The 72089-nt window shown below is 37.8% G+C and overlaps 1 protein-coding gene, 2 long non-coding RNA genes and 3 pseudogenes across 3 annotated transcripts; all 6 read right to left on the minus strand.

Moving 5' to 3' along the window:
- Positions 1-3142: 3142 nt before the first annotated feature.
- LOC147346469 (olfactory receptor 4A47-like) lies at positions 3143-4352 on the minus strand (annotated as a pseudogene).
- A 9173-nt stretch (positions 4353-13525) lies between these two features.
- On the minus strand, positions 13526-21833 carry LOC147346470 (uncharacterized). Its single transcript, XR_015152674.1, has 2 exons — positions 21645-21833; positions 13526-14532 (listed from the first exon to the last, which is right to left on the minus strand). It is a non-coding gene; the product is annotated as an uncharacterized LOC147346470 (long non-coding RNA).
- An 8142-nt stretch (positions 21834-29975) lies between these two features.
- On the minus strand, positions 29976-30886 carry LOC147346471 (olfactory receptor 4C11-like; annotated as a pseudogene).
- Positions 30887-43020: 12134 nt separating this feature from the next.
- Positions 43021-43955, minus strand: LOC147346472 (olfactory receptor 4C15-like; annotated as a pseudogene).
- Positions 43956-47063: 3108 nt separating this feature from the next.
- LOC147346473 (uncharacterized) lies at positions 47064-51519 on the minus strand. The gene is made up of 3 exons (XR_015152646.1): positions 51346-51519; positions 50677-50769; positions 47064-47360 (listed from the first exon to the last, which is right to left on the minus strand). It is a non-coding gene; the product is annotated as an uncharacterized LOC147346473 (long non-coding RNA).
- Positions 51520-61060: 9541 nt separating this feature from the next.
- Positions 61061-61990, minus strand: LOC147346474 (olfactory receptor 4C6-like). Its single transcript, XM_086370499.1, has one exon. It carries the CDS (start codon positions 61988-61990, stop codon positions 61061-61063), a length of 930 nt encoding a protein of 309 aa, XP_086226625.1.
- Between the last annotated feature and the right edge of the window lie 10099 nt (positions 61991-72089).

Genomic DNA, 72089 nt, shown 5'->3' on the forward strand with positions numbered 1-72089 from the left:
CATGGCAAACAGTTGAGGAAACAATGGAAACAATCAGACTTTTTTTGATGGGGTCTGAAGATGGTGACTGCAACCATGAAATTAAAAGATGCTTATTCCTTGGAAGAAAAGTTACGACCAACCTAGACAGCATATTAAAAAGCAGAGATATTACTTTGTCAACAAAGTTCCATCTAGTCAAAGCTATGGTTTTTCCAGTAGTCATGTATGGATGTGAGAGTTTGACTATAAAGAAAGCTAAGCACTGAAGAACTGATGCTTTTGAACTGTGGTGTTAGAGAAGACTCTTTAGAGTCCCTTGGACCGCAAGGAGATCCAAATAGTCCATCCTAAAGGAAAGTAATCCTGAATATTTATTGGAAGTATTGATGCTGAAACTGAAGCACCAATACTTTGGCCACCTGATGCAAAGAGCCAACTCTTTGGAAAAGACCCTGATGTTGGGAAAGACTGAGGCCAGGAGAAGAAGGGGGTGCCAGAAGATGAGATATTTGGTTGGCATCACTGATTCAACAGACATGAGGTTGAGCAAACTCTGGGAGATAGTGAAGGACAGAGAAGTTCAGAGTTCTGCAGCCCATGGGCTTGCAAAGAGTCAGACACAATTTTGCACCTGAACAACAAGAAATCTTGAAGTATTAAATAGAGATGAAATTTCCTCATGCAGTGTGATTTACTAGTAAAAAACATCCTTTGTCACATACACTTATGCCTCTCATGAATTTGACTAAATAAGGGAAGCAAGATAATGTTTCTTCAATCACATGTTTCCAAACACATTAAGGGCAGATAATACTTAGTTTCAAGCCTAATTCAGACACAGAGACAGAGAGAGGATTTTATGAATGATATCTTTGCCCAATAAAACAATATATTCTGGCCTCTTTATTACTTAATAATCTGTATTTCACCAATAAGAGAGATCAGAATGGCATACATGCAGTATCTTTTTTTTTTTTTTTTTTTAACAAGGATAATGCTCAAGTTCTGTAGTACATATGTGAAATGCATGGATTATGGATTACACTAAATTTACTCATGAAAGACAGAGACTGGTCTCTATAGAAGGCTATGAAACACTGTAAATGAACAAGAGTAAGGGGATACTGAAAAATAGCAGAGGTCCAATCTGATGTTCTAAACTACCTGGAAGAGGAAGTGATTATCTTTATGAAAATATAACACTAACAAAGCTGGAGATAATATGACTTCCCATTTGGGAAAATAAGTACAATTTAGTTATTTTATGCATGTCTACCTTGTTCACACAATTTATTTTCACATAGTATCTTTATGATTAATACTGTAACTCTGAAAAACCACTATTCTTCTACATTAATATGCTAAGCAATATGAACAAAATAATGTGATAAAATATCTGATAGATACAAAAATAAGCTAAACTTCAAACATTAATATTGGCTGTCCCTGTTTAAAGAGGAGTGAATCAATTTTCTACTTCTTATTTCATATTTCCTTTGTCTGAAATCTATAATGAGTCATATTAACTCTGAAAAAATGAATTATTTAAGATAGAAACATGAAAAACCCTGCATTATCATAGGATAAGTCATTACATAGACCATACATATATAGTCTAACAGAGATAATTTCACATTTAAAAGTGCCTGGAGGCAGCATGGGAGTTCCCACCCATGACAAAGGTCATGCGGAGAGGCCTGATATGCAAAGGCAAGTCAGAACTCAAGAGGCACCCCCTGGACCTGCCTGAGCATCTACCCCCAAACCAGAATCTGTCTGTTTTACTATTTTACGACTTTCACCAACTCCTCTGACATTAACGGGGGGCTATCCCCAACCACCTTTCTCTGAAGGAAATCAACTTAGAGCTCTAGCTAATTAGCCTCTTGGGCATAATAGGAGTGTTTCAATCCAAACCCCTCAGATGGCTCTCTAACTTGCCTGACAGGTTTACCCGGACTCCTACAGCTACCCATAGGATTGTTTACAGTCTCCCAACCCTGAGAGGCAGGGGAAGCTTAAGATATTCAAATAGTATAGAGCTTCTTGGGAGTTAGAAATTGTTAGAATAGAACTAGTAGAAGATTTCATTGTTGAGCCAATGCTTGCTGCAAAGTTTCCACATCCCCTGTATTGTATCCTTGAAAGTGTATTAATTAATATAGTTGGTACATAGAAAAAATAAGTGGTGGCCTTGGTGCTAACAACTTTAGACCCTTAAGCTAATAAATTCTTTCCTTTGTTGAAAGCCCACTGCACCTATGCCCTATAGGAATGCAACTTTATCTAACACCTTTGGAGGATGGCATCAAACTTTTAAATAATTACTCTTATAGAAAATAAGTCTTATGGTTGACAAACCTTTATCAGAGTCATAAAATGTTAACAGGCCTTCTGGCCAGAAGATGATGTAAATCACCTAAACCATTTGTATACGATAAGTTTGCAGAAAAGAAAGCCTGGTCTTGATAAGGATCAAAGACTGCTGACTTTGCATGATTTTCCACCCCCTATTATCCTCTATGCACAATTTAAGGTATATAAGCTCCCTTTGAAAATAAAACTAGGGGCCTTTCTCAAAGCTTGGTCTCCTCGTATCATTCTTTCTTGTTTCCTTTTCCTCCTTTTCTCTTCTGATCTTCCTTCAGGCCAAAATAATTGGAGTGCGGAGGTCCTCTGAGACCACTTACTTGCCTGGGCTTATAAGACCCACTCGAGAAGGTGCCCAAGGTGGGGCAACTTCAGCGATTCAAGAGAGCACCTGCGGCCTCCGTGGTCAGAGCAAATCTGGTGTCACGGGTTATATTGATTTTCCATGTAAACCAGTTATAATGAGCCTCTAAAATCTCTTTGCTTTGCTATTCTAATTGCCAACGCCATCATCCTGAGGGAATCCCTGGATCCAACCAGGGCTGGACCCTGGTATAAAAGCTCTGTATATTTTCCTAAGAAATTGCAAAAGTTTTCTAAATATATATACTTATAAAATATGAAAAACTTAAAGTATATTTTTATCATTGAAAGTATTCATATAATAAATGTTTTTAATCTGCCCACTTCATTAAATCTGAGGGAAATTTACTATAGTTAAATAAGCATACATATGTTATGTGGAAACAGCAATTTTTCACTGAAAATAGGTGATACATATTGCACTGCCTCATTGTCTTTTTCTGATCCACTGCTTTTTCATGGCACTTTTTATCTCTCCATTTCTCAGATTATAGATTAGAGGATTCAGCATAGAAGTGATAATGGTACAGAATACAGTCAATAATTTATCAATGGGTAAAGTGGAAGGAGGTCTAACATACAGAAAAATGCAGGGCACAAAAAAGAGGACCACCACAGTGATATGGGAAGCACCAGTGGACAAGGCTTTGCACCTCCCTTCCTGACTAAGATTCTTCAGGAAGTGCAGAATGACCCCATAGGAGATGAGTAAGAGCATGAAGATAACCACACAGATCACCCTATCATTGGCAAATACTGTGAGGCCAATAATGTAGGGGTCAGTGAAGGCAAGTTTCAACAAGGGGTACATGTCACAGATGAAGTGGTCAATGACATTGGGGCCACAGAAGGGAAGGCTGTAAACAAAGAGAAGTTGAACTACAGCATGTAAAAACCCACCAACTCAGGCCAGGAGAAGAAGCATAACACACATTTGCTGATTCATGATGGTCAAATAATGCACGGGTTTGCAGATGGCCACAAAGCAGTCATAGGCCATGACCACCAGGAGTAAAACCTCCATATCACCAAGTAAGTACTCTATAAAAAGCTGGGTCATGCAAGTTTGGAAGGAAATGGTTTTCTTCTCATAAAGTAAGTTTATAATCATTTTTGGGGTGACAATAGTAGAGTAAACATCATCTATAAATGATAAGTCGGAGAAGGCAATGGCACCCCACTCCAGTACTTTTGCCTGGAAAATCCTATGGATGGAGGAGCCTGGTAGGCTGCAGTCCATGGGGTTGCTAAGAGTCAGACACAACTGAGCGACTTCATTTTCACTCTTCACTTTCATGCATTGGAGAAGGAAATGGCAACCCATTCCAGTGTTCTTGCCTGGAGAATCCCAGGGATGGGGAGACCTGGTGGGCTGCCGTCTATGGGGTCACACAGAGTCGGACACTACTGAAGCTACTTAGCAGCTGTAGCACCAGCATAAATGATAAGTAGCCATGAAAGAAGCACATAGGGGAATTTAGAATTGAACTGAACACCACAGTCAGGACAATGAGTAGGTTGTCCACAATAGTCACAATGTAGATGAGCAAGAAGACTACAAATAGTATTTTCTGACCCTGGACACATTCATTCAGCCCCAAGAGGACACATTCTGTTACAGTGTTCCTTGGTTTCATCAAGTCTGTATAAGAGCTCAGTTCATGTATTAGAATCAGTTTACCTAAAACACAAAGGGGAAAACTTTTAAATTCAGTGTAAATTTCATCTTTTATGTATCCATTTATTTAAAATTGGTAGTATGGAGTATCTATATGATCCCAGTGTATCATAGACATTGTGTTAACCAAGTTGAACACAGGGTAAATGATCAAACAATTCCAGATCAATGTTTGTATCTGCTCAGTCATGTCTGACTGTTTGCATCCCCATGGACTGCAGCCTGCCAGGCTCCCTTGTTCATGGTATTTTTCCATGCAAGAATATTGGAGTGGGGTGTCATTTCCTACTCCAGGGGAACTTCCTGCCCCAGGAATCTAACTCATGTCTCTTGCATCTCCTGAATTGGTAGGGGGATTCCTTACCACTGTCACCTGGGAAGCCCAGACAAATGTAAAAAGTGACATTATAAGCATATTGACAGAATCCTAAGGGAAAATGAGAAGGGAATTCCATGAATATGTAAACCATATATAAACTTACAAAGGTGTAATACTTGAGACAAACTTAAACTAATGTCCACATTCAGTAAGAGTAATGGAGCTATGAATATAAGTTCCCCTGGGCTGTCTCAGAACACACTGAGGCTTCTTTCTGAAGGTCTTATTTGGATATTCCACATTTTCCTGTCAAATGAATACTGAAGCAGTTCCAATTTTGTCTTGAGCCTCTATTCCTACTCTAATTTTAACGTTTGTATATGCAATACCTCCAGTTTTGGACATTTGAATTTGGATAACAATTTAGTATTTATAAAACAAAATTAAGAGTTTTTCACAATATAAAAGTTGTTCCCCATCTCATTCAACATACCACCTTCAATGCCATTGCTCAGACAATAAAGCTTACAGTCTTCTTCACTCCTCTACTAGTCTTCTATGACTTATTCATACCTTTAAGAAATTCTGCTGTCTCTACTTGTGTTAACCAAGTTGAACACAGGGTAAATGATCAAACAATTCCAGATCAATGTTTGTATCTGCTCAGCAAGTTTAATCATCCCTACCCCATTTCCTCCCTGACCACTGCAGCAGCCTCCTGCCAGGTATGCCTACTTCTATTCTGGCCTATAACAACTTGTTATTAACCCATATGATTCTCTTTCATCTTGTTCTGATTATATTCCTTCATTGCTCAAAACTCCCACAGTAGATTCCAATCACATAACCACAGTTTAATGGATCACATCTAATATTTATGGTAACAAGAACAGGAATCCTCATATTATATTTGAAGATACTAAGGCTGAGAACATTTCATTCATTTCCCCAAGATCACACATTTTTAGTTTTAGTGGTAAAACTAGAACTAGAATGTAATTTTGAGTTATTTCAATATGATTTACTGTCTTACATAATAAAGAATGTCACACAATTGTGAAACCTGGTTCCCATTGTTTACTATTAGTCTTAACTTGTGGAGGCTTGTTTAGAATCTGAAGGAAGAAATTTTAAGTTATTCACAAAGACCTGGAATTCTGATTTCATCCAGTATGAGATCAGACAGTGAAATCTGCATTATTGCTTGAGAAAATCATTTATTTTATTCAGTTGTCTGTCCATTTTATCCTTGAAGTCTTCTCATTTTTCAGGTGACTGTTTTTATTTGCATTATAGAGTTTTAAAATAAACTCTAAAGTGCACACAAAAAACACAGTTTACCAGGTTAGGATAATTTATCAAAAAGACATGTGATCTTTATGTTTACATAGGAATATAGCAACTAAACTTTTCCCAGGGAACTTTATCTAATGTAACCTTTTTTTTTATATCAATGTCAAATAGAAAAATACCATCCAGTTATTTAGCCTTTCTCATTTTGGTATGTCTGTATGGCCAGACCAGTTGACTTGAGATTTTGCAAGACATCTTGTGCTTTTATTTTCTTTTTCTTTTTTAGGAACTGCTTTAATGTAGCAAATAACCTCCCCAAAATTTTAAATCAGTTCTTAAAATGATATAATCTTTTTACCCCTATAGGGAAAATATATAACTTCACTACCTCTGTAAATATGTCAGTCTCAGCCAATGGAGAGTAATGCTGTTAAATAGGAATCCTGGCTACCCCCTGCACTTGATGCTCCTGGGGAGCCCCAGTAGACATTTTTCCAGTCAGAACCAACGCTGTGACTAAGTGGACCCTTGTGGTTCATATTATGAATGCAAGATGCACCTCAGCAGCAACCAGCAGAGAAGTCTGAAAAAAGAAGGTGTATTACTCAGGGGTCATGAAGGTTATGCAGCATGCCTGGGACCACACAGGGAAATGTTGAGACACAGACAGAGACACAGATAGAGATGAGAAAGAGAGAGATGTTGAGGAGAGAAAAAAAGACTCTGAGATTCTTCCTTCACTGGCCTCAGTGATGGGGTGCCTATGTATCCTAGGGTTCACTTTTTATTGGTGAATTTAAAACATAAGAGTGCAGCTAAATCACAGGAGGGAAAATCTGCGGTCTTGTGAATGGTCAGATATAGATCACCCAGGGCTTTGTAAAAGGTGAACTACATGGATGGAGAGGTCTGGCTCCTTATCTGGTTGTATAGCTATTGATGCTAAAGATGGGTGTCTTTGAAACGCTTAGCTGGACAACCAAAAGCCTAATGTTAGCTATTTACATTACACTCCAAAAAATTGATTGTCAGGCACTTACACCACAAGACTATTGCTAGATAAATTCACATTCTGAGGCACTGGGAATTAGAACCGCACCACATTTTTTTCTTGGGAGAAACAATACAAAACGAAACTACATCAAATTTCAAACCAGGGTGAGTGCCTCATGTCCAAAAACTCTTTGTCTACAGACAGGTTTTTAAACATAGTTTTCTTTTTTCAGTTCCATGAAACATAAGGCAAACATATTTGAAGTCAATAAAATTTTATTTAAGGAATTTCACATGTTGTGATCTCTTCCACTGCACATCAAGGTTATTTTAGTTCCCCTAAAGTAAAATAGCACTTTAAAAAAGATCCTAGGCTTTTTTTCTTTTTTTATTGAACTATATTAGACATGTAACACTGTGTAAGTTTAAGTTGTACAACCTGTTAATTGGATACATTTATAGACTATAGTAGGGCTTCCCTAGTGGCTCAACATTTTCCAACAATGTGGAAAACCCGAGTTCAATCCCTGGTTCAGGAAGATCTGGAAAAGGAAATGGCAAGCCACTACAGTAAGTCTTGCATGTGGAATTCCACAGACAGAGGAGCCTGGGAGGCTACAGTCCATGGGGTCACAAAAAGTCAGATATGACTGACTGACTAACACTTAACTTCATAGAGTATATTATGATTGTCATCACAAGAATATACAATGGAGAAAAGACAATCTCTTTAACAAGTGGTGCTGAGAAAACTGGTCAACCACCTGTAAAAGAATGATTGTAGAACATTTTCTAACACCATATAAAAAATAAACTCAAAATGGATTAAAGATCTAAATGTAAGACCAGAAACTATAAAACTCATAGAGGAAAACAAAGGCAAAACACTGTCTGACATAAATCACAGTAGGATCCTCTATGACCCATTTCCCAGAGTAATGGAAATAAAAGCTAAAATAAACAAAAGGGACCTAATTAATCTTAAAAGTTTTTTCACAACGAAGGAAACTCTAAGCAAGGTTAAAAGATAGCCTTCAGAATGGGAGAAAATAATAGCAAATGAAGCAACTGACAAATAACTAATCTCAAAAATATATAAGCAGCTCATGCAGCTCAATTCCAGCAAAATAAATGACCAAATCAAAAAATGGGCCAAAGAACTAAACAGACGTTTCTCCAAAGAAGATATACAGATGGCTAGCAAACACATGAAAAGATGCTCAACATCACTCATTATCAGAGAAATGCAAATCAAAACCACAGTAGGGTAGCATCTCACGCTGATGAGAATGGTTGCCATCAAAAAGTCTGCAAAAAATAAATGCTGGAAAGGGTGTGGAGAAAATGGAACCCTCTTACACTGTTGGTGGGAATGCAAACTAGTACAGCCACTATGGAGAACAGTGTGAAGATTCCTTAAAAAACTGGAAATAAAACTGCCATATGACCCAGCAATCCTACTACTGGGAATACACACTGAGGAAACCAGAATGAAAGAGACACGTGTACCCCATTGCAACACTGTTTACAATAGCTAGGACATGGAAGAAACCTAGATGTTCATCAGCAGGAAAATGGTTAAGAAAGCTGTGGTACATATACACAGTGGAATATTACTCAGCTACTAAAAAGAATTCATTTGACTCAGTTCTAATGAGGTAGATGAAACTGGAGCCTATTATATAGAGTGAAATAAGTTAGAAAGAAAAAAAATACAATATATTGACACATATATGTGGAATTTAGAAAGATGGCCATGATGACCCTATATGCAAGACAGCAAAAGAGACACGGATATAAAGAACAGACTTTTGGACTCTGTGGGAAAAGGTAAGTGTGGGATGATTTGAGAGAATAACATTGAAATCTGTATATTACCATATGTGAAATAGATGGCAAGTCCAAGTTTGATGCATGAAACAGGGCACTTAAAGCCGGTGCACTGGGACAATCCTGAAGGATGGGACGGGAAGGGAGGTGGGAGGGGTATTCAGGATGGGGGACACATGTGCTGATTCATGCCAATGTATGGAAAAAACCACTACAATATTTTAAAGTTTTCAGCCTCCAATTAAAATAAACTAATTAATTAAAACAATATGATTGCCATAAATAAAAAGAAAAGAAACTTGCACGTTGTGTTGGAAGTTACATTTATTCTCCAAGGCAGGTGGAGCAGGGTTTAAAAGCACTGGTAATAAAGATATTTTTTAAAACATAAAAAAAAAAGAGAAAAATCTCAATTGTCATATCAGTCAGTACACAGTTTTTTTTTTTAATTGGGCTCTTTCATATGCACTGAACATGGACATACTAGTATCATACTTCCCAAATCCCCCTCCCAGAAACTTTGAGATCTAAGTCCTCTAAATGTTAATTAAGTTCAAATCCTTTTCACTCCTAAGCTACCACACCCAGAATAGCAGAGTGTGTTAAGACATTGTCACTACCTACAATCAAAGAAAAAGTGGACTATTCAATCTTTCCTACATTAGCAGCTATGTCTTATAGTTCTTTGCCACAGATCTAATAGTTGGTTCTGTAAGTAAAGCAAAACACATAGTTACTCTATGAAGCATTTTCAATGATGTGAGTCTACATTTCTTGTTTGGACTTTCCTGTGACTTGACCCTGGTTAGCTGTTTGGAAGCAGTAAGGGATGAAGGAGGAAGTTCATGAGAGTAATAAACATCTTTATATGACAGGGCTTTTTTTTTTTTTTCAAATGAGGCAGTAATGTAGTGTGTAGGCTAGAGAAGACTGCTCTTTCCTCTCTTTCAAGAAAGAGGAAACTACTTATGTGAATATTTGTATACTCACAGTTCTTACTTACCTTCATACAAATGCGTCTGTTCAGAGTCCCACTCTTTACCAGAGCACTGGTAAACAAACATTCCTCATGAGGTTGCACATTCAGATTTCTATGAGGTTCTACAGTGTTTATTATAAAACCCTGGACAGGAATTAGATCTTATTTTCTGTCTGCAAGAGATGTGGTGACAATGGTAAAAAGAACTCTATATTCAAAGCATGCCAGAAGACATCCTACATAGTGTGTATTTGAGGAAGTACCTACATTAGATACAGTATGCAGCATTTTTCAAAGAAAAATAATATTCCTTTTCCTGAAGTAGAAGACTTTGATTAAAACTCTGCCACCTGCCCAGAATTTACTACTGTGAAAATCTCATAGGAACAGAATCCAACTGTAGCAGCTATGATTTATTTTTACTTAGAGTAAATCACTTAAAATGATTAGCCTTAACTTTAACCAAAGCTAACAACAACAACAACATATATATATATATATATATATATATATATATATGTATATTTTCTAGTTGTATAATTCACATATTCCCATTTTCAAATGGAGAAATAGATAATTTTTTTTCCTTGAGCCAAAGCAATTCCAAAGTTCTTGGTAAAATAAAACTATTACAAATTTAGTAATTATATATGTTTTAGTAATTTATAAATAGAAAAAGAAGTTCCAAATAAACAAAAATAATCATACTGAATTTCTTACATAGATAAAAATACAAATAAGAAAGCAAATCAAAATCAGAAAGACTCTTCATGACTATTTAATCAGACTGCAATATTGGTAAATGATGACAAAAGGTGATATACATCTCTACTGCATAAATATAATTTTCATCCGAATATCTCAGTGTTTCTTAAGCTACTCTTTTTTTGTGAATTCTATCAAAACTCACTAAAATAATTCATACTTGTGGTATAACTATTTCTCTTTCAAATCCTAAAAACTCTCCTCTGGCTTATAACATTCTTTATTTACTTAATTATTATTTTTAAACTCCCTATTGTCAACTACATGTACTCTTTCCTTCCAGCTCACATAAATTTATCTGCCTCAGTTTGGGCCATCTATGCTACAATCATAATAACACAGTATTACAAACAAATTATTGTAATTGGTGTGGTTCAAGGGAAAACTTAATACTCTCCCTCAAAAAAGAATGGATTACATTAGGAGATGGAGAAGGAAATGGCAACCCACTCCAATATTCTTGCCTGGAGAATCTTATGGACAGAGGCACCTGGTAGGCTACAGTCCATGGGGTTGTAAGAGTCAGACACGACTTAGCAACTAAACCAACACCACTTTAGGAGAAGAATTTTTTATGGAAAGAATATTAAAATTAGGTCAACCCCAATAGTCAGAATCTTCCTAAGAAAAAAAGATTGCTACCAAAGTGTGATATTCTCAATGTAAGTAAACATATGGTAAGACTTTGAAGTATAACCAATAAAAACAGAGGTTTCCTAGATTACATATATTATTACTTAAAACATAAGGAGGTTATGATTATTTGAATCTGACTCTTTCACTGAGTCAGGAAGAACAATCATGTTGAAGGTCTATGATCAGACATGAGACCACAGTGTTTAATAAATAAACTGTTTGGGAGGAAAACCTGCCAGACTGTGGTTATACACACATAGAAATGCAACTATAGACAGAGAACACCAGATGTCAAGCAAAGGGCAGGGAGAACAGTGGAACAAAACCAGTGATATTAGGCAGGCAAGACAAGCAGAGACAGAGCAGGGAATATCTAAGGCCATGGGTCTGATACAACTGCGTGAACACGGTGCTGTCTCTTCTACCTAAAATTGATTTACCACTATCCCATATGTGTGTTCACATTACTTATTTTCCATAAGAAACTAATTTTTATATCTCAAGTTAGAATTAAGAGTCTCAAATAAGCTTATAAGTAGACTTTTCTAAAGCACTTTTCATTTATTTATTTTTTTTTAATTTATTTTATTTTTAAACTTTATAATATTGTATTGGTTCTGCCATATATCAAAATGAATCTGCCACAGGCATACATGTGTTCCCCATCCTGAACCCTGCTCCCTCCTCCCTCCCCATACCATCCCTCTGGGTCATCCCAGTGCACCAGCCCCAAGCATCCAGTATCGTGCATTGAATCTGGACTGGCGACTCATTTCATATATGATATTATACATATTTCAATGCCATTCTCCCAAATCATCCCACCCTCTCCCTCTCCCACAGAGTCCAAAAGACTGTTATATACATAAGTGTCTCTTTTGCTGTCTCGTACACAGGGTTATCGTTACCATCTTTCTAAATTCCATATATATGCATTAGTATACTGTATTGGTGTTTTTCTTTCTGGCTTACTTCACTCTGTATAATAGGCTCCAGTTTCATCCACCTCATTAGAACTGATTCAAATGTATTCTTTTTAATGGCTGAGTAATACTCCATTGTGTATATGTACCACAGCTTTATTATCCATTCATCTGCTGATAGACATCTAGGTTGCTTCCATGTCCTGGCTATTATAAGCAGTGCTGCAATGAACATTGGGGTACACGTGTCTCTTTCAATTCTGGTTTCCTCAGTGTGTATGCCCAGCAGTGGGATAGCCAAAGCTATCTTGAGAAAGAAGAATGGAACTAGAGGAATCAACCTACCTGACTTCAGGCTCTACTACAAAGCCACAGTCATCAAGACAGTATGGTACTGGCACAAAGACAGAAATATAGATCAATGGAACAAAGTAGAAAGCCCGGAGATTAATCCACGCACATATGGACACCTTATCTTTGACAAAGGAGGCAAGAATATACAATGGATTAAAGACAATCTCTTTAACAAGTGGTGCTGGGAAAACTGGTCAACCACTTGTAAAAGAATGAAACTAGACCACTTTCTAACACCATACACAAAAATAAACTCAAAATGGATTGAAGACCTAAATGTAAGACCAGAAACTACAAAACTCCTAGAGGAGAACATAGGCAAAACACTCTCCGACATACATCACAGCAGGACCCTTTATGACCCACCTCCCAGAATATTAGAAATAAAATCAAAAATAAACAAATGGGACCTAATTAAACTTAAAAGCTTCTGCACAACAAAGGAAACTATAAGCAAGGTGAAAAGACAGCCTTCAGAATGGGAGAAAATAATAGTAAATGAAGCAACTGACAAACAACTAATCTCAAAAATAAAGCACTTTTCAAATACAATTATTTGTGGATTTAGCCTGATTCTAATTAATTTTGCTGAATGAATATACAGTTAAGAGATATGGCTCCATTTCATTAAAATCATTACTTTTATATTTTCAATAAATCTATGGGTCTATGCTTGAATGTTGTATGAGTTGCCATTTTGGATTTATTTGACTGCCTTTGGTGATTTAAAATCATAGCCCACTCACACCCTATAAATAATGTTTTCTTTATAAATATATTTATACTATACATTTGCTATACTTATTTTTACAAGTGTATATTTTTATAAATATAGAATATGCCCCATTTTACTGCACACTCACTTCCAGATATTACAGTTTGAAAAGAGGGAGAGGATGCATTTATAATCTCTAAATAAAACACCATTTCCTTTAAGTATCCTTATGATATCTAATTGGCTTCCAAGGTGGCACTTGTTGGAGATATGTGTCTGGGACTTGGAAACAGCGAACCTGAAAGAACAACACTTGCAAAGTGTCTGCAAGGACTGACAAGTTTATTTCTGCAGTCAAGCCTTTTTATAGGAGCAAGGAACAAAGAGTTTAGAGCATACAGCCAGCAGAACACGTACAAGGCTAGGATATAATCAGTAAAAGATACTTCAAGGAACAGCGCATTCTTAACAACCCATGTATTTATCCATGACCCATTTTCTCAAGCAACGTCTTTAATGTTTAATTGTTAAATCTAGGCCCCGAGCATAGCCAAAGGCAGGAAATGTTCTTCAGCAATCAGTACAATGTCTGGGTACCTCTGTCTCTTTGCCATTTTCCCATGGACTTTCTCCTTCAAGGCTATTTAGCACTGTGCCTCCCAACATATCCTCCTTTTGTTTTTAGTTTAAGCAGGGCAGCTGTTAGTTGGACCTGTCGTAGGAGGCACGGAGTCTTGAGTAGAGACATCTGTATAGGATTGTGTAGTGCCATACCAGATAGGGTTCCTATTGTAACAATAGATATTAGACTAAGAATGCCAGCAATAATCCATCCTATTATGTGCCTTGACCTCCTTAAGCCATATTTGAGCAAAACTGAGAGAAATACAGAGTCAGTCCATGGTTCTGTTAGGTTAACAGGAAGCCACAAATCAGATCTTTGCTTGACTATTGCCATGTTGACATAATGATATGAAATAGTATGGTTTGAACACGTATACAAGGCACATGCTGTACAGTAAACAATCTTAGCAGAAAGATCTATATTGAAGTTACCTACAATAAACATGTACAGTAGGTGCACACAAGATTGGATATAACCTGTACTATCACATAAAAAGGTATAGTTTTGAGGTTTTTAAGGCTTTTGCAGTCCCATACACATTGGCAAAGTGCTCCAATGCAGCAGGAATCTTCCACACATGCCATTCCTCAGGTCCTACGGTAGGGGTTCAGACACTGATGTTTTCTCTTCGGCTTCTCTATGGTCATTGATGAGACCCTTCGCATCAGCTGTGTCACCTGTCGGGGGAGTCTGGTCATGGGGTCCTTCTGGTAACAGACATGGAGAAGTGGAACTTAGATTTCGCCTCCATCTGCAATGACAAGACCGTAACCTCTACCTAGGAGTCATAAGATTCCTGGCAACCATTGATTAAACTGCTTATACCATATTGGTGTGTTGGCTTCTAACAGTTTCTTACTGTTTTCCTCTGCAAAATGTCTGTCTGCATGAGTATCAGAACTATCTTTTAGTAAATTTTAAAAATTTAAGGAATAAAAACTGGAAATAGAACTGCCTTATGATCCAGCAATCCCACTGCTGGGCATACACACTGAGGAAACCAGAAGGGAAAGAGACATGTGTACCCCAATGTTCATTGCAGCACTGTTTATAATAGCCAGGACATGGAAGCAACCTAGATGCCCATCAGCAGATGAATGGATAAGAAAGCTATGGTACATATACACAATGGAGTATTACTCAGCCATTAAAAAGAATACATTTGAATCAGCTCTAATGAGATGGATGAAACTGGAACCTATTATACAGAGTGAAGTAAGCCAGAAAGAAAAACACCAATACAGTATATTAACGCATATATATGGAATTTAGAAAGATGGTAACAATAACCCTGTGTACGAGACAGCAAAAGAGACACTGATGTATAGATCAGTCTTATGGACTCTGTGGGAGAGGGAGAGGGTGGGGAGATTTGGGAGAATAGCATTGAAACATGTATAATATCATGTATGAAACGAGTTGCCAGTCCAGGTTCGATGCACGGTACTGGATGCTTGGGGCTAGTGCACTGGGACGACCCAGAGGGAGGGGAGGGGAGGGAGGAGGGAGGAGGGTTCAGGATGGGGAACGCGAGTATACCTGTGGCGGATTCATTTCAATATTTGGCAAAACTAATACAATTATGTAAAGTTTAAAAATAAAATAAAATTTAAAAAAATTTAAGGAATAAAGAGTTAAAGATAAGAACAATTGAGGGTTCATGGGATAAGAAGTGTATCTCCTCTTCTATATTTCCCCTTTCTGTTTTAACAAATGAGTTTTAAGAGTACGATGGGTTCTTTTGATAATTGCTTGACCCTGGGGATTGTAGGGTATCCCCGTGATGTGTGTTAATATTCCATTCCATTAGAAATGAACGAAATGAGTGAGAGGTAAATGCAGGCCCATTATCTGTTTTTAAGATCGAAGGTATTCCCATAACAGGGAAGGTGAGTAAAAGTGCGGAAATGGCGTGTTTGTTGGATTCTGAAGAGACAGGCATTGCCCATATAAAACCTGAAAATGTATCCATTGAGACAAAAAGCAAATAAAACTTTCCCAAGGAGCAATGAGTGAAGTCGGATTGCTAAAGGGAGTTAGGCTGTTGCCCATGAGGATTAACTCCTGAAAGTGTGGTACATAAGTGCAGAGGAGTGCAGACATCACAGGATTTAATGAAAAGTCTCGCTTCAGTGAGGGGAATATGGTGTTTAGAGTGCAATCTTTTAGCATTGGTATGAAGATTAGTGTGTTCGTCTATAGTAGATGTAAAATTGGGAGCTATGAATTTATCAACAGCATCATTCCCTGTTGCTGGGGGGCCAGGTAAACCTGAATGAGCCCATATATGTGCAATGAAGAAAGGTTCTGTATGTGATCAAATTAAGGCTTGAGTCTTTGAAAAGAGAAAATATAATTCTTCATCTAGGTTGTATAAAAATGCGGTAACAAAATCGGGGAAAAGGGAAGCAAGGTATTTGGAATCAGTATAGACATTGAAGGATGATGGTTGAAGAGACAAAAGAGCATATTAAGCATACAATTCAACTCTTTGTACTGAAGAATAGGTAGTGGGTAATTTCTCTTTGATATCAGGGCCGACAATACTAGCTATGTCTTTCTTGTTGCCATCAATGAAATAGGTAGGTGCATTTGAAATAGGCTGGGAGGCAATGATATTAGTTACTATAAATTTAGTAAATTGTAGGAAGTCCCATAATTTTCCTTTCAGCAAATGGAATGAGATAACGTTCTGAAAGTAATTTAATGCTATTTGCATGGTCATGTTATATTGTAAGGCAATTTGTAATTCCTTTTTTGTTAAAGGGACATGTATTTCAAATGGATTAAAACCAGTTAAGCTTTGTACATGGCTCCTTCTTGATACAATTAGCTGTCCTATTTTCTCAATGTATGATACGATTTTTTTTTTACTGCTTAGTATGTGGATATACCCATTCTATTGGGCTGTTTTGAGCTATGATTGCAGTAGGTGAATGCTTGGTGGGGAATAAATATAAATAGATTGGTTGGGTATGGTCCAGCTGAGTTGAGAAAGACTGTTGAATGTGTTTTTTTTTTTTTTTTTAATAGTTACTTGATAATTACTATGTGTTCTTTTTTTTTAATTTTATTTTATTTTTAAACTTTACATAATTGTATTAGTTTTGCCAAATATCAAAATGAATCCATCACAGGTATACATGTGCTGCCCATCCTGAACCCTCCTCCCTCCTCCCTCCCCCATACCATCCCTCTGGGTCGTCCCAGTGCACTAGCCCCAAGCATCCAGTATCATGCATTGAACCTGGACTGGCATCTCGTTTCATACATGATATTTTACATGTTTCAATGCCATTCTCCCAAATCTTCCCACCCTCTCCCTCTCCCACAGAGTCCATAAGACTGTTCCATACATCAGTGTCTCTTTTGCTGTCTCGTACACAGGGTTATTGTTATCATCTTTCTAAATTCCATATATATGTGTTAGTATACTGTATTGGTGTTTTTCCTTCTGGCTTACTTCACTCTGTATAATAGGCTCCAGTTTCATCCACCTCATTAGAACTGATTCAAATGAATTCTTTTTAATGGCTGAGTAATACTCCATTGTGTATATGTACCACAGCTTGCTTATCCATTCGTCTGCTGATGGACATATAGGTTGCTTCCACATCTTGGCTATTATAAACAGTGCTGCGATGAACATTGGGGTACACGTGTCTCTTTCCCTTCTGGTTTCCTCAGTGTGTATGCCCAGCAGTGGGATTGCTGGATCATAAGGCAGTTCTGTTTCCAGCTTTTTAAGGAATCTCCACACTGTTCTCCATAGTGGCTGTACTAGTTTGCATTCCCACCAACAGTGTAAGAGGGTTCCCTTTTCTCCACACCCTCTCCAACATTTATTATTTGTAGACGTTTGGATCGCAGCCATTCTGACTGGCGTGAAATGGTACTTCATTGTGGTTTTGATTTGCATTTCTCTAATAATGAGTGATGTTGAGCATCTTTTCATGTGTTTGTTAGCCATCTGTATGTCTTCTTTGGAGAAATGTCTATTTAGTTCTTTGGCCCATTTTTTGATTGGGTCATTTATTTTTCTGGAGTTGAGCTGGAGGAGTTGCTTGTATATTTTTGAGATTAGTTGTTTGTCAGTTGCTTCATTTGCTATTATTTTCTCCCATTCTGAAGGCTGTCTTTTCACCTTGCTTATAGTTTCCTTTGTTGTGCAGAAGCTTTTAAGTTTAATTAGGTCCCATTTGTTTATTTTTGATTTTATTTCCGATATTCTGGGAGGTGGGTCATAGAGGATCTTGCTGTGATGTATGTCAGAGAGTGTTTTGCCTATGTTCTCCTCTAGGAGTTTTATAGTTTCTGGTCTTATGTTTAGATCTTTAATCCATTTTGAGTTTATTTTTGTGTATGGTGTTAGAAAGTGTTCTAGTTTCATTCTTTTACAAGTGGTTGACCAGTTTTCCCAGCACCAGTTCTTAAAGAGATTGTCTTTAATCCATTGTATATTCTTGCCTCCTTTGTCAAAGATAAGGTGTCCATATGTGTGTGGATTTATCTCTGGGCTTTCTATTTTGTTCCATTGATCTATATTTCTGTCTTTGTGCCAGTACCATACTGTCTTGATAACTGTGGCTTTGTAGTAGAGCCTGCCCCAGAGAGACATTATCTGTTGAATGTGTTTTTTAACAAATTTTAATTCTTCTTTCTTTTTTTTCTTTTGTTAGTTGTCTAGGACTATTAGGGTCAGGAGGTCCCTCTAAAATTTTAAATAAATTTTGTAATGCATAGGTGGGAATGCCAATAGATGACTGAAGCCAATTAATATCTCTTATCAATTTTTGAAAATCGTTTAATGTGTGTAGAGAATGCACAGAGATTTGAGTTTTTTGAGGTTTTATCTTAGAGTCTTCCATAACATGTCCTAGGTAATTAAAGGGTGCTTTCAATTGAATTTTATCTGGCACAACAAGTAGGCCATGATTTTGAAGAGTGGTGGTGACTTTGTCATATAACTGTTGCAAACAAAGTTCAGATTCCATGGAAAGGAGTATGTCATCCATATAATGAATTATGAAGGCAGTAGGATATTTATCTCTACTGGGTTGTAATAAAACATATATGAGATGTTGGCAAATGGTAGGAGAGTTCATCATCCCCTGAGGTAAAACCTTCCATTGAAATATTTTAAGAGGAGCCATGTGATTTATAGAGGGAACTGAAAAATCAAAACGTTTTCTATCTTTAGGATGCAAAGGTATAGTAAAAAAGCAGTGTTGTAAATCAATAATAATTACAGGCCATCCTTTTGGCACCGTGGAAGGAGAGGGCAATCCAGGTTGTAAGGGCCCCATAGGAATCATAGTATTATTAACATTTCTTAAATCTATCAACATTCGCCATTTTCCTGATTTCTTTTTTTATTACAAAAACGGGAAAATTCCATGGGGAAAATGAAGGTTCTATATGAACTTTTTGTAATTGTTCATTAACTAATTGTGTAAGAGTTGCCAATTTTTCTTTAGTTAGGGGCCATTGAGGTGTCCATATTGGGGTATCAGATTCCCAATCAAGGGGCAGCAGTGTTAACTCAATGGCCCCCATTAAAAAGGTTCATTTAAAGAAATTATGGCTTTTGTTTGTTCAAGAAAATTCCATCCCCATAAATTGATAGGGATATTAGTAATATATGGTTTAAGATAAGCTACAATTTGATTAGGGCCAAACACTTGTAAATAGGATGCATTGACAAAAGTTTGTGTGGCATCAGTTTTACTTATTCCTAATAGTCTAGAAGGAGCCATAACCTTACCCCAATCGAGGGACCATTCTGCAGCTCTAATGATTGAAATGTTAGTTCCAGTATCTAACATGTTTGTGAAATTCTTTTCTTGTATGTGTAAAGTAAGCATGGGTTTCTGATGTTCCTTTAATAAGGTGGATAGTGCAGCAGTAAGGTTGGTACTGCCAAAGCCTCCCTGCCTAGCTTTATCAGATGCCTTCATTGGTTTAACATATGGCCAAAGTAATAATTGTGCAAAATGTTCCCCTTTTTGTAAGTATACATTTCCCATTTTCACAACATTTATCATAATTTCTGCTTCATAATCTTCATCCGTAACACCAGTCAATACCATTAAACCTCTCATTGTGCAGCTACTACGTCCCAAAATCAGTCCCACTGTCCTGGGTGGAATTTGGTCATAATATCCAGTGGGAATTTTGGGGGGGTTGTATAATTCTATTAGTTCCATATCATAAGGACTAGATATATCAATGCAAGCACTCTTAGATGTAGCTGCTTGTAGCATCATAACATTAGGTCCTCCTTTTGTAGCAGGGCTAGAGGATGGCCCCTTTATTAGTTTCCCTGTTGTTTTTGTTGTGCATCAGGGTTCAAGGTGTTTCCATCCTTATCAAATTTAGAATGACATTCATTCAGCCAGTGGAACCCCTTTTTACATCTTGGACATATTCTTGGGGGTTTCTTCTTATAGAAGTAGTATTATTTTTTCTGGCCTGTGTTGGCATGCAGCATTGTTTTTTCATATGGCCGGGCTTCCCACAATTAAAACATTTGGTATTAGCAGCTTTTTGTACATTAAAGGTTTCTAATGTTGCCAATTTTGTTCTATGGGACATAGATCCAATGTCCTTACATGCTTTCAAATATTCCATAAGAGAGCCAGTCTCTCGAATTGGTCTGAGCATGGATTGACATTCCTCATTAGCATTTTCAAAAGCAAGTTGTTTTAAAATAAAATTTTGTAAAGTCATATCCTTAATAGATTTCTCAATTGCATCCTTTAATTTTCCTATAAATTGAGAATATTCCTTTTCATGTCTTTGAATAATCTTAACAAATGAACCATCAGAGTTAGTGCTATCAACCTTTGCTTATGCCCTGCAGGCAGTTTCTTTAATGAAATGTAACATCTGAGGGGTAATATTAGCTAACTGTGCAATCATATCAGCCATGACTCTTGTTCTGGTGAGTATATCATAGGTTAAATTGGCAGGGTTACAGTTACCATGAGATTGCTGGTCTATCATCAGCTGTCGGGCCTCATCATTAATCCACATTTGCCATTGCAGTAATTGTTGAGGATTTAAAATCATCTTTGCTACTTGAAAAAAATCATATGGCATCCAATGGCCAGCCCATCCTTCGAGAAATTCTATACAGTAAGGAGAAGTAGGTCCTTACAGAGTTCATGCTTTCCTAAAGCTAGACAACATGCTAAAATCTAGATTAGCCCAAGTATTTTGGTCTTGGGCAGGTTGATTAAATTGCAATGGGAAAGTGAAAGTGCAAGCAGGCATCTCCCGAGGAGGAGTGAAATGATTAGTACGAGCAAAGTTAGCAATTGCTGTTACAGGAGGAGCAGAAGGAAAAACCTTAGATTTGGGCTGTCCGTTGAATGAAATGACCTCCGTTCTAAGTGGCTTCAGTTTTGACATATCCTGTATATATGTGTCTCTAAGTTGTTTTTCTAAGGATTGTGTCTGATTGAGCATAACATTCTTATATTTCAAAGCACCTTGCATATCTTGTTCCTTAAGCTCATATTCATGTAAAGATCGAATAGTTTTTACTTCCAAATCAATGTTATGCCCTTCAATTTGTTCTATGATAGCCCATATGAGTGACCATGTAACCCTTGCCGATATGCTTGCAAAACATTATTTTTAACCCTTTTCTATATGTCTACATTGAGTGTCCCCTCTTCTGGGAATCATGAATTGTTCCAGCAAAATATGATAGCAGTTATTCAACTGATCTCTTGAAACATTAACACCATTTTGTTTCAGAAAGTGATGCATTATGAAAAGGAATCTTACTGCTATGTTGTCCCATCCTGCTTACCTCTTTCTGCAGGGCTCTCAGCTTTGTTCAGTCTTCCTTCAAGTCCCTGTTTGTGGCGCCACTTGTTGGAGATATGTCTCTGGGACTTGGAAACGGCGAACCTGAAAGAACAACACTTGGACAGTGTCTGCAAGGACTGACAAGTTTATTTCTGCAGTCAAGCCTTTTTATAGGAGCAAGGAACAAAGAGCTTAGAGCATACAGCCAGCAGAATATGTACAAGGCTAGGATATAATCAGTAAAATATACTTCAAGGAACAGCGCATTCTTAACAACCCATGTATTTATCCACGACCCATTTTCTCAAGCAATATCTTTAATGTTTAATTGTTAAATCTAGGCCCCGAGCATAAGCAAAGGCAGGAAATGTTCTTCAGCAGTCAGTACAATGTCTGGGTACTTCTGGCCCTTCGCCATTTTCCCATGGACTTTCTCCTTCAAGGCTATTTAGCACTGTGCCTCCCAACAGCACTAGAGGTAAAGAACCCTCCTGCCAATGCAGGAGATCTAAGAGATGAAAGTTCTGTCCCGGGGTTGAGAAGTTCCCCTGGAGGAGGGCATGGCAACCCACACCAGTATCTTTCCTGGAGAATCCCATGGACTCAAGAGTCTGATGGGCTACCATCCATAGAGTCACAAAGAGTTGGACATGACTGAAGTGACTGAGCATGTACACATGCATGGTATCTACTATTTGACACACATTAACATAGAAAAATGAATGTATTTTGATAATTGGTAATGTTTCAGATATCCCCATTTCTATTTTTTCTTTTTTTTTTTTAAATTTCAGAATAGCCTCTTAAAGGATGCAAATTTCCTGACATTACATATAAATTACAATAGGATATTGTCACTCAATAGTTCAAGTTTACACAATTCAAAGTTCTGCTTAAGCATTTAAAATCTGAGGTGGTTTGTCTCCACAACCTGAAGTAAAAGATATTGTACTTTGAACAGTACCACATGGCTATGTTAAATTATGAGACTCTAACATCCATAAGAATAATGTTCTTGAGTATTTGATGTTTTATAGTTTCTAGATTCATCTCCATTGTATCACTATTTCAAAATGTGTTTATTTATTTATTTATTTATTTGTGTGTGTGTGTGTGTGTGTGTGTGTGTGTGTGTGTGTGTGTGCTGTCATTCTGCTAACTTTATTCTTTATACACAGTTTGGGTAAAGTAAGAACCAAACAAGGCTTCCACTGGCCCCCATCCTCACTCCACTTTTGAGGCTTTAAAAAGTGACTAATAGTTGATACTAGTAATGATTTCCAAGATTGCAGGATTTCCATAGTAGAACAAAGCTGTGCATTTGGTTTCTGAAAGAAAATAAGAGACCCTATTAAGAGGGAACTGCAGGAGAAATATGGTGAGTGGAAGGGGCCGGGGGGTCTGTTGTCCTAGTTCACACCAACCTAGGAGGGTTCCCCCACCTGCAACATGAAGCAGCCTGTAACTCCCACAGTCACAATGTACTTAAAATGTGTTTATACATTATTCAATGAAATTTGACTACTATAAACAGTTTTTGTTGCTTAGTCACTCAGTAGTGTCCAACTCAGTTGTGTCAAACTCTTTGCAGCCCCTGCCCTGTAAGATAGACAGATAAGATAACCCACTTTATCTGTCCATGGAATTTTCCAGGCAAGAATACTGGAGTGGGTTGCCATTTCCAACTCCAGGGGAACTTCCCAACCCCGGGATCAAACCTGGGTCTTTTAGGACTCCTGAATTGGCAGGGTGTTTGTGGAAAATGTATTTATTACCCTACTTCTGTGAACATAGAACTTATCTTAAAAAATAAAATATTTAATAACCAATAATCCAATATGATTTATTTGCTGATGTAGAGCAGAGAAGGCAATGGCACCCCACTCCAGTACTCTTGCATGGAAAATGAGACTTCACTTTCACTTTTCACTTTCATGTCTGGAGAAGGAATTGGCAACCCACTCCCCACCTGGAGAATCCCAGGCACGGGGGAGCCTGGGGGGCTGCTATCTATGGGGTTGCACAGAATCGGACACGACTGAAGTGAATTAGCAGTGGCAGCAGCAGCTGATGTGGAGACTTCTACATGCAAATGCCCAGTATTTCTCTAGGGTATAATTCTTGGGGTCATGAACTATACTGAGGCTGATTCTTTAGATCAGCCTCACTTAGAGATGCCTTGGCACTCTAGTCCCTGACTTTCACTCAGGAATCAGGGAAGGAAAAGTGCATTCCCTGAGGTAAATGGTGAGCTCTGGTCACTACCTCCTTCCAACCTGGTCTCGGTCTCCATGGCTGACACAGTGTTTTAATTACTCAGAATACTTGGTGCCAAAGCCAGATCCACACTAACAGGCACTTTTATTTATTCTCCAGTGAAAATTTCTTTGAGCAATCAGTGGTTTCTTGGCAGGACCTACAGTGCTGAATCCTACCATGGAGGTACTGAAAATGGCTCCAATAGCAGGCCTCTATTTCCCCAACATAGTAAAAGATTCTCTGAAGACACTGTGTCAGCCACTGTGAATGGTGTCTGTCTCCAGGCCCTGCCCAGTTAATAGAAACTAAGACCTCTTGCCTTTCCCTCACAGGCCAACTCCCTGCTTTTACCTGGAATGTCTTCCTAAGATCACTCTTCTCCCCCTTCCTGTCACTCAGAGCATGGGCACAGCACCATCTTCACATTCAAGGCTTTGTGTCCCTTTCAAGTTTTCATTTTTATGTATCAATACATGGCATCTAATAATACCTTTTTAACGTGCAGCCAATTGTTTCCCAAATTTGAGTATCTTGCAAAAGACATTTAAATAAGGATGATCTGAAGTTCAGCTTCAGCCTTGGTCTTCATCTGAAATCAGTTATTAGTTTGGACTTCAGGATTTGCGAGTTGAATATCTACACCACTGTCATCCTCTGTCTTTCAGGAATATGACTGCACTGGTTACTGCCATCTATTGATACAATCTCCATAATGGTGCTATAACAAATCAGTCACAAGACATAGATTTACTTTTAACATATACATATTTGCTCTCAAATATTGGTGAACATTTTAGGTGTGACATGGCTTCCTAGTGGCCCAGTAGTAAAGAATCTGCCAGCCAGTGCAGGAGGCACAACAGATGTGGGTTCAATCCCTGGGTTGGGAAGATCCCCTGAAGCAGGAAATGGCAACTTGCTTCAGTATTATTGTCTGAAAAATTCCATGGACAGAGGATCCTGGCAGTCTACAGTCCCTGGGGTTGCAAAGAGTCAGAAACAACTGAGCAAATGAGCACTGAGCTCTGGGCACTGGAGAAAATACACCCTTATTGGTTTCATTTTTTCCACTTTGGCTTTCTTTTTGATATGATACATTAAGGAGACAGACATTCTTATAATATCAGTAATTATAATATTAACATCTTTTCTGAAATGTGAAAACAGACATGACAGCCACAGCTACAACTGACAGTAAATCACCTCAAGAACAAATACAAATAAGATCACAAAACAAAATGAAATCGATCAATATTTTCCTTCCCTCACTTCTTTCAACCTAACACCTCAGTGATAAAGAATGGAATTTTATTCTCTTCTTGCCTAAAACTCTTTAATAAAATTATCTGATAGGACTTGCATTGTTCCATAATATTTAACTGGGCATATGTACACACACACACATAAAATCCCTTAAAGGGTATAAAATTTATCCTTAAGAAATACTTTTACTTTTTGTTTGACTTGGACATTTTTATAAAATGATAGCCAATGGAAGGAGTCTTGGTGAATTTCTTCAATGAGACTTTTTTTTTATTGTTACCAGAATAGGGCAAGAAGACGAAAGAGAAGAAAGAAAAAATAAGATGCACAATGATTCAGGCTAAAAATGTACAGTCTTTGTAGGGAAGGAAAATAAGCTCTTCATGGAACCACATTGAGAATGGTGGATGTTCTAGGTTCTACCTCTGATACCCAAGTTTTTTTGTTTTTTTTTTTTTTTTTTTTTTTCTGAATGATCTCTCTGCATTGTTTCACACCAGGACATTCTACAACAGAAATTGGCCTAAGGTTCCCAGCTACTGGAAGATGACTGAAGAACCAACAAATGCCAATATTTCTATTCCTGATGAGTAGTGTCAGAGAAGGATAGTAACACACCTGAGTATGTAGGGAGGTCACTGTAGTATCAGTGGTGCCTGATAAAGCTAACTCATCATGGGTGATCATCTGAATCAGCTCTGTGGAAACATTTTAGGGACCTAGGCTTCACTTGTGGCTCAGCTAGTTAAGAATCCACCTGCAATGCAGGAGACCCTGGTTTGATTCCTGGGTTGGGAAAATTCTCTGGAGAAGAGCTAGGCTACCTACTCCAGTATTCTTGGGCTTCCCTAATGGCTCAGCTGGTAAAGAATCTGCCTGCAATGACCTGAGTTGGGAAGATCACCTGGATTTGATTGGGAAGATCCAATCCCTGGGTTGGGAAGATCACCTGGAAAAGGGAACAGTCACCCACTCCATAACTGACCTGGAGAATTCTATGGATTCTATAGTCCATGGGGTCCCAAAGAATCAGACATGACTGAGCAACTTTCACTTTCAGGCTTCTAGGAACATGTGATTAGAGTCCCCTCCTCCATTTACTTGGAGAAGTAAATGGCAACCCACTCCAGTATTCTTGCCTAGACAACTCCATGGACAGAGGAGCCTGGTGGGCTGCTTTCCACGGGGTTGTACAGAGTTGGACAGAACTGAAGCAACTTAGCATGCACTGGAGAGGGAAATGGCAACCCACTCCAGTATTCTTGCCTAGAGAATCTCAGGGACAGAGGAGCCTGATGGGCTGCCGTTTGTGGGTTTGCACAGAGTCTGACATGACTGAAGCAAGTTAGCAGCAGCAGCAGCAGCCTCCATTTAGGTCATAGAAATCCATAATGAAAACCTTGCTATCATATTGGAGTGGACTTTGATTAGATCCAGAGCCCTCATCTTGGACTTCCCTTGTGGCTCAGATGGTAAAGAATCTTTAATTGGCTTGTTACTAAAGAGTTGACAATACATTCTTTTAACCTGAGAATTTGTCACATATGCAAACAAATAAGCTAAGCCAATGCTATGATAGATGCTTAAAGACCACCAATTCCAAGGACAACATTTTAAGCAGATAAGGGAACAAGCTACATAAGCATTTCCCTGCACAGATTAGGGCAACCTGGCTAGCGATTATTTCTTTAGCTGTCAATTCAGTTCAGTTCAGTCGCTCAGTTGTGTCCGACTCTTTGCGACCCCATGAATTGCAGCACATCAGGCCTCCCTGTCTATCACCAATTCCCAGAGTTCACTTAGACTCATGTCCATCGAGTCCATGATGCCATCCAGCCATCTCATCCTCTGTCATCCCCTTCTCCTCCTGCCCCCAATCTCTCCCAGCATCAGAGTCTTTTCCAATGAGTCAACTCTTTGCATGAGGTGGCCAAAGTACTGCAGTTTCAGCTTTAGCATCATTCCTTCCAAAGAACACCCAGGGCTTAATCTCTTTTAGAATGAACTGGTTGGATCTCCTTGCAGTCCAAGGGACTCTCAAGAGTCTTCTCAAACACCACAGTTCAAAAGCCTCAATTCTTTGGTGCTCAGCTTTCTTCACAGTCCAACTCTCACATCCATTCATGACCACTGGAAAAACCATAGCCTTGACTAGATGGACCTTTGTTGGCAAAGTAATGTCTCTGCTTTTGAATATGCTATCTAGGTTGGTCATAACTTTCCTTCCAAGGAGTAAGTGTCTTTTAATTTCATGGCTGCCATCACCATCTGTTGTGATTTTGGAGCCCCCAAAAATAAAGTCTGACACTGTTTCCCCATCTATTTCCCATGAAGTGATGGGACCAGATGCCATGATCTTTGTTTTCTGAATGTTGAGCTTTAAGGCAACTTTTTCACTTTCCTCTTTCACTTTCATCAAGAGGCTTTTTAGTTCCTCTTCACTGCCTTAATTCGGCCCTTATGCTGTCTTCCCACAGGGTGGTGCTCAAGTTGAATAGTATTTTAAAACCAACTTTCAAATTTCACCTAGGAATATGTTGTTGTTCAGTCCTTAAGTTGTGCCCGACTCTTTGCGACCCCATGGCTTGTACCACGGACAGTATGAAAAGGCAAAAAGGAATTTGCAACTCAGCTTTATTTACGTATAACTGGTACACAAAAACTACACTTAATTAATATTTACAATTTGATTAATTGGGACATATTATGTGAATCAAGGTAATAAAGACATCCATCACATTCAAGAGGAGAAAAAAAAATTTTCTCTTTTGAGGAAAAATAAATATAAAGGAATTCGTAGATTGACCTGTCTTCAGGAAATGTTAATTGTTGTGTGGATTTTTAACTAAGTTGTGCTTTATCCCATGAGTGTGGTTTAGGACTACACTAAGCGGTCTCACTTTTTTTTTTTTTCCCCACATACTGTGAAGCATTGAAACGTGCCCCTTGCAGTGGAAGCATGGAGTCTTAACCACTGGAGTGCCAGGGAAGTCCCTAGCTAGTCTCAGTTTAAAAACCTGAAGTGGATCTCAAGTGAGCCTTCTATGCTGCAATTCCAGCATCCATCTATCCTCTCAATGTTCTAAAGTGGATAAAAGTCTCTTAGGGCAAGTAGTGATGAAGGGCTAGAGTTATATTTTCACCTTTCCCTTTATCTTTAAAATCCCAATACCTTCTTTTCTTTCTTCAGTCCCAACCAATGACTTGACTTTCTACTTAAGAGAATACCTGAAACAATTAGAAAAGTATTTCTACAAATTCACATCACCAATTCTTCCCACCCTCAACATCCATGCCCACTTAATCAGCCTCCCTGTCCATTATAGAATTCTATCTGCTGTAAATTATCAGCTCTACCATCCCAGGGCTTCCCTGGTGGCTTAATGGTAAAGAATCTGCCTGCCTATGCAGGAGACAGGGATTTCATCCCTGGATTGGGAAGAGCCCCTGGAAAAGAAAATGGCAACCCACTCCAGTATTCTTGCCTTGGAAATCCCAAGGACAGAAGGAGCCTGACGGACTAAAGTCCATAGTGTCACAAAAAAGTCAGACATGACTTAGCAGCTAAATAACAGTAACCACTGTTCCAAGCCAACATGTCCACGTGTACCAGACAAATCCAATTTCCTCCTTCTACATAAGAGAAATGATCTGATAATTGCTCCCTTACCCCCTTTTGCTCTCTTCAGAATCATTCCATCATCATGAAATATGCTGTTGTTTCCTTCATCCTAAAATACCACTTTTTGAACACCAGTTTGTTGCCAGAAACTTATTCCAGTAATTTCTTCCCCTTCATAGCAAAAATATGTTGGAAAAAGTTTTCATTCTTGACATATTTTATTCTGTGTTTCCAAGTTGGGAGTCTCACTTCTGTGGACCTCTTCTCTTTTTAGCTCTGTTTCGTATGCCAGTTGTTTCCTCTTTTGTATGTATGGTCTCATCAATGACATGCTGGGTTTTAAAATATAATTCTTACAATTTTATAAAATTATCACTGATTTATCAAATATTTGGGAACTGTCTAAAGATTTAAATTACAAAAACATTAATAAGTATGTAAAATTAAATAATATAAAATAATGGTTAATATGATGAACAAAAATATTAAAATTATATAAATTATAAAAATATAGAAAAATTATGGATCAATACAGAAAGTATTTTTGTTATAAATAGAATAGTCTAGTTTGAATATAAAGTTAGTTATTTCCTTGTACACTGCAAGCAAAGGAAAGGCCCATTTTTAAGGGTGTTTCAAGAGGGAGACAAGCATAAAATAGGAACTTAACTATTTGCTATTTATGCTCCTTGGAGAGAATAAGTTTCTGGGAATGACTTGATGGACTGACTCTTGAGCCAAAAAAGATATGATACAAAGTAGTGCCAGCACTGGTTTAACAACAAAATAGATGACAGAAATCAAGGACAGAGTATAAAATTTGAAGAAGAAACATGAAAAATAAAAACAAACAAAAAATAGTGTTCAAAATAAGAAAATAAAGCTACAGAAAAAACAGAATCTGGTTCTCGAGCCTCAAAAGAACATCAAAGCAGATGGCAGAAGTGAGGAATGCTCTTATGCTCCCACAATTGTGATTGCACTTCATGTTGTCTCTCCATGAGACATTGGTTATAATAATACAGATCTGTGCTCTATAGATTCTGCTTATTCTTGCACAGGTCCCACTGGAAGAGAACTATGTTGTCTACACTGGGATGAGAACATTTTGCCTTTCCTATCAATCCAGTTTTATTTATACTGTGGCAGAATTAGCAATTGGCATCTTCTGCACTTTGCCATCTTGAGTCAGAGTTTGTTGCACCATAGCCTTCTCATGGCCTGTTTGACTTCTGCATTCCTCAGAGTGTAAATCAGGAGGTTGATCAAAGGTGCCCTAATAGTGTAAAACACAGCCACCATCTTGTCCACTGGAAATGCAGTTACAGGCTGAGTGTATGTGTATATACATGGTACAAAGAATAACACAATAACAATAATTTGAGAGGTGCAAGTAGATAGGGCTTTCTTTCTTCCTTCTGCACTATGATTACTCAGAGAACATAAGATGAAAACATAGGAGACTGGCAGCAGTATGAAACTCACCATGCATATAGCCCCACTGTTAAACACTATGAGTAGACTGATGACATAAGTATCACTGCAGGCAAGTTTCAACAATGGTTTCATATCACAGAAATAGTGATCAATAGCATTGGGGCCACAGAAGGGTAATGTCAAAACCAAGAGAATCTGTGCTGAAGAATGAAGGCCTCCACCCAGTCCAGTTTTACCAGTGTGCCACAGACACACTGGCTCATGATGGCTGTGTACTGCAGGGGCTTGCAAATGGCCACATAGCGATCAATGGACATGAGGACAAGCACCCAGATCTCCATGCACCCAACGAAGTGAAATGCAAAGATCTGGGTCATGTACTCATTGTAGGAGATGACTTTCTTCTAAGACACAGAATCTGCAATCAACCTAGGGGCAGTGGTTGTCGCAAAATAGGCATCAGCAAAGGATAAGTAGAAAAGGAAGAAGCACATTGGGCTCCCAAGTGTCTGCCTATTTCGTATGGTCATCACAATTAGGAAGTTTGCCAACAGAGTTGCAAGGTATAGAAGCAAGAAGATCACAAATACTACTTTGTCCTTTAGTAGATTCTGTGCTAACCCAAGCAAAATGAACTTGTTCACACTGTTGTTCACCTCCATAATTATGGTGAATGTAAAACAGGCATAGCTGAGAAGCGGTTCATCCGCAAAGGAAGTGGGGGAAATGGTGACTTGGCAAAAGAAATGTATTTGGACTTGAAATTATAACTTTTAGAGTTATAATTCCATCAAAACATATAACTCACTATTTCTCAAAGTTTTCATGCATTGAAATAAATTATGAAATAATGTTTTTTACACTGGTTTTCATGCTTTAACCAGTTCTTTCTATAGGGAATAAGATTTGTGCAAGAGAACCCTCAATGACTGTGCTTTTTGCCAAAGTCTGAGAGTTAATGACTTTGTTGTATGATATTGATCAGGTCACTTTAATGTCTTGATGTCTTTTCTTCAAATGACAATTAGAAGTTCCAATAGATATAGTGTATATGATATATATGCTCATATAATATATATACATATCAACTACTGAATTTATATATTAAATATATATATAATAATTATATATATATATAATTTTATATTCTATATAATTTTATAATAACACTTTTGGGGGTTCTTTCTTGAAGAAACACATTTCTTGATTTGGAAACCAGGTTGCACCCATTATTTCTGATCTCTTCAAAATCATGTTTGCATTAAGCTTTACGAAAAAACTGTTTTTCCAACTTTTAGGCTAGTTGCAATTATACTATTAGGGCACATGAGATATTTGAGTAAATCATTGAAACTGACATTTTGAGAAAAATTTACTATATGTTTGAAATAATCCATTACCCATGCTATTAAGAAATGTATCAAATTAATCTTCACACCCTATGGATCCAATCTGAAGTGCCATTTCTTATATTTCTAAAACTCGTATAATGCCCTGTCCCATATCTGATTCTCCTACTACTGTTTTCCAGAGGTTTGTACTCTTCCAATTTTTATCTTAGACATAATTTTTAAATGTATTTCAGGATTTAAACCTATAAATATCTCCCATTGTTCTATTTTATTCTTTTTATAAGCATGCTGCTGCTGCTAAGTCGCTTCAGTCATGTCCGACTCTGTGCGACCCCCCTAGGCGGCAACCCACCAGGCTCCGCCGTCTCTGGGATTCTCCAGGCAAGAACACTGGAGTGGGCTGCCATTTCCTTCTCCAATGCATGAAAGTGAAAAGTGAAAGTGAAGTCGCTCAGTCGTGCCCAACTCTTAGCGACCCCATGGACTGCAGCCTACCAGGTTCCTCCATCCATGGGATTTTCCAGGATAGAGTACTGGAGTGAGGTGCCATTGCCTTCTCGGTTATAAGCATACACATATATAAATTTTCAATCATCTTATAATATTTTTATACTTTCTAATTTTCATTTTTGATTACTAAAAGCCTTTCACATTTTTTAAAGAGTATCCATACTGTAATTATTAATTTAGCAACCATAAATTAATGTATCAAAATCTCATAATATAAATTCTATCACATATCTTGACTAAAGTTGTTTACAAATTTTCATCCTAATGAACAACTTTTGAATAAACTCTTCTTATACAACTTTTGGTTATTTTAATAATTTCATCAAAATGTGTCCCAGAGATTACTGACATAAATATGCATATTTCATAATTATTAACAACTACTAAATAATCTTCCAATTTGGTTACTTCAATATACTTTAAAAAAAACTAGAATGAATATATTTGCATAATAAAATCTCCAAAGTTTATGGTAGATTACAGACTGTGAAAAGTACTCTTAAAAATTCATAATTAACCAATTTCACTCACTGGATGAAAATGTTAGTTCCTTACATATTCTGTGAGTGTTTTCAGGATCGTGTGTGTATTTATATAGTTAAATATTTCTTCTTATGCACCAATTGTATTTTTCCATTATTTCTATATTTATAACAATAGGCCATGAATTTCTAATAAAAACCTAACATGGGGCACTCATATTTACTTGATTATCTGAATTAAAATTATTTGTATTTTGGTTAGCAACAGTGCATAATATTGTGTATATATTTGCTTATATTTTATCCATTTTTGAATTATGTAAATCTTTTGTCAATAAAATTTTAATACCTTTAAGTTATGAGCTATTTTCAATTTTATGCACTAAAATCTATCAAATTTACTCTTCTTTCCATTTTATTCTGTTACTTAAATTTGAGAGATTTCACCTTTATTCTTTCTTATAATATTTCTGTGCTTTTTCACTTTAATGTCAAATGACCTTTTGGTTTGCTTTAATATGACTTTTGAGACATTTTTTCTCTTTATAATTAATTATCAATCCTTCAATGCATCAATAACAGCATCAACTCAGTCATCAAACATGTACGAAGAAGCTACTGATATCTAAAGTCAGCTGATAGGGAATGGAAAGATTTCCTCTACCTCTTCACAACCAAGCTGGAGAAGTAACATTCCTCTACATAAGATCATTAATTACATAAAATTACACACAATTCTATGTGATAATACAAATTAATTTTAATGCCAAAGTAGAAAGATCCCTGGAGAATAAATTGATTGCACTGTTCAAATATGAGAAAGAAATGGAGCTATGGCTTTCAATATGTTAAGCTGAGGTTTCCAACAAGAGTCTCTGAAACCCAAGTATTCAACAAGCTTATACTGGGTTTCCTTGAATAATAAATATTTTCATATCAATAAGTCAAATTGTCCACTTACCTCTAATAAATTTACACATCTAAATAAAACTTTAGGCTTCCTTGTAGTTTAGCTAAAATAATATTAGAAAGAAATGTTATAATTACTATAATCTCAAAATGGCTTCTCTGATTGTTTAGTTGGTAATAATCTACCTGCAATGCAGGAGACCCTGGTTTGATTCCTGTGTCAGAAGATTCACTGGAGAAGGGACAGGCTACCCACTCCAGTACTCCTGGGCTTCCCTTGTGGCTCAGCTGGTAAAGAATCTGCCCACAATGCAGGAGACCTGAGTTAGATCCCTGGGTTTGGAAGAACCCCTGGAGAAGGGAAAGGCTACCTACTGCAGTATTCTGCCCTGGAAAGTTCCATGGATTGTATAGTACATGGGGTCTCAAAGAGCTGAACATGACTCAGCAACTTTCACTCACTCCAAATTACAGTTTCAGTAATCTCTGATGAATATTTAAAAGGAGAATAAGTTCATGATTATTCAATTTCAGTGCATTAGGTTTCCAAAAAAGAAAAAAAAGGCAGTGGGCCCTTTGCTGTGAGAAGAGGAGCAGTTTGGAGAGAATGATTAAATATTATTAGAAGAACAGCATGCATTGCTTTAGGAAAAATATATCTTTTCTCCATAAAGACTGCACTCTCATTAAATCAGAAAGCTGTAAAAGACAATCAGTGGGCAGATAATAGACCACTGTGAAAACCAGTGCATCTAATTGTATTTTGTTTCACTTTAAGTAAGCAAAGAAACTATTTGGGGACATATAGACTTAATCTATGTATTAGGTTGGATCAATACCCCCTCAGAACTTTATGACAGAATTCAGTCTGTATTTCCAATCCCTGGATCATCCCACCACTTCACCAAATTGTTGTAAAGAGGCTAAGGACAATTTTCCGTGCTCTATCTGTTGACTCTGGATAATGAATAGTCTCTTAGTACATATCTGATGACTGACTTGTTGGTATCTCTGATGCCATGAAGGATTGGTGATAATCAGAAAGAGGAAAAGTATCTGAAAACTCATATTTAAGTAAATTAATAGGTCATTCAACACTAATATGAAAAAGCACAGAAATACTATAAGAAAGAATAAAGATGGTATCTCCCAAATTGAAGTAATAGAATGATACTAATAATACTAGTGGTAGAGGAAACTATTTTTGCTTCCTTCATCCTTAGATTTTTACTTTCACCTGTTGAAATTTTAACCAATTAAATAATATTTGGGGCCAAAAGTCTGTAATTTTTTTTTCCTCCAGGTAAATAGACATGTGCCTATATCTTCTCTGCTCCTATATTACTATGTGGGTTTCCATACACATATGATTGAATAAATCAATACCGAATTAAATATTTTTATTATCTAATCTTATCATTCAAACAAGCTTTCCCTTGTATTATTTCATCTGACTTCCATAATTTTTTGCAAGGCAACTGTGGCCATTTATTTGTCCTTTTCTAGTTACAAAGTTTGACCTGTAATGCAGAGTATTCTAACTAAGGCAGTTAGGGTATAACTAGACAAGGGTGTACCTAGATAGCCTAGCACTCACCCACATTTCATATAAAATATCAAATCCCAGTCATCACTGGGAAAAAGAAATTCTGAGCCATCAGAGAAGGATGTCAAATTGATATCTTTAATTTCTGTCCTCACTCCAAAATCAAGTTAATTAAACTGCATATTGAGGCTAATATCAAAGCAGAAAACTAAATAAACCTAAATCGATTATAGAGAAGAGGAGGAAAAAAGCAGACTAATGAAGTTAGAGCAGGAGAGAGGAGAGTGAGTGAGCAGAGAAACAATAGTCAGGGATAGGATACAGAAAGACAGAGTGGGAAGGTGAGCAAAAATATTAGAGAGGGTAGTTTGAGCCAAAATTTCATCACAGTTCAGCTTCTTTCTTCCTGGCTGACCACACAGTCACTTTCCTCTAAACCAAAAAGGGAGTCTGATTATGAGCAAAGGGTTTTCGGGGGGCTTGAAAATTCAACTGTGTAGAAAGCACAGTTCTATTTTATATTGCATCCTAGAAACATCAGCAATGACCTACACTTTCAACAAGAAGATTCCCCAAGACAGAAATTTCTACCAAGTTGGCCTCAATCCAGTTCATTGTACCCTCTGTGAGCAGAGATGCATTTAAGGGTAGTACAGGCATGTGCCAACTCCAAGGAAAGCCTAGGAACCCTAGATCAACATAACCCTTCATTGGTGTGAACACTCCCCAGGACCTCCATCATCCGTTAGAAGACACTCTGACTAAAGATTCTAAGAGCTCGGTCTTTAGGAGGCAATTAGAAGAAAATATTTCAGAAAGAATGAAAAAACTTACCTCTTATGAGCAAACAGATGATTTCCAATAAAATATACTTTGCACATCTTCAACTTTAATGTATTTAAAAGTTAAATTATATGAAACCTGAAAAAAACACACAAACTATGCTTCATTAAGATTTATCTTGGGGTTTATCACAAGAGGTCATGGGATGTAAGGAGTTTATGGAGAAAGGGAACTCTGCATGTGGTGATAATTCACAAGCTCCTCCTCAGAAGCACTTGTTTAGACAGAACAAGTTCTCTTTTTGAAGCGGAGAGGAGTCCACTTCAATGTGAAAAAAATGGGGCAAATTTCTTAATTTGCTTCTTGGAGACTTTGTGAAGAAAACTATTTCTCCATTCTTATTGAGAAATGCCTCTGAAGTCAGCTCTTTTCCCACAATATATTTTTTGGAAAATCATGAGTTTAAGTGTTTTCTTTTTACTTCATCGGGTATTTATAGTAACTCCTACAGAAGTCTGTGAATGCCTAACACAGGACTTCAGCTTCAGGACCTTCCAGGAAAGTATTTCTCCCAAACCAGTCCCAAAGGATATGCAATGAGCTACCTAGCTCAGACGGTCCAAGAGCAAAAGCAAACCTGGGGGCCAATTAGTTACACTTCAGTGTATGTGATTCGATGTGAGGAAATTCTCTTTCCTTCTCCATAAGGTTTCTTTAAGCCCATCTCTTCTAGAGGCATGAGGACATTTGAAACCCATGAAAGGCTCAGGGATGAAATATGTACTGTAAACTTGAGTCCTGGCCTTTCCATTTACCTTTTATGTGAATTTAAGCAAATTTCTCAATCTCTTGAATTTCCTATGTTCCCTTTATAACAGGCAGTTATGGGTCAGTGGTAAAGAATCTGTCTACCAGTCCTGGAGATATGAGTTCAATCTCTGCCTCCGGAGATCTCCTGGAGAAGGAAATGGCAACTCACTCCAGTATTATTTCCTGGGAATTCCATGGACAGAGGAGCCTGGCAGAGTCCGAAAAGCCACAAAAGAGTCAGACTTAGGGACTGAACAGCGACAATAATCAATACTTATTTAGTTTAACATTATTGATGTTCAAACCTTCCATTTCTAATCCTATTCATGTTTTTTAAACCAATTTATAGAGGAAGACAGGAAAGAAGTAAAAGAGAAAGAAACTTGAATACTTGTCTCATGTATTTTCTTTATCAAGATAGATGCTCTTCCTCTTAAAAGAAACAGAGCTAAATCTTTGCTTTTGAAGGGTTGTGAGGTATGGAAGGGTCTTCACTGGTAGCTCAGCTGGTAAAGAATCCGCCTGCCATGCAGGAGACCCTAGTGCAATGCCTGAGTTGGGAAGACCCCCTAGAGAAGGGCTAGGCCAACCACTCCTCTATTCTTGGGCTTCCCTAGTGGTTCATATGGTAAATAATCTGCCTATAATGCGGGAGATCTGGGTTCGATCCCTGGGTTGTGAATATCCCCTGGAGGAGGGGCGTGGCAACTCACTCCAGTATTCTTACCTAGGGAATCCTATGAACAAAGGAGCTTGGAGGGCTACAGTCCCTGGGGTTGCAAAGAGTCAAACGTGACTGAGGGACTAAGCACAGCACAGCACAAGGTATTAAAGACAGGTTAGATTATATCAAAAAGTTACTTTCCTACCTGGGAGATCATATTACAACCAGCATTATGGTCTGAGAATTACCTATAAGGTCTGACATTGCCTGCTAGGTATCTTCAATAAGTATGAAGTGAGAGGCCCAGGGTATGTATAGGTGAAAGCAGACAGCAACTGAGGTGAAAGAATGCCATGAGTAAATTGTACCATGCTTAGAACTTTTGCTAAAGGGTCTAGTGGCAACCAGCAAGTCCAAGCAGCTCAGAGAAACTTTGTAGGGAAAAATCACATTCCAAAACATGGCCTTTTCTTTTCTTTCTTTCTTTTTTTTAAACAAATAGACTGGAAGAATCCTGAGAAAGATTTTTGATATGTTCCTTAAAGTCTTGGGGCTTCCCTGGTGACTCAGATGGTAAAGAACCTACCTGCAACACTGGACAACCGATTTCCATTCCTGGGTCAGGAAGATCCCCTGGAGAAAGGAATGGCTACACACTCCAGTATTCTTGCCTAGAGAATCCCATGGACAGAGGGGTCTGACGGTCTACAGTCCATGTGGTCACAAAAAGTCAGACACAACTGAATGACTAACACTTTCACTTTAAAGTCTTTGACCTTTAGTCCATCCATTAATTAAATGGGAATATGAAGACTTACTTCTAAAAAGTTTCTCTAAATACCAAAATATATAGCATGAAAAGAAAGAATCCTTGACTCAGAGAATATGCAAAAGAAATATATATATATAAACCTGGAGAAATATATATATATTATATATATAATAATATAATATTATAGTATTATATATATTAAATATATTATACAATATTATACTATATATATAGTGTATATATATATATATTATATATATAAAAATTTTGTTAATCTACCCTAAACAAAAGAATTCTGGGTCAGAGAAGTGAAATAAATCATCAAGTTCTTCACACAGCTAGTTAGTAACAGAACTGAGACTAGAATACAAATCTCTCAAGGATGAATCTAAATTGCTATAATTTTAACACAATATGTATAATAATGTATAGCAATATAGTAAAGTAAAGCAATAATAAGTAATTTATTTGATATATCAGAAATTTATGCATTCTCTAAAAGTAGATAGGGAAGGGATCCTTGAAATCCAGGATGGGATTTGCTATTTATAAACCTGTGCTAGAGGAATCCCTACAGTGGAAGTTTTGTGATTGTTCTGGTCTCTTCTATCCCTGTGTCCTGATTTTCATCAGTCACTAAAATCAGCAACATAAATATAAAACTCTTTTCATCTGGGATAGCTTGAGTAAGCTCCTGTTTCTAATTGTAAGATATTTTATTTCTTCCCTCCAGAAATTTTATAAACCATTGTATGAGTAGCAAGTGAACTGACCAGTAATCAGATAAGATCAGATCAGTTGCTGAGTCGTGTCTGACTCTTTGCGACACCATGAATCTCAGCACGCCAGGCCTCCCTGTCCATCACCAACTCCCAGAGTTCACTCAGACTCATGTCCATTGAGTCAGTGATGCCATCCAGCCATCTCATCCTCTGTCGTCCCCTTCTCCTATTGCCCTCAATCCCTCCCAGCACCAGAGTCTTTTCCAATGAGTCAACTCTTCGCATGAGGTGGCCAAAGTACTGGAGTTTCAGCTTTAGCATCATTCCTTCCAAAGAAATCTAGGGCTGATCTCCTTCAGAATGGACTGGTTGGATCTCCTTGCAGTCCAACGGACTCTCAAGAGTCTTCTCAAATACCACAGTTCAAAAGCATCAATTCTTCGGTGCTCAGCTTTCTTCACAGTCCAACTCTCACATCCATACATGACCACTGGAAAAAACCATAGCCTTGACTAGACGGACCTTTGTTGGCAAAGTAATGTCTCTGCTTTTCAATATGCTATCTAAGTTGGTCATAACTTTCCTTCCAAGGAGTAAGCGTCTTTTAATTTCATGGCTGCAGTCACCATCTGCAGTGATTTTGGAGCCAAGAAAGATAAAGTCTGACACTGTTTCCCCATCTATTTCCCATGAAGTGATGGGACCGGATGCCATGATCTTCGTTTTCTGAATGTTGAGCTTTAAGCCAACTTTTTCACTCTCCTCTTTCACTTTCATCAAGAGGCTTGTGAGTTCCTCTTCACTTTCTGCCATAAGGGTGGTGTCATCTGCGTATCTGAGGTTTTTGACATTTCTCCCGGCAATCTTGATTCCAGCTTGTGTTTCTTCTAGTCCAGCATTTCTCATGTTCTCTTCATATAAGTTAAATAAGCAGGGTGACAATATACAGTCTTGACATACTCCTTTTCCTATTTGGAACCAGTCTGTTGTTCCATGTCCAGTTCTAACTGTTGCTTCCTGACCTGCATACAAATTTCTCAAGAGGCAGATCAGGAGGTCTGGTATTCCCATCTCTTTCAGAATTTTCCACAGTTTAGTGTGATCCACACAGTCAAAGGCTTTGACATAGTCAATAAAGCAGAAATAGATGTTTCTGGATCTCTCTTGCTTTTTCCATGATCCAGTGGATGTTGGCAATTTGATCTCTGGTTCCTCTGCCTTTTTCTGAAACCAGCTTGAACGTCAGAAGTTCATGGTTCACATATTGCTGAAACCTGGCTTAAAGAATTTTAAGCATTACTTTACTAGCATGTGAGATGAGTGCAATTGTGCGGTAGTTTGAGCATTCTTTGGCATTGCCTTTCTTTGGGACTGGAATGAAAACTGCCCTTTTCCAGTCCTGTGGCCACTACTGAGTTTTCTAAATTTGCTGGCATATTGAGTACAGCACTTTCACAGCATCATCTTTCAGGATTTCGAATAGTTCAGCTGGAATTCTATCACCTCCACTAGCTTTGTTCATAGTGATGCTTTCTAAGGCCCACTTGACTTCACATTCCAGGATGTCTGGCTCTAGGTCAGTGATCACACATCATGATTATCTGGGTCGTGAAGATCTTCTTTGTACAGTTCTTCTGTGTATTCTTGCCATCTCTTCTTAATATCTTCTGCTTCTGGTAGATCCATACCATTTCTGTCCTTTATCAAGCCCATCTTTGCATGAAATATTCCTTTGGTATCTCTGATTTTCTTGAAGAGATCTCTAGTCTTTCCCATTCTGTTGTTTTCCTCTATTTCTTTGCATTGATCGCTGAAGAAGGCTTTCTTATCTCTTCTTGCTATTCTTTGGAACTCTGAATTCAGATGTTTATATCTTTCCTTTTCTCCTTTGCTTTTCACTTCTCTTCTTTTCACAGCTATTTGTTAAGCTTCCCCAGACAGCCATTTGGCTTTTTTGCATTTCTTTTCCATGGGGATGGTCTTGATCCCTGTCTCCTGTACAATGTCACAAACCTCATTCCATAGCTCATCAGGCACTCTATCAGATCTAGGCCCTTAAATCTATTTCTCACTTCCACTGTATAATCATAAGGGATTTGATTTAGGTCATACCTGAATGGCCAATGGTTTTCCCTACTTTCTTCAATTTAAGTCTGAATTTGGCAATAAAGAGTTCATGGTCTGAGCCACAGTCATCTCCTGGTCTTGTTTTTGCTGACTGTATAGAGCTTCTCCATCTTTGGCTGCAAAGAATATAATCAGTCTGATTTCGGTGTTGACCATCTGGTGATGCCCATGTATAGAGTCTTCGCTTGTGTTGTTGGAAAGGGTGCTTGTTATGACTAGTGCATTTTCTTGGCAAAACTCTATTAGTCTTTGCCCTGCTTCATTCCATATTCCAAGGACAAATTTTCCTGTTACTCCAGGTGTTTCTTTCTTTTTTTTTTTTTTTTAGAATTTATTTATTTATTTATTTTTTCAATTTTAATTAAAAAAAATTATACATGTGTTCCCCATCCTGAACCCTCCTCCCTCCTCCCTCCCCATACCATCCCTCTGGGTCTTCCCAGTGCACCAACCCCAAGCATCCAGCATCGTGCATTGAACCTGGTGATCCAGCAATCCCACTGCTGGGCATACACACTGAGGGAACCAGAAGGGAAAGAGACACGTGTACCCCAATGTTCATCGCAGCACTGTTTATAATAGCCAGGACATGGAAACAACCTAGATGTCCATCAGCAGATGAATGGATAAGAAAGCTGTGGTACATATACACAATGGAGTATTACTCAGCCATTAAAAAGAATACATTTGAATCAGTTCTAATGAGGTGGATGAAACTGGAGCCTATTATACAGAGTGAAGTAAGCCAGAAGGACAAACACCAATACAGTATACTAACGCATATATATGGAATTTAGAAAGATGGTAACGATAACCCTGTATACGAGACAGCAAAAGAGACACTGATGTATAGAACAGGCTTATGGACTCTGTGGGAGAGGGAGAGGGTGGGAAGATTTGGGAGAATGGCATTGAAACATGTGAAATGTCCAGGTGTTTCTTGACTTCCTACTTTTGCATTCCAGTCCCCTATAATGAAAAGGATATCTTTTTTGAGTGTTAGTTCTAAAAGGTCTTGTAGGTCTTCATAGAACCGTTCAACTTCAGCTTCTTTAGCGTTACTGGTTGGGGAATAGACTTGGATTACTGTGATATTGAATGGTTTGCCTTGGAATCAAACAGAGATCATTCTGTCATTTTTGAGATTGCATCCAAGTACTGCATTTCAGACTCTTTTGTTGACCATGATGTCTACTCCATTTCTTCTGAGGGATTCCGGCCCACAATAGTAGATATAATGGTCATCTGAGTTAAATTCACCCATTCCAGTCCATTTCAGTTTGCTGATTCCTAGAATGTTTACATTCACTCTTGCCATCTCTTGTTTGACCACTTCCAATTTGCCTTGATTCATGGACCTGACATTCCAGGTTCCTATGCAATATTTCTCTTTACAGCATCAGACCTTGCTTCTATCACCAGTCACATCCACAGCTGCATATTGTTTTTGTTTTGGCTCCATCCCTTCATTCTTTCTGGAGTTATTTCTCCACTGATCTCCAGTAGCATATTGGGCACCTACTGACCTGGGGAGTTTCTCTTTCAGTGTCCTATCATTTTGCCTTTTCATACTGTTCATGGGGTTCTCAAGGCAAGAATACTGAAGTGGTTTGCCATTCCCTTCTCCAGTGGACCACATTCTGTCAGATCTCTCCACCATGACCCACCCATTTTGGGTAATGGCTCTCTTTAAAAAAAAAAAAAAAGATTCCTATATGCATAAAATTAAATTATTTTTAAATTTACATATAAGGAAATGGAGTTGCCATATTAGAGTTCATAAGTGATCTGAGAGAAAACATTATTTCCTTGGCCACGTGTTAATGGTCTTTTATTGGATGACCTGTCTGCCACATTCCTAGCATATTGTTTACCAGCTGAGTCACCAGGGAAGCCCAAGAATACTGGAGTGGGTACCTATCCCTTCTCCAGTGGATCTTCCTGACTCAGGAATTGAACCTGGTTCTCCAAGCTTACAGGTGAATTCTTAAACCAGCTGAGCTACCAGGGAAGCATTGGATGACTTACTACCTGTCAAATAAGTTTGACACAAAGTTTTTGTCTAAGAAAGTTTGACAACATTTACACTTAATTTAAAATTTTCTAAAAGTTTAACATTTTATTTTTCATTAGAAACCACCATTATTCTGGTCCACGTTTTCCTCCTGGCACTTTTCACTTCCTTATTTCTGAACGTGTAAATCAAAGGATTGAGCAAGGGAGTTAGGATGGTGTAAAATATGGCTACCATTTTGTCAAAGGATAAAGCAGATGGAGGTCGTGCATACACAAATATGCATCGGACGAAGAATAAAATCACAACAGCAATGTGAGATCCACAGGTGGAGAGGGCTTTCTGCTGCCCTTTAGAGCTATGGGTTCTCAGAGACAGCAGGATGACCCCATAGGAGACAAGCAACAAGGAGAAGATTAGGATACAGATAAACCCACTGTTGGGTGACTACCAAAAGCCCCAAAATGTGAGTGTCAGTTCAGGCAAGCTCCAGCAGTGGGTACAAGTCACACATGAAGTGATCGATGACATTGGAGCCACAGAAGTGCAGCTGGAAAGTGAAGAGAATATGTATCATGGAATGAATGAAACCCCCTGTCCAGGCTACCACCATGAGAAGGACACAGAGTCTGTGGTTCATGATAGAAGAATAGTGCAAGGGCTTGCAGATGGCCACATAGCGGTCATAGGCCATGGCACTGAGGACAATCACCTCCACCCCAGCAAAGAAGTGTTCAGCAAAGAGCTGGGTCATGCAGCCTTCGAAGGAAATGGTTTTCCTTTCATGGAGAGAGTCCGCAGTCATCTTTGGGGCAATGACAGAGGAGAAGCATGCATCCAGGAAGGACAGAAAAGCCAGGAAGAAGTACATGGGGGAGCCCTGGAGTGCTGGACTGCTACTGATGATCACCACAATTAGCAAGTTGCCCCCGACAGTTGCAATGTAAATGAACAAGAATACAACAAATATTGTTTTCTGCACATTTGGACTCTGTGAGAGCCCCAAGAGTACAAACAGTTACAAAGTTGTGGTTTTGCATGATTTCCAAGGAAAAGATGAAAGCCACCACAGTGAACATGTAGCATCTACAATGATGAGAAAGAAAAATTTGTCTCAGACCAGTTTGTACTACTATTATGATCATTGAAAAGTTGGTGCATGTATATGAAAAATTATCTTACGTGCTAATGATCTTCATGTCAGTAAGAACACAAAATTAGAAATTTGTTGAATGTGGTATGGGATATCAGGAAGAATTGTGGTACATATAAATTATTAAATACTTTAAGATGTCAGAGCTTTGATATAGGGGAAGGGAAAGGATCCAGTTGTGGTGGAGATAAGAAACCTTTTTTTTATCTCAACTGCCAACTTTGATCACATAGTAGTATTTTCCCAGCATCAATTGTTAGAAAGATTCTGAAGCCATATCAAAGTTCTGAGGAAAGGAGGAGGGCAGTTTATTAGTCATGCCTGCCACATCCCTGATCTGGTGACTTCCTTATCTACAGATAGAAGAGGAAATGTGACAAAGCTTATAGAGGTGCTCAAAAATCATGACTAATCCCTGAATTATATCTTTAAAAATCTGAACTCAATTGAGCCTTTAAGATTAATTCAATCACTATGTATATATTCTCATTGGGAAAGCACCGTGCTGCAAACTAAACATTCATAACAAGTATGTATGTGTTGAGTTGGTATTATTCCTAATTTATCACTTAAAAAAAAGAAAGGAAGTTTATAAATAGAATAATATCTACCAATGAGTATGTTATAATTGACTAAGTTAAATCATGCAAGGAAGCAACTCTTCCGGGTCTAGTGGGTAGAAAATAGCTCGTGTTAGATCTTCTTACCCTATCTTACTGGTAGGAAATTCATGCTTAGGAGATAAAAATATAACAAATAGCAGGTGCTGGGTCTGGAATTTTCACCCCAAATCTCTGACTTTAACACTCAAGTCCATCCCACTGGCTCTATAGGGAAAGAAGCAAAAATTTTCTAGCAAGAACTTGAAAGCAGGGCCCTTTCTAAAGTCTCCATTCATTGTAGAGGTAAAACTTTCTGATTCCTCTGTTCATGTTTCAATGATGACTCTTGATTAAGGATGCAGGGCAAATGAGGTATTAATAGAATCAGAAGGCAACAGCCCAGTTACTTACAGATTCAAATAAGCAACAACTGCACAGATGAGGGATACAAACAGGATGCTGAATATAGCCAGAGTCTGAAGGCTTTATTTTTTACTAATGATTTATATAATGTGGCCCAATCTGATCAAGATCCAAGGATATCTGTTTCAAATTTATATGACTTTATTGTACCCCCCTGGAGTAGGAAATGGCAACATGCTACAGTATTCTTGCCTGGATAATTCCATGGACAGAGGAGCCTAGTAGGCTCCAGTCCCTGGGGTTGCAAAGGGTTGGACACCACTAAGTGACGACTATGTACTCACACACATTGTAATATAGGGATGATCATGTCTAACCTCCCTACTCATTTCACAAGATTATAATGAGGGTCAAATTGGAAAATGTGAAAATGTTGCTTATGGTAGAATGCCCTTACCAATTTTAGTTTCTATTCTCTCATTTTAAAAGCCAGACAACTTACCCATACAAAGATTTCATGAGCCATTCAGATTATTATTACACATTTTGACTTCATTTTCCATATCAACACACAGCTGTGAAGGATTGTGTCCTCACCTGTACATATAACAGTAATTTATCAGTCAAATGGCATGTGAGTGTGTGTGTCTGTGTGTGTTAAATAAGAGAATAAGGCAAAAAATTAAACTTACCATGATAAATAAAAATAAGCTGATTTTTTTGACTGTCACTTACAGCTAACAAAATCAACTTATAATATTAGAAAGACTAGCATATACACAGTTTTATATTAACTAACATTTGTCTTTCAACTTACTTTGAAATGCATTTCCATTTTTGTTTCCAGAGTAATAGACACTCTGAAAGTGTCTGCACTATGAACTTCATACCCAATTACAAGTCATCACCACGAATAGAAAAGTATAAAACAAACCATGTAAGATCAACAGATCAGTCAATGACAATTTATTAGAATTAGTATCCTGCTTTTGTGTGAAAACTGTACAAATTTAATTATGTTGAGGGTTGTCTTGAATTGGTTCATAGTTCTTTTTTGGGTCCGCTATATCCTTCTACTTTTCTTTCTATTCACTGTATCAATTTTTGAGAGTTTGATATTGAAACTCCAATTTATCTACTTAAAAACTAATTGTAATATGTAGTAGGACTATGTGTAACTTTATACTGTGTTTTCTAAGTTGCCTGTAACTGTGTTATCATACTTTCATAATTTAAAAAAATATAAACATTTTTAAAATAATTAAAGTAAAAAAAAATCTAGGATTATGGCCTTAAAAAAAGAGAAAAAATATATATAGTAAATATATGATTTAGCAGTTATCAGCTTATCCTTGGATGAAGGCAAGGGACATAATGAAATTAAATGAGGAAGAATATCAACTCCAGATTCATACTGAACTAGCTTCAAATCAAGGCTCCTCTACTTAGTTTTATTATGTGATGGGGAAAAGCAACTTTAAAATCTAAGGCTTGGGTTCTACCTCTGCAACTGAATATAGTTAAAATAGCTATTGATAAGGTTCTTGTGAGGATCCAATAAGGCAATACTGATAAAAAACATTTACACAGTTAAAAACACAGAAGAAAATCACAGTAAGTGGTAAGAACAAGTCCTCAGAGCCATTGGCAAAAGTAGAAATGACAGTTTTTACTTCTAATTCCTGCTTTATCATGATCAAGGATAGGAAGTATTTTTACCCATCCTTTTACTTATTCACAAATATAAAATATTTTATTGGTTATAGTGAAGATATGTTTAAATGCTTGAACTTTTAATAAAGAAAGAAGATTTATCCATTTATCCATTCATTCAACCTTCCAATAAATTTACAAACTACTTACTATGTGTTATGCACTATTTCAGATGTTGGAGTGCACTTTTAAATATTCATAATATTCTCTGAACAAATTATTGTGACTTTCAGACCCACATGTCTCTATTTCTTTTTCAGGTAGCATCATTGTACAAAAAAAAAAAAAAAAAAAAAAAAAAAATCAAATAATGTAAAGGGTGAGGGGGAAAAACAAGGCTCTATATTAATATAATGATTAAATAATTCTTAGGCTGTTAATCTCCCTTCTCTGGGGAGTTTTAAGATAAACATCATTTTAAAATTAAAGTGCTCACTAAATATAAACAATTCACCACCATCTTTTTTTCAGATAAGAGGAATTTTCACAAATAGAATTAAAACATTGACAATGGAGAATACAGTGTTCTCATAGTTTATGATCACAAGATGTATGATTTGATGTCATTTAAAAGGCAATTGTCCTAAATGCAATGGGTTGACCCGGATTGAATCCTAGAACAGAAAAGAGACAGTAGTGGGAAAATTAATGAAGTATGAAAAAATATGGTGTTAATTATTAATGTTCATTTCACCATTTTGACAAATATACTTAATAATTATGAAAACAAATAGCAAATATTTTCAGAATCATAAATGTTTTTGTATTCATTATACTGGTAACCCCAACACTGAAATTTATTCTAAAAGTGAAATGAGATGCTATACGTTTTATAATGGAAGATGATTTCATGTCATTTATAATAGTGAAAATTCAGAAATATCTGAAATGTTCAATAATAAGATGTTTATGTAAATCAGACCACTACAACTTAATAACATAATATTCTATAACTAAAATACTAGTCAATAATATAGATGGTGAAGCATTTTACAATATGTTAAATAAGAAAAACAAAAATAAAAATAGTAATAACTGCCGATCTGTATAGACATTTCAATACAATTTTAAAAGCAAGAAGGGAACATTTGAAAATGATAGAGAATTTACTCTCAATACCCATATATTGAGAGTTACTTCTTGATATAATAAGTATATACACTTCTTGATATAAGAAGTTTTGACATTAAAAATCAAGGTTAAAATCTCTAATACCATCTTCTCCATCACCAAAACAGTTCAGAAAAAGATGAGGATAATTTTACTATCTGTTCAGTATCACTAATTTTCATTGGTGGAATGAACATACTAAACACTTTTAGCTATTCTAAACCATCCACAAAGAGCTGAGTCATGGGTCCAGCCTTCCCCACCCTCTGTACTCACTGTAATATTAACTTTCATTTCATATAATTTTTTAGGAAACAGTTTATTCTTTTTATATTTCTGCTAGAAGAATTCATGACCTTTCTTGATAGCCATATCTTTTAGAATTTGCGACTGCACGAGAGACTTCACAGGGCCCCTCAAACCATGAACTAGTGACTCTGGGCCACGCTTGGGACACGTGCTCATGCTTAGTTGATCAGTTGTGTCCAACTCTTTGTGGCTCATTGGAAAAGACTCATTGGAACAGACTCATTGGAAAAGACCCTGATCCTGGGAAAGATAGAAGGCAAAAGGAGGAGGGGGTGGCAGAGGATAAGATGATTAGATGGCATCACTGACTCAATGGACATGAATTTGAGCAAACTCTGTGAGACAGTGAAGGATAGGAGAGCTTGGAGTGTCTATGGGGTCACAAAGAGTCAGACACAACTTAGCAACTGAATGACATAAATTATATTTCAAGCTTAAATTAAGATACTACCCCATTCTAATTAACCTCCCTGTTGTGTTCATCAAAATCACTGTCTTTTTGGTCCAGGATTATTATTCATTTCAACTAGGAAAGATTTATTCTTTCCTTATCTAGTTAAGCATATTCCTTTCCTTGACAATCTAAGAAATGTGTTCTTTGTAGATGCCAGATCCTTTTCTCGCCTCTCACTATTGCTCTGCTGATTTTCCTAACTGTATCAACTATTTCTGGAATTCCAAATAACCTTTCAATGTTATGTGTGTCTTTCCTAATGTATACCTGAGCCTTCTTTCCTCTGTTGTCTTAGTAATTTAGTTCATTTTAAGAAAGAGACAAAGCCACAATAACTAGCACTAGGGCAGCTCAGAACTTCATCCATTTAAATGCTTGAGCAATTCTAAGAGAAATACAGTGCTGTTTGACGTCAAGTGCACTTAGAAAAATTAAGTGAACAAATTTAAAATCAGAAGACTCTTCTCTGTGGTTTAAGACACACTTTCTTACCCTTCTTGTCTTTCCTTGAGCCATTCATTAGCGTTTTTGGTAGGAATATTAAGCACTATATTATTATCAATAACACTGTAAATGGTGAACAGTACTTGAATTGCCATTCTCCTATATTGGTATTATTTATAGAGCTTCAGAAACATTCCAGTTTTAAATGTAAATCAATAGGATGAGGGACAGTATTAAAGAATTCATGATAAATGAGAATATACTAAAAAAGAAAAAATAAAATATCATTGATTAGTTATGACAAAATATTCACTTGTTGCATTTAATAGTTATCGGGATTTAACTTGAAGAAAACCTGGAGAGAGGTTTAATTTCATTAGAGTTCAAGTAATAGGTTTTCCTAGCCCTCCCAACATGTCAGCATTCAAACAGTTGCTACTTATTGGACACTTAATATGTGTCCAGCACTGTCAAATCAAATCTTAGTTATTATTTTATTTGTTTCCAAGTCTTTGAGATAATTAAAATATAATATCCATTGAAGATAAAAATTCTAGGGCTTGCTGGGTGGCTCAGAGGTCAGGAATCCACCTGGCAATGCAGGAGACCCAGATTTGACCCCTGATCAGTGAAGATTCTACATGCCATGGAGCAGCTCAGACTGTGCCCACAACTATGGCTCCTATGCTCTGGGGCCTGGGAGCACAGATACTGAAGCCCATGCATCCTAGAGCCCGTGCTCCACAGCAAGAGAAGTGACTGCAAAGAGAAGCCCAGAACTAGAAAGCAGCCCCCTCTTCCCGCAACTAGAGAAAATCCCACACAGCAACAGAGTCCTGGAACAGCCAAATAAATAAATAAATTAAATTGTTTTTAAAAAATGAGATAAAATTCTAAGGCCAAATGAAACTGGAACCTATTATACAGAGTGAAGTAAGTCAGAAAGAAAAACACCAATACAGTATACTAACGCATATATATGGAATTTAGAAAGATGGTAACAACAACCCTGTGTACGAGACAGCAAAAGAGACACTGATGTATAGATCAGTCTTATGGACTCTGTGGGAGAGGGAGAGGGTGGGAAGATTTGGGAGAATGGCATTGAAACATGTATAATATCATGTATGAAACGAGTCACCAGTCCAGGTTCGATGCATAATACTGGATGCTTGGGGCTAGTGCACTGGGACGACCCAGAGGGAGGGTATGGGGAGGGAGGAGGGAGGAGGGTTCAGGATCGGGAACACAGGTATACCTGTGGTGGATTCACTTCGATATTTGGCAAAACTAATACAATATTGTAAAGTTTAAAAATAAAATAAAATTTAAAAAAATCAATTAGGAAAACAAACAAACAAACATGGTTATATAGCTAGTTCCAGAGTAGACAGCCTACCTTGCCTTAGACTTGGTTGCCTTCTTCACAATGTCCTTAATTTTAAGTACTATATCCTCATTTAAAATCCTCTTTGAATATGCAAAAATGTGAATTCTAAATCTCATCATGTGTCAGCTCCTTGAAAATTCTCATAATGGCAGTTTCCTGTTCTCTGTGGAGAGAAATCTATTCAATCCCTGGCCAGAAAGTGAAGGATGTTTCTAAGTCTTACTTTGATGCCTAAGAAAAAGTGGAAGGGCAGCTCTGGCAGATGAAGTCGAGCCTTTTTCCTGCTGCTTCTCAAGGGCTGTCTTCAACATGGTCCCTAAAATAAAGAAAGAAGAAAACTTTCCTGCTTAACTTCCAACTGGAATTTAAAGAGTTTCCCTGTGAGGTCATGAACCTGCAGAACTACCTCTCAGTCCCCTCAGGGTTTAGCAATTTCCCATCATAATTTTCCAAGATACAGTTATCTGTGGTTTGACTTACTTGAGTGTTTGCAAAACTTTTATGGCTCCTGCCAATTTAAGGCTTTTTTTTTTTCTTTTTTTTAAATGATCCTAGTGTTTGTATTTAAAGATGCTTTCATTTTCCTTCATATTCAGAAATGGAAAACTTTGTATTGGATTGACCAAAAAGTTTGTTCAGATTTTTCTCTAAGCTGTTATGGAATAGATCATAATATGAGACAAAATATAGTGTGCCAGGGTCCAGCCCCAGCTGATCCAGGGTATTCGAAGGAGAGATGGCCTAGGCGACTATTTATATGCTAATTAGAGATATAAAGAATAATAGAATGAGGATAGCTCAGTAGGAAAATTCAGTGGAGAAAAGAGGCTGAGTAGCTTGGTTTACGCGGGAGACCAATAAAACTTCAAGACAAGAAGTTTGCACCACTTACGTAGGCCGCAGGCACCCTCTCGAATAGCGGAAGGTGCCTCACCCTAGACACCTTCTCGAGTGGGTCTTAGAAGCCCAGGCATAATTAGTAAGCATGGTGGGTTCCGCGCTCCAGATGGAGACTTCAGCCAGAATGTGAAAAGAATGACATGGGGAGGCCAAGCGCTCGTGAGCAAGGCCTGTAGCTTTATTTTCAACAGGGGTTTATATACCCTAAGTTACACATAGAGGATAATAGGGGATGCAAAATCAGCGGTCTTTGATTCTTATCAAAAACCAGGGTTTCTTTCCTGCAAATTTATCGTATACAAATGGTTTGTGATTTTCATCATCTTCTGGCCAGAAGGCCTACTAACATTTTATGACTCTTGACAAGGACTTATCAACAAAGACTTATTTTCTTAAGAGTAATTATTTTAAGGTTTGGCGCCATCTTCCAAAGATAAAATTGCATTCCTATAGGGTGGATGTATAATGGGTTTACAACAAAGGAAAGAATTTATTACCTTAAGGGTCTAAATTTACTAACACCAAGGCCACTACTTATTTTTTCTACATACTAACTATTAATTAATACATATTCAAGGATACAATTCAGGGGATGTGAAAACTTGGCAACAAACATTGACTCATCAATGAAATCCTTTACTAGTCTTATTCTGACAGTTTCTAATTCTCTGAGAGGCTCTAAGCTATTTGAATATCTTAAGCTTCCCATGCCTCTTGAGGCTGGGAGACTGTAAACAATCATAGGAGTCCGGGTAAACTTGTCAGGCGAGTTAGAGAGCCATCTGAGGGGTTTGGATTTAAACACTCGTAATTGCCCAGGAACTTTATTAATTGGAGCTGTAAGTTAACTCTTTGACAGAGAGAGCGAGATGGTGGTAGGGGACAGCCCCCAGTAAAGTCAGAGGTGAGAGCACAAAGCAATAAAGTAGGCAGACTCTGGTTTTTTGGGGGAAGATGCTCAAGAATATCCGGGCGGACTCCTGAGGCTCGATCCCGCCTTTGCGTATGTCGAGCCTCCTTCCTCATGACCTTTGTCACGAGTGGAATGCCTCACCGGCTCCCAGCAATAGTGTCTCTGCAGAATTGAGATGAAATGCTTTTGTGCACTAAATGCAAAAAGGTGAGTTCTGGGACTAGGTAAAGCATCAAACAATGAAGACACACACCATTTCAGGACAAGAATGTAATTGTACTGATTAAAGAACAACAAACTTTATAAATATACAAAAACATGTACATTAATCCAAGATGTTATTTTCTTCTCTCAGTACCTGACCCTGATACACCATGAGTTTAAAACAAAGTGCACAATTTCTAGAGACTAAAGGAATTTTTCTCTTTTCATTTTTTTTAAGGAAAAAAAAAGGTGGGAGGAATGACAGGTCTGTTTACTCTGATGGAATGCAACATTAGGATTGGGAAAGTCTAAACTTAGTTCATGAGGTCCCTGCAGAGACAGGCCACAGTGAGGAGCTTGTTGCCCTATATACTCTTCTACATCATAGAAAGAAGCAGTTCTGAAATGATTCATCAGAAAAGTGAAAGTCCATAGTGCCTAGGTTTCATTTGACTATGGTGTTAAGGGGCAAGTGTTAACCATCTGACAGTGGGCAACACTCCTGAAGGAGATGATATTTTGAAGTTATGACTCAATTGCAGGACTCCAGCAATTAATCCTGGAACCCTAGTTCTTATGTGAAAGCACACTTAGCATCTTCTACTTTATTCCATATTCTCCTTTGCTTAATTTTTTATTATTTGCTTCTTTTAGAGGAAGTGAGTGGGACAACACTGAAATAATAGCATCAAGATGGAGTGGGGAATATCATATAACAAGGAGGTTATCTATGAAAAAAAAATAAGGTGAACTTAAAAATCTTTAAAATCAAAGAAAGTGAGAAAGATGCACAGAGAAAAGCACAAAAATAAGGGGATGAGGCAGAGGGAAGATAAGTGACAAGATGCCCTTCTGGGATTTATCCAATAGTACACACTTCCTGACAGATCAAAGTTCCTGACAGATTAAAGTTCCACTGTCATCATTAATTAAATTACAAAATGTGTATCTCCAAATATAGATGGCTCAATTTGGGGTCATTTCTTCTGTTCTTTAGAATTCTTCTTAACTGGGCACACAAAACAATTACAAAAAAAAATGTTTTATGAAATGTCTGTCTGGTAAGTCTAGTCCCCTATCCCTACTCTTTTCATATTGTTTTATCCTCAAGCCTATGCAAGTCCAGGCATACTCCCTTATAAATATTAGAGCTGGATTATCAATTTCCATGAAAATATACTTTGTCATTTAGGGATGTGCTGTTAGTTCATCACAGAACAGTAGTCTCTTAAATCCGGGTCTCTCTTGAGCTGTACAGAATAAGCCATATAATTTGTAAAGGCCTCCACTATAATAATATTACTAAAATATAATACAAAATTAATGGGTATGTGAGATATAGTGATTTAGTGCTGAGAACTTAGAATCACAGGTAAAGAAAATGTACTTATGTATTTGTTTTTTATCCAATAAGAGCACAGAAAGAAACTTCCTGGTGTCCAAGCATCTCTTCCTGTTCAGTTATAGAACCCACTTCCTCCTGTTCTCTCTAGAAACCTTGTATTTTGGAATAATGCCTCTGAAGTTCCTTTTTACCATATATTTATTATGCTTTATATCATAACTGATAAGCTGCATTGTTTATTGCACTGTCCACAGTTATTGCTGACCAATTATTTTCTCAACATTATTTCCTTATTAATGAGCACAAACAAATTTTGAGGAATACAGCCTGATGTAAAATGTGAACACTAATTCATTTCCTGGTCATACTAGGAATTGCACAGCAGAAGTAAAGAATTACTCAGCTTCCAACCATGTCATCTTTTAAATTCCTTAGGCTATAATCACTGCATTCCTAGAAGGTGATTTTTTCAACACTGACCACAGCCTGCCTTCCACTCACCACCACCGGTAGGCGCAATAGGTGAAAGACCTGACTGTAGACAAAGAAAAGTGGTACCATGCATGCTAGTTATATTCATCATCACTCATGGCTTAGCATCAGCTCAGGAAAGCACAGTGCCACCACATCCATGGAAGCAAGAGAGAACCAGTTCCACAATATAGAGCAATGTAAAGCCCTTGCAGAGGTTAAGCAAAGCCGCCTCTGAACAACTGACAGATGCATAGCATAGAGCCTAAAGAAGCACTGTGATGAATTTCTTGGGTGTCAGTAGGAAAAATGAACAGGATATAGGATGTGTGCCTATACCACTGTATATGGTGGTACTGCAGTCAGCCATGGACAGGTGAGAGCCGAGAAGGGCCAGACATCTGCCCCAAGTCAAGGGTCAGAAAGGGACCACGTATAGTTTAGATCCTTAATTGGTCTTGTGTCCCCCAAGTCAGCAATGTGAACACCATTCTAGTAATCAATTGGATACAATATCATAATTAAAAAAAAAAAAAAAAAAAGAACCAGCTAGTGGAAGCTATTTGCTTGCTAAACTGCCCTTCTGGAACCAAGGTCCTGACCATGGGGCCCTATATAGCTTCATAGGTGAAGAACACAGAGCCTTGGAGAATATTTGGTGGACCCCATGGGTGGGATAGAGCATCAGAGAGAACCCAGAAGGGGAAAGAGAGATATGAGAATGGTGCAGTCTAACCCTGGCTGGAACATCCCACTAGAAGGTATTTCCTAGTCCCAGATACTACAAGAGAGTTTTGAAAAATTCTCAGAAGACCTTCAACATATGGAGAGAAGAATAATGGCCCTGCTTGCCTGGGTTCAAGGGCAGTACTACCTAAAATATCAGCTCTTTCCGTTTATAAATGTAAAGTGAATTAGCTATGCTGATGACTGGAACAAATTATACCATGCAGAGAAAAATATACAATGTAGAGCCCATGTAAAGACTCTACAGCAAGAACACACTGGCCAGTATGAGGAACAGACTGGTGCCAGTAAGGGATTGCTCATAAGACTCGGGTTCAGAGAGATAGCAGGGCAGCCAGTTAGAGCTACCTGGATTTACTAATTGTAAGAATTTTAGCTTTTACCTTGAGTGACATGGAGAGGACTTGTAAAGTGTGATATGATCTGAGTTACTAGTTTAATGGATAATAATGAGTGTTGTGTTGAGGATAGAGTACTAGAACAGAAGATGCCAAAATAAAAACAGGAAGAGTAGAAATGAAGTGAAAGAGGAGAGTGAAAAAATTGGCTTAAAGCTCAACATTTAAAAAACTAAGATCATGGCATCTGGTCCCATCAATTCATAGCAAATAGATATGAGGAAATGATGGAAACAGTGACAGACTTTATCTTCTTGGGCACCAGAATCACTGCAGAGGGGTGTAGCCAAGAAATTAAAAGATGCTTCCTTCTTGGAAGAAAAGTTGTGATAAACCTAGATAGAATATTAAAAAGCAGAGAGATTACTTTGTCAACAAAGAGTCATCTAGTCAAAGTTATGGTTTTACCAGTAGTCATATATGGATGTGAGTTGGACCATAAAAAAGGCTAAGCATGAAAGAATCAATGCTTTTGAACTGTGGTGTTGGAGAAGACTCTTGAAAGTCTGTTGGACTGCAAGGAGATCAAAACAGTCCATCCCAAAGAAATCAACACTGCATATTCATTGGAAGGACTGATGTTGAAACTGAAGCTCCAATACTTTGTCCAACTGATGTGAAGAGCCAACTCATTAGAAAAACCCTGATTCTGGGAAAGATTGAAGGCAGGAGGAGAAGGGGATGACAGAGGATGAGATGGCTGGATGGCATCATCAACTTGATGAACATGAATTTCAGCAAGCTCCAAGAGATGATGAAGGACAGGGAAGCCTTGTGTGCTGCAGTCCATGGGGTCACAAATAGTCAAACACAACCGAGTGACTGAACAACAGCAAAAAGCTTTGAGGCATTTCAATAATTTAGATGAAAAATGATAGTAGTTTGATACTAGGTAACAGGTCTAAAGGCTTTCCCTGTGGCTCAGTAGAAAAGAATCTGCCTGCAATGTAGGAGATGTTGGTTTGACCCCTGGGTCAGGAAGATCCCCTGGAGGAGAGCATGGCAACCCACTCTAGTATTCTTGCCAGGAAAATTCCATGGACAGAGGAGCCTGGTGGGCCACCGTCACTGGGGTTGCAAAAGTCGGACATGATTTGGCAACTAAACCACCACTACCACCACTGAAGTTCGAGCCAAAAAGATTTTCTGATAGACGTGGGGTGAAAATGAGAGACCAGATATGCCACCAGCTGAGACAGAGAATGTTGTAACTGAAGTAGGTTTGGGGATGAAGGAGGAACCAGGGCATAGCTTTAGCCTTATTCAGTTTAAGAAATCTGTTAGTCTCAGGAGGAATACTATGGAGGAATTTGGATTTCCAGATTTCAACCTCAGGAAAGCCATCTGATCTGGAGTTAATTTGGGAACTGTGGTCTTTTAAAATATAATATCATATGTGAAATTAATCGCCAGACCAGGGTCGATGCATGATACAGTATGCTCGGGGCTGGTGCACTGGGATGACCCAGAGGGATGGTTTGGGGAGGGAGGTGGGAGTGGGGTTCAGGATGGGGAACATGTGTACACCCATAGTGGATTCATGTTGATGTATGGCAAAACCAATACAATACTATAAAGTAAAAATAAATAAATAGAGTGTGCCAAAGAAGACTGGATGAAATGTTGCTGATGGATTTTGTAATATGAGAAGCAAGTGATGAGTGCTGTATCTAGTGGCATAGAGGTCACAGAAAACATCTAAAAGAGCATTTTCAGTGTTAATATAATAACTGAAGTGTGATTGAATATAGTTAAATAGAATAGAAGTAGAGAAATTGGAGAGAGGTATTATAGAATCCTCTGATTTTTGTTACAAAGCAAAGAGAATGAAATGAAGTCATAGATGATAAAGGAAATGGGATCAAGAGATTTCATTTTTAAGGATGAGCTAGATAATAGATCAGTTCTTTGCTGACATAAAATGATTCAGGAAAAGGGAAATGCAGATGAATTAATAGAGATAGAAGATATTTTTGACCAATGTCTTCTTGTGAAGTATAAGATGAAGTCCAGTACGTATGATGTTGGTTGCCTTCAGATAGAACAGAAAATGAATTTAGAAGAATCAAGAGGTTATCATATAACTGAATGTTATATGACATTCAGTTGTGTCCGACTCTGCAACCCCAAGTACTATAGCCCACCAAGCTCTTCTGTCCTTAGAATTCTCCAGGCAAGAATTCTAGAGTGGGTAGCCATTCCCTTCTCCAGGGGATCTTCCCTACCCAGGGACTGAACCCACGTCTCCTGCATTGAAAGCAGATTCTTTACCATCTGAATCACCAGGGAAGCCTGTATGTAACTGAATGGGTGCTGGCAAATGAGTAGATAAAATTGTAAGTCTGGAGAAATTTCTTCTGATGACTTATATTTTCTAATTGAAATAGGAAATAAGTTCATCTAATGTTTCCCAGTAAGTTTGATGCTTGCAGCAAGTTTTTGTTTTTTGTTTTTACCAATACTCTTTCAAATTAAAACACCATTTTATTCCCACACTTTGATATTTTTGTATCATGAGTAATATCGAAATTTTCAATTCTGATATAGATATCATATGGTTTACAATCTAATATTAGCAACAGCAAATTTCTATAAAAATAAGCAGTAAGACCAAGGCTTATTTCAAAAGATAAAAAAAGTCATCCATGGAGCTGCTAAATAAATGTTTACTGAGTAAAGCTATTTCATGTGAAATAATTAGGGGGACCTATAGAATACGTTAGAGAAAAATATTGTGGCATCTAAATGACAGGAAATAATTTCTACAAGAATGGCCAGAAGAGCTCTTATCTCAATAATAGAAGGGATAAATTCTATATCTAACCTTGCTGCTAGAAACTTACCAAAATATTACAAATATTTAAGGTTAGGGATCTCATTGTGATCTTCCCTATTGTTTAATTCCACAATTAAAACAGAGGGGAAAAAAAATGATCCTCAAATGTTCTTACACAGTTCAAGGTTATTACACTGCCATGAATTTTTTTCTTCTTCTTTGACATGAAGCAGGGAAAAGAGTTGTAAAGTGAATATAGAAATTCAAATTTTAGATATTGTAAGCAGGCAGTAAATGTTACATTCTGCCATTGATGCAGCAAAATTCAAATGGAAGTTCTGTGCAAAGACATTTGACAGAAATATTCTATGTCATCCATAAGCTCATGAAGGGTTTGATTTTTAATTATTATTAATAGAGTTATTTTGAAGTCCATGCTCTTTTTGAACATGAGGTTTAGAAAATAATAAATTATTTCATTTACATTTCACCTTCTACCAAATTCTCTCCTGTCCTCTGTATATAGATTACCTTGATCTTCACTTCAGAGTGGTTACTATCTTAGTGTTTACCCCCAAGCTTTTCTCTTTCCTTGAATGTTCTTCCCACTAGTGTGCTTAAGGATGGTTCTATCTCATCATTCAGACCTCAGTTTTGACATACACTCTCAGAAAAGCCCCCTTTGTTCACCTAACTAGAGCTATTCAGTCACATGTGTGCCACTTCATTAAAATTTTCTGAATATCACTTATCAACTTATGGCCTTATTTTCATTTTAATACCTTGTCTTCTTTAGTATCTTTAGTATTCTTGACTTCTGGAGGAAGTCAACTCCAGGACAAAAGTCAAATGTATTGCCTTCAGATCAGATCAGATCAGTCACTCAGTAGTGTCCGACTCTTTGCGACTCCATGAATATCAGCATGCCAGGCCTCCCTGTCCATCACCAACTCCCGGAGTTCACTCAGACTCACATCCATCGAGTCAGTGATGCCATCCAGCCATCTCATCCTCTGTCGTCCCCTTCTCCTCTTGCCCCCAATCCCTCCCAGCATCAGAGTCTTTTCCAATGAGTCAACTCTTCGCATGAGATGGCCAAAGTACTGGAGTTTCAGCTTTAGCATCATTCCTTCCAAAGAAATCCAGGGCTGATCTCCTTCAGAATGGACTGGTTGGATCTCCTTGCAGTCCAAGGGACTCTCAAGAGTCTTCTCCAACACCACACTTCAAAAGCATCAATTCTTTGGCACTCAGCCTTCTTTACAGTCCAGCTCTCACATCCATACATGACCACAGGAAAAACCATAGCCTTGACTAGATGAACCTTTGTTGGCAAAGTAACGTCTCTGCTTTTGAATATGCTATCTAGGTTGGTCATAACTTTCCTTACTTCCTTTCCATAACTCCTTACAAGGAGTAAGCGTCTTTTAATTTCTTAGTCATTACTGTATACCCCAATCCTATAAGAGTAGCTGAGGCTTCATACAAACTTGGCAAAGATTCTTCAAAAAGTATATGTACTTCATAGTTATTGAAAATAGTTCACAATTAATGTGAAATGGCTTTGCACATACACATTCTATGTTTAAAGATAAAAATACTGTTTTATATGTCAAGCTTTTATGAAATACTAAACTGATACTGTAATTATTATCATCATATACATCATACATTTTTTAAAAGTAAGAAAACCATAATAGAACTTATTAGACTAAAACCTTAATCTTCCCATATACCTATTTAAGCAATGCAGTTTTGAAAAGCATCAATGTGTCTCTAGTGACAAACAAAGCAAAATCTGGAAGAAAATAACATCTTTTGGATTTAGAAACTAAACTCTTGGATTTAACAGCAAGGATAGTTCTTCCCATAGTTAAAGAAAAATTTATGTCTATATAGTTGCTCTCTTCTCATAAAGAATTATGTAACTTCAAGATATAGACAACAGATTCTGAATTATGCTGACATGGCTATTTCTTATTCAGCTCATCTAAAGGAAGAAAAAAAAAAGTAGTAGAGAATGTTTGTAGTGGTGTCCTCCATATTAAACAATAAACTACTAATTTGAAATGACACTGCCTTCTAGAACTTCTTAAAAGGACATTTGACAGTGTGAAAACCATAGAAAGATTCTATCTTCCAAAAAATCTAGGAAGATTCAATCACCTAAAAAGTTAATATTTATGTATTCTCCCTTACTTTGTACCCAATTTGCAGATATTTTAAAATCTATTTATTTTAGGCTTATATTCATTCAGTAATATTTATTTAGCACCTAGTAAGTGACTGGCAGTGCTCTACATGCAGCATGAATGAATAAACACAATGCCTGCCCTTACAGAGATTATAATCTTACGGGGGAAACAGAGAAAATAAAAATAAAGAAACAATTTTTAAAGTACAGCTTGTGATCATTAATGTGAAGGATATAACCAGATGGAGAATTAGGGAATAATAGAAGGGAATGACTAGAAAAAGTCATCAGGGAAAATTTGTCTAACTCTTATGAAAGTAGATAAAATAAGATGGAATGAGACAAGCAAAATTTCTGGGAAGAGAATTCCAGCAGTAAATGGAATCAGATAAACAAAAGTTCTGAATTTAGGAAGACTTGAATTATGCAGAAGACAGGTTAAAAAGGAAGGGAGAGACAGAGAGACACACAAAGAGCCTTAAGAAAAGGGATGAAATATAAAATGTACTTGAGAGGTAGGTAATACCTAATTTTATTACCTTAAATTGATTTTCATTCTTAACCAGATTTACATCATTTGTTGTGTCCCAAGTGGGTTATAATGAATGGGAGGTAAGACCTCATTGTCCTTCAGGAAAGAATTTCTCTTAGCCTGTAAGTTAATGACCACACATGGCTCCTTGTTTCATCCACAGTTTCCTCATGCCATTTTTTACCTCTGTGTTCCTCAAGGTATAGATCAGGGGATTTAACATGGGAGCAATGATGGTAAAAGACACAGCCATCACATTCTGTATTAGGTAAGTGACCACAGGCCTCAAAAACAAGAAAATGCAAGGCACAAAGAACATAATGACCACCATGAGGTGAGAGCCACAGGTGGAGAGGGCTTTACGCCACCCTTTGGAGCTGCAGGACTTCACAGAGCAGAGAATGACCACATAGGAGGTGATGAGAATCCGGAAGATGGTAACACACATCATTCTGCTGTTGAGGATGAGTAAGAGGTCCAGGGTGAGGGTGTCCATGCAGGCCAGTTTCAACAGTGGGAGAAAATCACACATAAAATGATCAGTGACATTAGGGCCACAGAAGGGTACTTGATACATAAAGAGAAGTTGTATTGTTACATGTATGGACTCCCCCAGCCAAGTCACTCCCAGCAAAAGGCAGCACATCCAAGGCCTCATGATGGTCACATAGTGAAGAGGCTTATAGATGGCCATGGAGCAGTCATAGACCATCACAGTGAGAAGGATGATGCCCACTTCACCAAAGAAGTGTTCAGTGAAGAGCTGGACCATGCAGCCTTCCAGGGAGATGGTAGCACTCTCAGAAAGGGAGTCTACAATCATCTTATGGCCAATGGCAGAATAGTAGTCAGTATCCAAAAGGGATAAAAAGGTAAGGAAAAAATACATGGGTGATCTCAGACTCTGACTTGTGACCACAGTTACCACAATGAGGAGGTTTCCCAGAATGGTGGATACATACATGATTAGAAACACAGCAGAGAGGATTTTCCGCAGCTCTGGATTCTTCATAATGCCCAAAATAATGAATTCCTTCACATTGTTGGGATTCCCCATTTACTACGGGCTGATGGAATGTGAAGTCAAGTGGGCCTTAAAAAGCATCACTACAAACAAAGCTAGTGGAGGTGATGGAATTCCAGTGGAGCTATTTCAAATCCTGAAAGATGATGCTGTGAAAGTGCTGCAGTCAATATGCCAGCAAATTTGGAAAACTCAGAAGAGGCCACAAGACTGGAAAAGGTCAGTTTTCATTCCAATCCCAAAGAAAGGCAATGCCAAAGAATGCTCAAACTACCGCACAATTGCTTTCATCTCACAAACTAGTAAAGTAATGCTCAAAATTCTCCAAGCCAGGCCTCAGCAGTATGTAAACCATGAACTTCCAGATGTTCAAGCTGGTTTTAGAAAAGGCAGAGGAACCAGAGATCAAATTGCCAACATCCGCTGGATCATGGAAAAAGTAAGAGAGTTCCAGAAACATCTATTTCTGCTTTATTGACTATGCCAAAGCCTTTGACTGTGTGGATCACAATAAACTGTGGAAAATTCTGAAAGAGATCAGAATACCAGACCACCTTACCTGCCTCTTGAGAAATCTGTATGCAGGTCAGGAAGCAACAGTTAGAACTGGACATGGAACAACAGACTGGTTCTAAATAGGAAAAGGAGTATGTCAAGGCTGTATATTATCACCCTGCTTATTTAACTTATATGCAGAGTACATCATGAGAAACGCTGGGCTGGAAGAAGCACAAGCTGGAATCAAGATTGCAAGGAGAAATATCAATAACCTCAGATATGCAGATGACACCACCCTTATGGCAGAAAGTGAAGAGGAACTAAAAAGCCTCTTGATGAAAGTGAAAGTGGAGAATGAAAAAGTTGGCTTAAATTTCAACATTCAGAAAACTAAGATCATGGCATCTGGTCCCATCACTTCATGGGAAATAGATGGGGAAACAGTGGAAACAGTGTCAGACTTTATTTTGGGGGGGCTCCAAAATCACTGCAGATGGTGACTGCAGCCAGGACATTAAAAGACGCTTACTCCTTGGAAGGAAAGTTATGATGAACCTAGATAGTATATTCAAAAGCAGAGACATTACTTTGCCAACAAAGGTCCGTCTAGTCAAGGCTATGGTTTTTCCTGTGGTCATGTATGGATATGAGAGTTGGACTGTGAAGAAAGCTGAGCATCGAAGAATTGATGCTTTTGAACTGTGGTGTTGGAGAAGACTCTTGAAAGTCCCTTGGACTGCAAGGCGATCCAACCAGTCCATTCTGAAGGAGATCAGCCCTGGGATTTCTTTGGAAGGAACGATGCTAAAGCTGAAACTCCAGTACTTTGGCCATCTCATGCGAAGAGTTGACTCATTGGAAAAGACTCTGATGCTGGGAGGGATTGGGGGCAAGAGGAGAAGGGGACGACAGAGGATGAGATGGCTGGATGGCATCACTGACTCGATGGACGTGAGTGTGAGTGAACTCTGGGAGTTGGTGATGGACAGGGAGGCCTGGTGTGCTGCGATTCTTGGAGTTGCAAAGAGTCAAACATAACTGAGTGACTGAACTGAACTGATATAAGCTTATCTCTAAGCTGAAAAGTCTACAAAATAATATTATTTTTAGTTAGTTATCATTGAATGTGTTGGACATTATTTGCATTGTACACCCTCCTGACCTACCTTTTTCTCCAGCCATCTGCACAACAACCAGCTGCTAACAATTATATCCTGATAATAGCTTTATCCTTGTGATTCCCTCTACAACACCTCTCACAGGTGTATCTCCTGCTTACCTTTGTCACACTTGCTGGTTGAGACACTTAGAAGATTCTCTTTCATCAATCACATGGTATTTTAAAGAATTAACATATCTTAAGGAAGACTTTTTGCAACTGCATAGACAGCAGCCCACCAGGCTCCTCTGTCCATGGAATTCTCCAGGCCAGAATACTAGATTGGGTAGCCATTCCCATCTCCAGGAGATCTTCTGGAGCCAGGGATCAAACCCAGGTCACCTGCATTGCAGATTCTTTACCCTTTGAGCCACCAGGAAAGCCCTTTATTGGTATATTATTTTATAAGGAAAACCTAGATCATCAGTAGATAGGAGCCAAGGGATCAATGGTAGCCATCTTATCACAGTCTTAGATTCACTTACATTCATTCCTTGTCCTGCTGCTGCTGCTGCTGCTAAGTCGCTTCAGCTGTGTGTGACTCTGTGCGACCCCATATACGGCAGCATACTAGGCTCCTCTTTCCCTTGGGTTCTCCAGGCAAGAATACTGGAGTGGGTTGCCATTTCCTTCTCCAATGCATGAAAGTGAAAAGTGAAAGTGAAATTGCTCAGTCGTGCCTGACTCTTAGCAACCCCATGGACTGGACCCTACCAGGCTCCTCCAACCATGGGATTTTCCACACAAGAGTACTGGAGTGGGGTGCCATTGCTTTCTCTGATTCCCTGTCCTGCTCACCCCCATTTACTGACTTCATTCTGTTTTCCCTAATGAATCACTTACCCACAAGCCCTTCTCTCAGCTGCTGCCTTTTAGAAATCTCAAGTTAGGAATCTGAACTTACATTATCACTAGACACACCTAATAGCCAATAATTTGGAAGGTTTCCTATAAATTGTCATTAATTTATTCTGTATACTTACATGCTTATTTAACTTATTTGCAGAGTACATCATGAGAAACGCTGGACTGGAAGAAACACAAGCTGGAATTAAGATTGCCAGGAGAAATATCAATAACCTCAGATATGCAGATGACACCACCCTTATGGCAGAAAGTGAAGAGGAACTAAAAAGCCTCTTGATGAAAGTGAAAGAGGAGAGTGAAAAAGTTGGCTTAAGGCTCAACATTCAGAAAACTAAGATCATGGCATCTGGTCCCATCACTTCATGGGAAATAGATGGGGAAACAGTGGAAAGAGTATCAGACTTTATTTTTCTGGGCTCCAAAATCACTGCAGATGGTGACTATAGCCACGAAATTTAAAGACGCTTACTCCTTGGAAGGAAAGTTATGACCAACCTAGATAGCATACTCAAAAGCAGAGACATTACTTTGCCAACAAAGGTCCGTCTAGTCAAGGCTATGGTTTTTCCAGTGGTCATGTATGGATGTGAGAGTTGGACTGTGAAGAAGGTTGAGTGTCGAAGAATTGATGCTTTTGAAGTGTGGTGTTGGAGAAGACTCTTGAGAGGCCCTTGGACTGCAAGGAGATCCAACCAGTCCATTCTGAAGGAGATCAGCCCGGGGATTTCTTTGGAGGGAATGATGCTGAAGCTGAAACTCCAGTACTTTGGCCATCTCATGTGACGAGTTGACTCATTGGAAAAGACTCTGATGCTGGGAGGGATTGAGGGCAAGAAGAGAAGGGGACGACATAGGATGAGATGGCTGGATGGCATCACTGACTCGATGGACGTGAGTCTGAATGAACTCTAGGAGTTGGTGATGGACAGGGAGGCCTGGCATGCTGTGATTCATGGTGTTGCAAAGAGTCTGACATGACTGAGTGACTGAACTGAACTGAACTGATACTTCCTGAATGCCTAGAATGTGTTAACTGAAAAACCTCCAGGTTAGGTAAGTCATGTTCCACCAAATATCAAATGCTATGCTGTGTGTAAAGTCATTTAATTAAATTTAATAACATTCATAAAACTGAATCCATCCAAAGGGAACTGCATTGAACCCTGGGGCCCAGGCAAACTGGTTCCAGCCCTTGCTTCCAGAAATGAGAGAGTGCTGCTCTCAGAGCCTATTCCCCTGACAGGTTGAAGAATCCCATTAACTTTCTTTTGTCTTTGCTAGTTTTATTCCCAAACATTCATTAGCAAAAATCAAGAGCTTCTTCATACCTTAGAATTCCAAGTTCAATGTTCAGTAACTGCCATTAGACTTTCTTTGAAATAACATCTATTTCTTTCCAGTGTGCCTGTGAAATACTATTGCTCATAAGATGTTCACATAAAACCTACACTGTATGTATTTCTCACTGAATAGCATGTCTGATAGTGCAAGGAATACAATTCAGTGGCTTCTCCAAAACAGGGAGAGAGAATGAGTACTCCTGAAACAATGCTTGTACAAAATAACTTTCAGAAGGGAAAATAACAGTATGATATGTAGACTTCAGAAAAGATAATATAAGCTAGTCTTTGACACAAGAATTTAGACAATTCTGAATTTATAAAGTTATAATTTAGAGAATGAACAAGGGCAATGTCATGGTCAAGGCATAGAGAAAGAAGGGTGAATACATGGTGTGTAGAACAAAATTATATGGATTTGGGGGTCAGAAAACCTGGGTTTCACTATGGACCTTCCAGGGATGTATCAATAACTAACCATTTATCAATTGCTTTTTTCAGAGTTGTTATATTAAGCAAATTAATTTCCTGGCATTATAGTTTAAATTTTAATATTCAACCATATAGACATTAAAATGTGATAAAAATGTGAACTTAAATTAGAGCTTAATTATTTTTTAAATATAATAATGTCCTGGTATATGTTGTGTGTCTCATGAAAGTTAGTCACATATACCCATACTAATCCCAGGTAGGAGGTATCTTAGGTAGAGACATATAAGCAGACTGGAGTTCAACTGGGAATAATTAGTAAAAGCTTTAGCAGTGACTCAGACAGTAAAGTCTCTGCCTGCAATGTGGGAGACCTGAGTTCAATCCCTGGGTCAGGAAGATGCCCTGGAGAAAGAAATGGCAACCTACTCCAGTAGTCTTGCCTGGAGAATTCCAAGGACAGAGGAGCCTGGCAGGCTACAGTCCATGGGGTTACAAAGAGTCAGACAGGACTGAGTAACACTTCCAACTTTCTATGTAAAGAAATCTATGTAAATACTTCATTTTTCACATTTCAATTGATTCTTTCTTCTAAGTACCTGCAATATGTCAGACAACCTCTCTGTGCCTCAGTTTCATTCTCTGTAAAATGGGAAAGTAACATTACCATCTAAAAATGTTGTTTTAAAGATTGAATGGTTTTATGAATGTAAAGGGGTTAGATCAGCATTGTCATTTGTTTTCCCAGCATGAGAAGAATGCTACTGACAACACAATATTTTTAAAAAACTTCCCCTCCTTTGGATCATGTGTTTACATATGCATCTGATAAATGTTCCATTTACTGGCAGGATTTTGGCTTAATGACCCCTCAACACTTTAGCAGAATGTAAGTTTTTGAATTGATCTGAAAGGAAAAATATGCCAAAACTATTTTCTAACATAGTTCTGAACAAAAGACGAGTAACTTAAATAAAAAGCATTTATTTATGTAAGTTATTACAGTTGGAAAATAGTACATACAGAGTGATACAAACTTTACAGTCAAAGGACCTCTCCCAACCGTAAGCACTCATGGATCCTCAATTAACAGTTTAGTGCACCCTCTTCAGATGTGCATTTGTGTGTAGGTACATGTACATTCTTTAATGTGTTTTACTCCATATGAAAGTACATACAATGTAATAATATACATGAAATTCTAATTAAAATTTGTATGAATACTATTTGTCAGTATTTATGAATTCTCCTTCATTTTAATTGCTACATATTATTCTGTTTGGGGCTTCCCTGGTGGCTCAGACGGTTAAGAATCTGCCTGCAGTGTGGGAGACCCGAGTTTGATTTCTGCACTGGGAAGATCCCCCGGAGAAGGGAATAATTACCCAAGCCAGTATTCTTGCCTGGAAAATCCCATGGACAGAGGAGCTTGGTAGGCTACAGTCTGTGGTGTCACAAAGAGTCAAACATGACTGAGAAATTTATACACACATACAAACATTATTCCATTTTATGGTTACAACATAGTTCTTTTAACCAGTCCATTTTTGCTTGGAATTTATTTTATTTCTAATATTTTGCCTCACATACAGGGTCATAAGGAACATCCCTTACAGAAATCTTTACTTAGTGGTTTAAATATTTCTGTTGAAATATTCTGTTGAAATATGTCTTCTGTTGAAGAAATCTATATCATCACCACATCAAAATATGCATATGTTTAAATTTGATAGACTCTGTAACATTCCTCTCTCAAAGTCTTCAAGCATCTTTTGTTGTCATAAATTGTGTATCACAGAGTATTAAACAGAAATTTTCCCCACAGCCTTGCCAATTCTAAATATTATCATTATGAAACTAATATACTTAAAACAAATTAAGTGAAAACTCACCTCATTTTAATTTGTATTCATTAATAGAATTTGCTAATGACATAAAGAATAAATATATTATTGGCCTCCAGAAATTTAAATTGCATGCAATGTAATGTCTATATAGAGATATATAATCTAAACAAATATACCAATCTCATAATACTACATCACCATCAGCACTAAAGCCAAAACCATCCCTGTGGGCAGGGCTGCTCACAAAGGAATGCATTTTTACATAGATAGATATAGTACTTAAGTCAACTCTTTAGTATCACTGAAAAACTGGAATCATTAATCAATTCAAACAGAGAGAAAATCATGATAAAAAGTCTTTCTCAGAGATGAGTAGTAGAAAAATTAAGTTAAAGGAAACTGGTACAAGAGGACAAAAATATATCCATGTATACCCATGTATATATATATATATATACATGAAAATATATATATATATGTATATATATATATATACATATACATGAATATATATATATATATATATATGTGTGTATATATATACATATACATGAAAATTGCATGAAAGAAGGGAAACACAAAATCTATCTTCAGTTCAGTTCAGTTACTCAGTCGTGTCTGACTCTGTGAGACCCCATGAATCACAGCATGTCAGGCCTCCCTGTCCATCACCAACTCCAGGAGTTCACTCACACTCACGTCCATTGAGTCAGTGATGCCATCCAGCCATCTCATCCTCTGCCATCCCCTTCTCCTCCTGCCCCCAATCTCTCCCAGCATCAGAGTCTTTTCCAATGAGTCAACTCTTCGCATGAGGTGGCCAAAGTACTGGAGTTTCAGCTTTAGCATCATTCCTTCCAAAGAAATCCCAGGGCTGATCTCCTTTAGAATGGACTGGTTGGATCTCCTTGCAGTCCAAGGGCCTCTCAAGAGTCTTCTCCAACACCACACTTCAAAAGCATCAATTCTTCGACACTCAACCTTCTTCACAGTCCAACTCTCACATCCATACATGACCACTGGAAAAACCATAGCCTTGACTAGACGGACCTTTGTTGGCAAAGTAATGTCTCTGCTTTTGAATATGCTATCTAGGTTCATCATAACTTTCCTTCCAAGGAGTAAGCGTCTTTTAATTTCATGGCTGCAGTCACCATCTGCAGTGATTTTGGAGCCCCAAAAAATAAAGTCAGCCACTGTTTCCACTGTTTCCCCATCTATTTCCCATGAAGTGATGGGACCAGATGCCATGATCTTAGTTTTCTGAATGCTGAGCCTTAAGCCAACTTTTTCACTCTCCTCTTTCACTTTCATCAAGAGGCTTTTTAGTTCCTCTTCACTTTCTGCCATAAGGGTGGTGTCATCTGCATATCTGAGGTTATTGATATTTCTCCCAGAAATCTTGATTCCAGCTTGTGCTTCTTCCAGTCCAGCATTTCTCATGATGTACTCTGAATACAAGTTAAATAAGCAGGGTGACAATATACAGCCTTGACATACTCCTTTTCCTATTTGGAACCAGTCTGTTGTTCCATGTCCAGTTCTAACTGTTGCTTCCTGACCTGCATATAGATTTCTAAAGAGGCAGGTCAGGTGCTCTGGTATTCCAATCTCTTTGAGAATTTTCCACAGTTTGTGGTGATCCACACAGTCAAAGGCTTTGGCATAGTCAATAAAGCAGAAATAGATGTTTTTCTGGAATTCTCTTGCTTTTTCAATGATCCAGCTGATGTTGGCAATATGATCTGTGGTTCCTATGCCTTATATCAGCTACTCCTGTTCCTCCGTTTTCTAAAACAAATCTCTGAAACATAAACACACTGTTTTATTTGATAATCTCATGAACTGGACAGAGACCAATGGGAGACACTTACATTTTGGTAAATTGCCAAAAGAGATTAAAGTAAATTAAGCTAAAAATTGTTGATATATCAAAGCTTTTCATCCTGAGGCTACAATTTGTTTATACAGACAAAACAGGTGAACTACTGATGCATTTTAAATATAATTGTGTCTACATATAAGTAATTCAGTTATTCAAAGATTTTAAAATGATAGTTCAAATAAATAATGCTCTGTCTTAAATACTCAAATATTTGTTAAAATCACCTCCAAAACTCAGTCTCATGTCATCTCTGTGACCTTTAAAATACAGTTACCTGATGGTTCCAGTAAATACAAGGCAGATGTAGTGGAAGTAAAATTTTTAAGACAATGTCAGGGTAACCAAAGATCTGGCTCCATCCAGGTTGTAGTTATGAGAACTTTCCTCTTAAAAAGGAGCTTGGAGACACGACACATTAGAGTTACAACTTAGCAAATCCAAGCACAGAGGCAAATAAGTCAGGACCACACTGGGGAAAAACATCCAATCACTTAATGGAGAGTTATTTTGATAGGAGAAGAATTTCTAATGTTTTTAAAGAAAGATTTTAAACAGATGATCTAAGTGTCCAGGGATTTACATAAGAAACCACTTGCATGTGGCAAAGTAATTCAGACTTCATCCAAATAGGAAAGGTTACCAAATAAGGCAACCAGCTAAGCTGTTTAGAAAATTGCTCATGGAACTGTACCTGCCATTTAGCTATATTTGAGTTTAATTTGTAAACAGTTTTTAATACACACCTTAGCAGACACATCATTATTGAGATGTTCTCCTTTGGGTAAAAGAACCTGGGCTGAAAGAGGGCAAAGTGCCATTTTCAATGTGCAGACTTTCATCATTTCAACTGCATCCCTTTGAGGCTATGTCTCTACTGACTGAGGCACTAATCACCATACCAGTCAATTCCAATCCACCACTGTAATGATCCACTTTTTCTAGGGGCAGAGGTTCACTGGAGCCAGGCCAAGCTGATACTACACAAACACAAAGGCATATCACAATATTAACCATTCAGTAATTTTTGGACAGCTAAACTCTTTTCAGTTCAGTTCAGTCGCTCAGTCATGTCCGACTCTTTGCAACCCCATGAATTGCAGCACGCCAGGCCTCCCTGTCCATCACCAACTCCCAGAGTTCATTCAGACTCACGTCCATCGAGTCAGTGATGCCATCCAGCCATCTCATCCTCTGTCATCCCCTTCTCCTCCTGCCTCCAATCCCTCCCAGCATCAGGGTCTTTTCCAATGAATCAACTCTTCGCATAAGGTGGCCAAAGTATTGGAGTTTCAGCTTTAGCATCATTCCTTCCAAAGAAATCCCAGGGCTGATCTCCTTCAGAATGGACTGGTTGGATCTCCTTGCAGTCCAACGGACTCTCAAGAGTCTTCTCCAACACCACACTTCAAAAGGATCAATTCTTCGGTGCTCAGCTTTCTTCACAGTCCAACTCTCACATCCATACATGACCACTGCAAAAACCATAGCCTTGACTAGACGGACCTTTGTTTGCAAAGCAATGTCTCTGCTTTTCAATATGCTATCTAGATTGGTCATAACTTTCCATCCAAGGAGTAAGCATCTTTTAATTTCATGGCAGCAATGACCATCTGCAGTAGAAGAATAGCCACACAATAATTTGCCTTCCAGATAATACAGATAAAGAAAAGTCAATAGATTTTATTCTTGGCCACCTAGGTAGTATCAGGACTGAATTCTTGTATCACCTAACCTAGTGTTCTCTACATCTTTCAAGACTGTTGTTAAAATTATATCACATCTAACTTCAGGAGAGTTGCCATTATAATGGATTCTAAAATGCTTCTAAGCCAGAAAAAATAAGGACTAAACTCTCACTCCATAACAGTAATTTCAATTGACATCCTTTGAATTTAGAAATATTTGGTGTTATAGCCTTCCTTATTTTCAACATTTGATTAAAAATATCAATATGTTGCATATATAATATACTTCTCAGACTACAACTGGCTTGTTAACGTAGTTGACAACATACTCTGGGAAGTCTGAAGAGAAGGAAGAGCCTCTTAGTTTTACTGAATATGATCCGCACAGATGATGGGCCAACCTCTGTGCTTGGATTGCT

Source organism: Bos grunniens, chromosome 23 (genome assembly GCF_055505025.1).
Source record: "Bos grunniens cultivar Pamir isolate PY7600 chromosome 23, Bosgru_T2T1.0, whole genome shotgun sequence".
Taxonomy (NCBI): domain Eukaryota; kingdom Metazoa; phylum Chordata; class Mammalia; order Artiodactyla; family Bovidae; genus Bos; species Bos grunniens.

Excerpts from the sequence above, each read along its gene's own strand:
- LOC147346474 (XM_086370499.1), bottom strand. The coding sequence starts at position 61,990 with ATGGGGAATCCCAACAATGTGAAGGAATTCATTATTTTGGGCATTATG.